The sequence below is a fragment of the Leptodactylus fuscus genome, chromosome 3 (genome assembly GCF_031893055.1).
Source record: "Leptodactylus fuscus isolate aLepFus1 chromosome 3, aLepFus1.hap2, whole genome shotgun sequence".
Taxonomy (NCBI): domain Eukaryota; kingdom Metazoa; phylum Chordata; class Amphibia; order Anura; family Leptodactylidae; genus Leptodactylus; species Leptodactylus fuscus.
This window is the reverse complement of record NC_134267.1, coordinates 25,943,683-26,004,630: the sequence shown is the minus strand read 5'-3', so window position 1 is coordinate 26,004,630 and position 60,948 is coordinate 25,943,683. Positions and strand designations below refer to the sequence as shown.

The 60,948-nt window shown below is 45.5% G+C and overlaps 1 protein-coding gene across 2 annotated transcripts; it reads right to left on the bottom strand.

Annotated features, from left to right (window-relative positions):
* Nucleotides 1-2,140: 2,140 nt before the first annotated feature.
* TTBK1 (tau tubulin kinase 1) lies at nt 2,141-47,375 on the bottom strand. 2 transcript variants are annotated; one of them, XM_075267285.1, is made up of 15 exons: nt 47,223-47,375; nt 26,353-26,511; nt 25,273-25,420; nt 24,899-24,972; nt 24,258-24,398; nt 21,315-21,419; nt 19,224-19,289; nt 18,824-18,916; nt 18,613-18,738; nt 17,853-18,007; nt 17,481-17,700; nt 17,194-17,366; nt 16,209-16,749; nt 4,606-6,095; nt 2,141-3,622 (listed from the first exon to the last, which is right to left on the bottom strand). In XM_075267285.1, the coding sequence occupies exons 2-15, from the start codon at nt 26,458-26,460 to the stop codon at nt 3,199-3,201; spliced, it is 3,864 nt and encodes a 1,287-aa protein (XP_075123386.1). In that variant the 5' UTR covers nt 26,461-26,511; nt 47,223-47,375; the 3' UTR covers nt 2,141-3,198. The 2 variants fall into 2 exon arrangements, with proteins under 2 accessions (XP_075123386.1, XP_075123388.1); XM_075267287.1 differs by lacking the exons at nt 21,315-21,419; nt 24,258-24,398; nt 24,899-24,972; ... (1 more) ...; nt 26,353-26,511; nt 47,223-47,375 and adding an exon at nt 21,089-21,138.
* Between the last annotated feature and the right edge of the window lie 13,573 nt (nt 47,376-60,948).

The window sequence follows — 60,948 nt, the reverse complement described above, 5'->3', positions numbered from 1 at the left end:
CATTAAACCTTGGAGGGCCCTGCAGTGTGTGTGAGGAGAGTTGCTGGTACCATGAATGAGGACATTGTGAGAAGCAGAATTAATGTCACATTGATGAGATCGGATTATCTGCTTATCTTGTTAGTGCTGCTAATGGAAATGTGGCCTCTAGGTCTGAACTGACTGGAGGGTGAACTAGAGCTAAGGCCACCAGCCAGCAAGAAAAGCTTCGGGGGATAGAAGATAGGGCAGATGCCCACTGGACTGCCAAATCTGGACCCCCAAACCACCCAAGACTATAACTACAGATTGCCTGGTGTCCTTAACTCTACTCAGATTATTAAATCCATAAATTGTATTTGTAGTTATAAAAATCCTGTATATAGTGATATAGATCATGCCAGTATAACCTGGGTATCTCCTGTATATAATTCTATATGTACAGCCGGTATAACCTGGGTATCTCCTGTATATAATTCTATATGTACAGCTGGTATAAGTTATACGGTACATCTTCTTATATATAGTGATATGGATCATTTATGAATGGAGACTATGGATAGACCAACCTTGAACTCTCCTCTAGTAATGTTTCAGTCTGCATGCTTACCTCTGTGATGTCTTATTTCCATACACCTAAAGATGTCTCGCTCCTTGCACAGTTCTAGATGTCTTGTTCCTTGCACATACCTCTAGGGAGCACAGATGACAGACAGCAGGAGGAGAGTATACGGTCCCTCTAGCACATGATTCTTCTAGTCTGTCCCTGTATCACTTTATTTTTTTTTAATCTTAGGTCCACATTCACTTACTGTAGATTCTCCAACCACATCTGTAAGACGTTTCTTCTACTTTGTCATGTAATTTGCTGACGTTTCTTCTGGTCTTCCTCCCATTGAATTACAGATTATGCCTCTTTATTTAGTTTCTTCCCTCCTGTATAAATGAATCGATCACGTCCCCCTTTCCCTTCTTCCCTTTAGAATATGGCAATCAAGTTCTTCATGTCTCTCCTGATATGTTTTATGCCATCATTCACCCCACTGATGTCTTATCCTTGCACACACCTCTAGTGATGTCATATCCTTGCATACAGTCCTAGTGATGTCATAGCCTTACACACACCTCTAGTAATGTCATAGCCTTGCACACACCTCTAGTGATGTCATATCCTTTCATACAGTCCTAGTGATGTCATATCCTTTCATACAGTCCTAGTGATGTCATAGCTTTGCATACACCTCTAGTGATGTGACATTGACACATCTCATGCTTATTCAATAAAAACAATAAGTTTGGCACAGCGTCAACAGACGTAATCCATAACACCTGATGATGAACAACTGGACGTCACCTACACATGATGGCACATGCATCTATATTACAAATCTCATGTCTATGTCCTGCCAGTCCCAGCATATATTATAGAACTACCATTTCTTATATTATGTGACCCTGGGGGGAGTTACGTGTCAATGTGGAGCAGAATGCAGGGTACGAGTCGTCTCCCATCCAACCTCGTGGTGTTAGTATATGCTTAGTGAATAGCCTAGTTCTGAAGACTTGATGCCACCACTTACTCTTAGGGATGCGACCATTGACTCTACCAATTCCACTACTGGTACCAACAAAAATCCTACCAGTCCTTCCACCAGTGATCCTTCTGCTGATGCCAATACTAATCCTACCACTTATCCTACCAGTAATAACATCAAGAGTCTTAACTGATACCGCTATTCATTCCACCACTGATCCTATCCGTTCCTCTACCGATGCCACCACTTATTCTATCCGCTCCACTCTCGATGCCACCACTTATTCCACCAATGATCCTATCTGTTCCACTCTCGATGCCACCACTTATTCCACCACTGATCCTATCCGCTCTACTCTCGATGCCACCACTTATTCCACCACTGATCCTATCCACTCCACTCTCGATGCCGCCACTTATTCCGATGCTGATCCTATTACTGATGCCACCAGATTCTACTGCTATTTCCAATGCTTGACTTACCACTGACTCTACCCCTGGTGCTACTATTGACACTATTACCAATTCTAGTACTTGTGCCATTACCGATGGTTTCCACCACTGGTCACACCATTCACACACATCCAACTTATTCACAATGATGGAACCTGCATCTAAAATAAGAAGTTCAGCCATTTTATAGCAGGCTTTATTTCATGATATAATGGGATGTCATAATGTAATAAGAAGCGTTATGTACTGCCGCTCTTCCCCAGAGTCTATAAAGCTTGTGGGGAGAACAGACCTTCGGTCCTCCATGTGTCTGCCACCATTCCCGTGACATGCGTGTGGGTTCAGACTGGCATACATGGGGACTGTTACAATCTGGTTGCGGTGTGTAAACAGTTTTGGACAAGTCCTCTGATCCAGTGTGACCTTCACTCAGTCCAAGATCTTCTTTTTTCAAGAACTGGGGAACGTACAAACCTACAACCTGGACTCATCGTCACTTTGTGCTGCACTGTGGTATATTGAGGTGCCCCAAATAAAAAAAAGAACAGCAAGTGCATGTGGTGGACACAGCTATGTGTAATGGTGTCACCTAGGAGTGCCCTGTCTGTGCTCAGCCCTTGTACTCAACATTATTATTATTATTCCGCACCTTCGTCACGAATCCTAGCAAACGTCTCATAGGCTGAGGGCTCATAGGCAGAGACAATTTATTAGTGAGCCCTGTGTCTTGGACAAAAATTCTGAGATATCCCTGGGTCAAGGGGTCAAATCCCTGGAAGGCTCTCTGTTGTACGTATGCATAGCATTAACACATACTATATACATATACAGTATATGATTAGTGTATGCTGGCGGCTGTAGTTATACAGTGCTAACAGTCTACTGACGGACCTAGGAGAGCGAGAAGCAGAGACGTGGCTGCTCCGACCTTGTGTTCATCATCACTCTCGTGTTGGTTGCTCCTGTAGCCTCGGTCAGCAGTTCCACACAGTGAATATGGGCTGGTCATTTGTAGTCCTTCAGAATATTGTTGTAGTTTGGAAATTCTCAGTCTTCGCGAGAGATGTGGGATGTGAAAATAAAATGATTCCTATGTGATCAGCAGAGCTCTGCTTCCATTGGACAGTCCTCATCTAGAACTGCAAATATTGCGTAGCACAGGTTGAATGAAGAGCAATGTTCCCCTAACTGAGCTGGAGTGAGGCTAGTATGGGCCCTGCACCGAGGGGACATTATCTGCCATTGCTTCTCCCATCACTTGTTCCCTGCTTTGCTTTGGTTGCCAGATTCGGCACTTGCACCTTCAGTCTTTGTCCCTTTCTTGCAACAGCAGGAGTTGCCGGGCACTCGCCAGGAACCTGGGCTCGTGGCTGAAATTTGGGAGTGGGTTGTGCACGGGAAGTTGTAGTAACTGGTCTTCTCTGCCGGGATGGAGATGGACTTTCTGTTCTGGAGAGAGATTGACTTCGTGGAGATGCACTGAGTGTTCGCACTTGGACCACTGGACTCTTCGGTGGTCCACGACTGACCCTTCGTACATTGGTCCTAGAAGGGATTGGACTGGAAAGAGGGGGAAGCCTCATATGTAGGGATTTAGGCTTTTGGTCAGGGGAAAGCCCAGTAGTGCCAGCAATAGCTGCCCGTGGAGGTTGGTACCTATATAGGTCAAAAGAAATGGAGGTGAAAAGTAGGCCAGGAATAGCAACAACATAGACAATATGGAAATATTTTTCTATTTGCATAGCTAGGTTGGAGATGGTCACTGGATATGATACCAGCTATGAGTAGAGGACTAAGGTGAAGACGAACAATCATTGGGTACAGTACCCATGATGGGTGAAGTTTAGAGTTAAATACCATTACAAATGAGAGTTTATCTTTGGTACAGGACAGGCTGGAGATGAACAGCCATTGGCTATGAGGTCTACTATGGGAGCACAACTAAGGCTGGAGATCAACATTAACTGGATATGGTCCTATCGTAAGTGTAGGAGGAAAGCTTGGGATAAACAGTAATTGGGTTTTATACCTAGAATGGGAACAGAACTGAAGCTCGAGAAGAACCGTAATTGAGTATGATACCAATCATGGGAGCAGGACTAGGGATTGAGAAGAATCATCATTGGATATGATACCAATCATGAGAGCAGGACTAGGGATTGAGAAGAACCATCATTGAGTATGATACCAATCATGGGAGCAGGACTAGGGATTGAGAAGAACCATCATTGAGTATGATGCCAATCATGGGAGCAGGACTAGGGATTGAGAAGAACCATCATTGAGTATGATGCCAATCATGGGAGCAGGACTAGGGATTGAGAAGAGCCATCATTGAGTATGATGCCAATCATGGGAGCAGAACAGGACTAGGGCTGCAGATGAATCATTAAGTATGTTACCTATCACAGGAGCACAACAAATGTTGGAGATGAACCATCATTGGATATGATGCCTATATTAAGTACAAAACTATGGCTGGAGATAAACACTCATTGGGTATGGTCATTGGATATGGCACCTATAATGAGAACAGGACTAAGGTTGTTACTTACCATAGGAGCAGGATGAAACCTACAGGTCTGAGGGACCATCAGAGGGAAATCTACAATCTAATAGGTCTTACTTAATAATCTTACCTTAGGGTCGTGGTGGATTCTTTCAGTTTGCTGACACTCGGGCAAGGTGGACCCATTAGCCGCAGATCCTTTACTGGTGTGATAGGACGTGGGATTCTGCTTTTCGTATACTCTTCCTTTCTCATGCACAGTGGTTTCTCTTTGCCAGCTTTTCTAGGGACAGTGTCATCCAGCTCATGTGTGTCTTCTTCAGAACCTGTTGTAGACAATGTCTCAGATGTTCTTCTCCGATCTTCACTAGATGAAGCAGAAGATGAACCTGCTGAGGCCAGACGCTGTAGTCGGATCTGCCTTTTCTCCATTACCAGGCGAGCTAGATCCAGTTGCTTTGTTCTCTTTTGGAACCTCTCTTTGGCCGAGCTGGACATAGACCTATCTGAACCTGTGTCCTCTTCTGACAAGAATACAGGGATGCGACTTCTAAAGCGTACCCCAGCAGCCTTGGTCAGAGCTTTGCTGGTGCCGGTTTCATTAAGGCGATCGGTGGAAAGCACAATCTTTTCCTGCTCGGTGTCTTCATTCATACTGTCTTTCTCCAGCTGCTCTTCAGATTTGCTTACTCCATTAGCTGCATGTGGATCCGGCTGATAATCTTCTGCCACTTCCACATGACTTGCTGATGGTACATAGAGGTCAATGTCAACCATTTCCACTGCCGAGGTAATAGCGCCCTTCTGTCTCTGCACATCACCCTCCTCGGTTTCTTCAATAATTGCCTCATCAAACTGTCCCGGGACTGGATGCTCCTCCAATCTCATCAGCTGCCCAGTGGAAGACATAACATTTAAGTGTGTCTTTTCAGCAATGTGAACAAATGTGCGTTCGACTTTGGTAAAGGGGGAGGAGGCGGTAGCAGTGGCAGCAGCGATGCAAGGTGGTTTTGGTTCTGATTTAAGTATGGAAGATAAAGTACCTGGTTCAGACACATCCAACTGACTGCCCGTAGGTTGGGGCTTCTCTCCTTGAGGCGTCAATGCAGCTAGCGTCCCCAGGTCAAGGTCTGGCATGAGTTCATGAGTAACTGGCGACTTCTTCATGTCTCCAGGAGAAAACAGCACTAAGGTCTTTGAGCCTTCCTCTAGTTCTAGGTCATTCTCCGCGGTGGAGGCTCTTCCTCGGGAATCCTTCTGGTCATCTGCCAGTAATGTAGAAGGAGCCCCTTCCTGACTCCTCTCTGTACTCTTCTGACTTACATCACTGCTGGATCCACTGTGAAGATCTATGTCCTCCCCCAAAAACTCAGCCTCTTCTTCCTCTGTCTCCTCCTCTGTTTCTTCCTCACGTGGACATCTGCCATTGATGATGATGTGAGGTTCTGGGGCATGCATGGCTGGCAGGACCACACTGGAAAAGTCCACCTTCTTCATCCTGTGCGGGACACGTAGCAATTCTTTGCTATCTGAGATGTCTTTCTTAAAATCTTGGTAAGACAAACTTAAAGGCACCACCTTGGGCATTCCATTAATTTCAAAGTGCTTTAGGTTGAGGACCTGTGTAAGGAAATACAGAAATACCAGACATTACAGGAACATGGCGTATTCTGTATGTATGTAGTGGGTGTGTATATATTTTATGTATGTAGTGGGTGTGCATAAGTATATACAGTACTTCTGTACCTACCAGTGCTGATGTATGATGTTCAGTTTATACAAGCATCCAAGGAAATATTTTGGGGATAATGCAGGTATTTACAATCCAGTGGCCCAATCCTTATATTACCATTGGGGGAAAGACCCATAAATGGTTGTCCATCTAAAAATGATCTCGGACGTACAGTCAGCTTAAGAGTCCAGAATATCCGTAACATAATATGTTACACCCTGCAGTTAATACTATCACACAAACACACAATAAAAAGCAATAACGTGGCTTGTACCACGAAATAGTATCAATAAGTACCAAGGATTGTCCATTAAAGGGATAACTCAGCATATCACCCCGCCCTGCAGATAGATAGGTAACTGTCACCAGAACCAGCATATCACCCCAGCCCTGCAGATAGATAGGTTACTGTCATCAGAACCAGAATATCACCCAGCCCTGCAGATAGATAGGTTACTGTCACCAGAACCAGCATATCACCCCAGCCCTGCAGATAGATAGGTTACTGTCACCAGAACCAGCATATCACCCCAGCCCTGCAGATAGATAGGTTACTGTCACCAGACCCAGCATATCACCCCAGCCCTGCAGATAGATAGGTTACTGTCACCAGAACCAGCATATCACCCCAGCCCTGCAGATAGATAGGTTAGTGTCACTAGTACCAGCATATCACCCCAGCCCTGCAGATAGATAGGTTAGTGTCACCAGAACCAGCATATCCCCCCAGCCCTGCAGATAGATAGGTTACTGTCACCAGAACCAGCATATCACCCCAGCCCTGCAGATAGATAGGTTACTGTCACCAGAACCAGCATATCACCCCAGCCCTGCAGATAGATAGGTTACTGTCACCAGAACCAGCATATCACCCCAGCCCTGCAGATAGATAGGTTACTGTCACCAGAACCAGCATATCACCCCAGCCCTGCAGATAGATAGGTTAGTGTCACCAGAACCAGCATATCCCCCCAGCCCTGCAGATAGATAGGTTACTGTCACCAGAACCAGCATATCTCCCCAGCCCTGCAGATAGATAGGTTATCATCATCAGAACCAGCATATCACCCAGCCCTGCAGATAGATAGGTTAGTGTCACCTGAATAATGTTTTCTCCTTGTAAATTAGCTCTTTGGAGCAAGAAGGGCATTGCTACTGTTCTAATGAGGTCAGCCTCCCAATACTTTGTGCTGCCCTCTGCCCCCTCAACCCTTCCATGTATGAATGAGTTCCATATGAATGGTTCCTGTATGAAAGATCAATGTATGAATTAGTTTTGGATGAGTGAATGGGAATCATTGAGTCCACGGCAAATGTTCCATGGATGAATAAACTGTATGGGGTGTATGAATAAGCACTATATGACAACTTACATTGAGAGGGGTATAGCCATGTGATATGGAAGGGTGATCACTTGATATTAGGGCGTGATCATTTGATACAGGAGATTGATCACATGTTATAGCGGTGTGGCATGGAAGGTTGATCATTTGATACAGGAGTGTGATCATGTGATATTGAGGTGTGATATATGTTTTATAGTAGGGTGGCCATGTGGTACAGAAGGTTGGTCACTTGGGGTTAGGATGCGTCCCCTGGTACAAGGGAGTGATAACACATGTCATGTAACGTGTGAGGCTTCTTATCATGTAAGGTCACACTACACGCGGTATCTTTACACTCTTTATTATTGCATACAATACATTTCCCTTTGTTTGCGTCTATGTAAAATTGCCGAGAAGCCACGTCACTTTCGCCGACTGATCATCTCAGCGATTCCTTTGGATATTGTAAAAATTTTTTCTAAATAATTTACAAAAAGAAAACAAAAAACAAAAACAATTTTACTACAAGTCCCCATCACATGATGCTGCGAGCTGAGCCACAGAGGTGAACGCGGTGTCACCTGCGCCATAAGAGGCGAGCCAATCAGAATCCACCTCCTCCTCTCAGCTGTCGCACATCATGTGACTCAGCCAATCAGAAGGCTGCATGCACCATACTTTCGTACATAGTCGCGTGGCTCAATGTTCCTTTCAGGCACGTTCCTCGGGGGACTCTAGCTCACAGTTTACCCTCAAGTGCACAAGTTCCCTTCCCATAAGACCTTATATGGTATAGAAGTTATCAGGTCGGCAGAGGCGGCGGACATGATACCAAACATGTCACCTCTCTGCTCACGTAGAGGTCGCCCCGCAGACCTTGTAACTTTCAGCAGCAGCAGCATCAGTGTAAATTCAAGGTCAGAGAGGGGAGTTCTGGGTACTAGACGACAGATCCCCTCCTCAAATGAGGTCTGCATTTGTACTCATATAACACTGCACAGGCAGCACAGGAATCCCCCCCCTCCCCATATAATGTCCAGGTAACACCACAGCGGAGGCCTTCTCCAGGACCACATCTCCAACCACTACCTATAGGAACATACACAGCATATAGTCATAAGAAGCACCGGCCTCTACTACACCCCACTCTATATCATACAACTGGGTGGAGTCACAGAGAGTAAAAACTATACAGAGGTTTAAAGGGCGTAACTGTGGGAATTATAAGGAGTAATAGGTGGGACTATAGGGAGAGTAATAGGTAGGAGTATGGGGAACAGTAATAGGTAGATGTATGGGGGGAGTAATAGGTGGGAGTATGGGGGAGTAATAGGTAGGAGTATATGGGGAGTAATAGGTGGGACTATAGGGAGAGTAATAGGTAGGAGTATGGGGTATGGGGAAAAGTAATAGGTAGATGTATGGGGGGAGTAATAGGTGTGAGTATGGGGGGAGTAATAGGTGGGAGTATGGGGGAGTAATAGGTAGATGTATGGGGGGAGTAATAGGTAGGAGTATGGGGAAAAGTAATAGGTAGATGTATGGGGGGAGTAATAGGTGGGAGTATGGGGGAGTAATAGGTAGATGTATGGGGGGAGTAATAGGTGTGAGTATGGGGGGAGTAATAGGTAGGAGTATGGGGGAGTAATAGGTAGATGTATGGGGGGAGTAATAGGTGGGAGTATGGGGGGAGTAATAGGTAGGAGTATATGGGGAGTAATAGGTGGGACTATAGGGAGAGTAATAGGTAGGAGTATGGGGAAAAGTAATAGGTAGATGTATGGGGGGAGTAATAGGTGTGAGTATGGGGGGAGTAATAGGTGGGAGTATGGGGGAGTAATAGGTAGATGTATGGGGGGAGTAATAGGTAGGAGTATGGGGAGGAGTAATAGGTGGGACTATAAGGGGAGTAATAGGTAGGAGTATGGGGGGAGTAATAGGTGGGACTATGGGGGAGTAATAGGTAGGAGTATGGGGGGAGTAATAGGTAGGAATATGGGGGAGTAATAGGTGGCAGTATGGGGGAGTAATAGGTAGGAGTATGGGGGAGTGATAGGTAGATGTATGGGGGGAGTAATAGGTAGGAGTATGGGGAAAAGTAATAGGTGTGAGTATGGGGGGAGTAATAGGTGGGAGTATGGGGGAGTAATAGGTAGATGTATGGGGGAGTAATAGGTGGGAGTATGGGGGGAGTAATAGGTAGGAGTATGGGGAGGAGTAATAGGTAGGACTATATGGGGATTAATAGGTGGGACTATAAGGGGAGTAATAGGTAGGAGTATGGGGGGAGTAATAGGTGGGACTATGGGGGAGTAATAGGTAGGAGTATGGGGGGAGTAATAGGTAGGAGTATGGGGGGAGTAATAGGTAGGAATATGGGGAGTAATAGGTGGGACTATAGGGAGAGTAATAGGTAGGAGTATGGGGAAAAGTAATAGGTAGATGTATGGGGGGAGTAATAGGTGTGAGTATGGGGGGAGTAATAGGTGGGAGTATGGGGGAGTAATAGGTAGATGTATGGGGGGAGTAATAGGTAGGAGTATGGGGAGGAGTAATAGGTAGGACTATATGGGGAGTAATAGGTGGGACTATAAGGGGAGTAATAGGTAGGAGTATGGGGGGAGTAATAGGTGGGACTATGGGGGAGTAATAGGTAGGAGTATGGGGGGAGTAATAGGTAGGAATATGGGGGAGTAATAGGTGGCAGTATGGGGGAGTAATAGGTAGGAGTATGGGGGAGTGATAGGTAGATGTATGGGGGGAGTAATAGGTAGGAGTATGGGGAAAAGTAATAGGTGTGAGTATGGGGGGAGTAATAGGTGGAAGTATGGGGGAGTAATAGGTAGATGTATGGGGGAGTAATAGGTGGGAGTATGGGGGGAGTAATAGGTAGGAGTATGGGGAGGAGTAATAGGTAGGACTATATGGGGAGTAATAGGTGGGACTATAAGGGGAGTAATAGGTAGGAGTATGGGGGGAGTAATAGGTGGGACTATGGGGGAGTAATAGGTAGGAGTATGGGGGGAGTAATAGGTAGGAGTATGGGGGGAGTAATAGGTAGGAATATGGGGGAGTAATAGGTGGCAGTATGGGGGAGTAATAGGTAGGAGTATGGGGAAAAGTAATAGGTAGATGTATGGGGGGAGTAATAGGTGTGAGTATGGGGGGAGTAATAGGTGGGAGTATGGGGGAGTAATAGGTAGATGTATGGGGGAGTAATAGGTGGGAGTATGGGGGGAGTAATAGGTAGGAGTATGGGGAGGAGTAATAGGTAGGACTATATGGGGAGTAATAGGTGGGACTATAAGGGGAGTAATAGGTAGGAGTATGGGGGGAGTAATAGGTGGGACTATGGGGGAGTAATAGGTAGGAGTATGGGGGGAGTAATAGGTAGGAATATGGGGGAGTAATAGGTGGTAGTATGGGGGAGTAATAGGTAGGAGTATGGGGGAGTGATAGGTAGGAGTATGGGGGAGTGATAGGTAGGAGTATGGGGGAGTGATAGGTAGATGTATGGGGGGAGTAATAGGTGTGAGTATGGGGGGAGTAATAGGTGTGAGTATGGGGGGAGTAATAGGTGGGAGTATGGGGGAGTAATAGGTAGGAGTATGGGGGAGTAATAGGTAGATGTATGGGGGGAGTAATAGGTGGGAGTATGGGGGGAGTAATAGGTAGGAGTATGGGGAGGAGTAATAGGTAGGACTATATGGGGAGTAATAGGTGGGACTATAAGGGGAGTAATAGGTAGGAGTATGGGGGAGTGATAGGTAGGAGTATGGGGAAAAGTAATAGGTAGATGTATGGGGGGAGTAATAGGTGTGAGTATGGGGGGAGTAATAGGTGGGAGTATGGGGGAGTAATAGGTACATATATGGGGGGAGTAATAGGTGTGAGTATGGGGGGAGTAATAGGTGGGAGTATGGGGGAGTAATAGGTAGATGTATGGGGGGAGTAATAGGTGTGAGTATGGGGGGAGTAATAGGTGGGAGTATGGGGGAGTAATAGGTAGATGTATGGGGGGAGTAATAGGTGGGAGTAATAGGTGGGAGTATGGGGGAGTAATAGGTAGATGTATGGGGGGAGTAATAGGTGGGAGTATGGGGGGAGTAATAGGTAGGAGTATGGGGAGGATTAATAGGTGGGAGTATGGGGGAGTAATAGGTAGGAGTATGGAGGGGGGAGAGTAACAGATGGGAATATGAGGGGAGTAATAGGTGGGAATATGAGGGGAGAAATAGGTAAGAGTATGGGAAGGAGGAATACGTGGAACAATAGTAATAGGTGGAACTATAGGGGGAGTTTTAATGAGCAATAGTTAAAGTGAAATTATAATTAGAAACAGGAGGGGTCATAGGGTGGAGTTACATGGAATAATAGGGGCTACAGGGGAGAGACACATAGTATAATAGAAGTTAAAGGATAGAGTTACAAGGAATAATAGGAGATACGGGTAGAGTTATATAGAATAATACAAGGGGTTAAGGGTGGAGTACCATGTAATAACAGGGGTTAGAGGGTACAGTTTTGTTGTAATAGGATTTAAATGGTTGGTTTAAATAAAATAACAGGAGTTACAAGGTAGAGTTACATATAACAACAGGGGCTGGAGATACACGGAATAACAGGGGCATTACTAGGAGTTCTAGGGAATAGTATCAGTAGTAGGGATTATAGGGAGCAGTAACAGGAGCTCTACGGAGCAGGTGTAGGCATTATAGGGAGTAGTAGTGGGAGTTATAGGGAGTGGTAGTAGAAGGTCTAGAAAGTAGTAGTAAGAAATTCTAGAGGCTAGTAGTAGGGGTTATAGGGAGTAGTAGTAGGAGTTATAGGGAGTAGTAGTAGGAGTTATAGGGTGGTATAGAAGGAGCGCTCATCTATAAGGCTGATGTACCGGACCCTATGGATCCACCCATAACACTGACATCACGTCCTGCATCGAGTGTGGTAATGCTCAGTCATTCTATATGCTGCGATATGTTCATTTTTCCAGCACACCTCTGATAGAGCCCTTTGTGTAAGGGGCTTATAATGCATTGCGGGGGGCACAGTTAGGCACAGCAGGGTAGTATGGGGGGCGGGCAGGTGGCGCAGGCGTGCAAAGTGAGGCATGCAGTTCCCTGTGCCCAGTTACATCTTCCTTCTGCAGTGCAAATGGTCTCCCAGAGACCAATAACTGAAAGAAGACTGTGCATCAAGTTCCACATATGCCGTCATAGTTCGAGTCTATTACAATGTCCAAGGTGGAAGCAGCAACATTTCATGAGTCTCAAGTGACAGCGCAGCAAGCAGCTGCTGGAGGGCCAAGATGGAGCAGTGGAGGCGGTAACAGGGAGAGTCTGGCTACAGGAAAGTCTTTTGGCGTGAGGCCTGTGATTGAGTGCGGAGACATTGTCTGGTGAGAATGGCAGAAGACGCTGGTGTCTCCAAAGTTAGCGCCACCTTTGTACAGCTCCAGTGCTGGTTTAAAACGGAAGATAAGACTCCATCTTGGGCAGACACTTTACCGAAACAGCGTGGCGGAGCCAGGATAATCCACCAAAGAGAAGATGAGAAGTTCTTAATTCTCCGAAAGAGAAGGAAGCAGAACATCTCCAGACACGGCAGATAGACGAGGTGGGAAGCTCAATGATGGGCACAGCCTTCCATGATTGTATTGCATTATATCAAGGCTCATTGTTATCCCTCCTCTGGCCCCGCGTGCCTCCCATGGACAGCCCTGCACAGCTATGTTTTGTGAGTGAAGCGTGCCCACACCTGTTGAAGCTGAGAGCGGGAGATACGGAGCACAGAGGGCACCAGTCTGTGGTTACCGGCAGGCAGCGGTGGGTGCCGACGGTGAGGCAGACGTACGGGACTGCTCTCTGCAGAGCGGCTGCGCTGGATGAAGGTGCCTGTAGGATGTGGGTAATGCTCTGTCTCCAGTGTAGAGGATGAGAAGACGGAAGATGCCAGTCTACGAAGGGGACTGTACCTCGGCAGGGGGTGCTGGGAGAGCCTGTCCTCCTCCAGCTGAAAAACATCAAGAAGAGCGGAGGGAAAGGAGTCAGGCAATGATGAGACTTTCTTCCTGCTTCTAGCTACGTGTTGCATTAGTGCATGCTGTGGGCATCTTCGGGGAGCACCCTGTATCTTGGGCCTGCACCACCTGCCCCTCCCCAGTTAGCTTCCCTTAGCTGGGAGCGGGTGACATCTGAGGAGCTGCTTGTGCTGTAGTCAATTGTACAGTCAGAATAAACCAGTTTACAGATTATTGGATCACATGAGGCAGGAATGACATGAGCATGGACTCGAGCTGCACGCTGAGGTCAGTGTTACTCCTCCTTGTAGGAAATGGCTTACGTGATCTCCTTCACAATACATCATCTCCCTTAGGGCCCGTCCATACAGAATGGAAGCTGGCTACCCACCTCCAGTTAACTGCTCGCGTGCTGCAAATGTGTAACAGGTGACAAGTCCTCCTGACCACACGGAGCAGTGTAACTGAGGAAGAAGGTCCCAGTTATTCTGTGTGGATGAGCCAGTGCAAAACATTAGACATTGTGTTACAGTCAGACAGGTGCCGTGATCCGTCATAATACACATCGCTAAGCACACACACTTCTATAGGTAGCAGAAGATAATTGGCAGGGGAGAGGACTACGAAACTACGTGTAAGAAGGACAGAGATGTCAGTCGTACGGATACCTTTACAGAAGGTCTGATGACTGTTCAACACCAGGGACTGTGCGGGGAAAGCTGTATTCAGTCTTATCTACCTTATTATTCACCAAGAATGGAAAGAACACCCAGAGACAAAACAGAAGGAACAGGACTCCTTAGGAAATATTTAGAGCTGAAGGTTCCTTATGTTCTTGGACCCATTTCTAGTGAAGAACGGTGAATTATATCTAGAGAACACCAGTGTGAATGGAGCCTGACACTAAAGAATAATACATCATGTGAAAAATGTCTACCGTATAACCCACCACACAATGTCCAAAGTACAATGTAATCAGCAACAAGTCACAAGTACAATGTAACCGACAACACAATGTCACAACTACAGTGTAATGGCCAATGTCAAGAATACAGTGTAACACAATGTTAACACTACAATATAATCTATCATACAGTTTAACTACACTATATCACAAAGTTACAACCACAATGTAACCCACAATACAAAGTAACAATCACAATGTAACCAACCACACAATTTTACTACTACAATACAGCTCTTCAATAATATTGCAATTACGCAATAGTCCATCACACAATGTAACAGCTACAACGCAATCATTAAGTCTCAATTACAATATAAAACCTCACATAATGTTATCGTCATAATGGAATCACCGATGTCACAACTAAAGACTATAACCCTTCACACAGGTTAATACAATATCAATGCTGCAACGCCTCAGCAAACTCATGTTAAAACTGCAATAAATCCATTCAATGTCACAACTACAACACAACCTGTTCAACATTATAATGTGATCACAACTACAATATATCATACAATATGACAACTGTAGTATAATCCATCACACATCTCATTAACAATCTAACCCATTGCACACTGTCATAACTACAATGTAACCATGACATATTTCAACTAAATTATAACCGTTCCTACAATGTTACTATTTCTATAAAGCAAATGAGACAACTACAACACAGCGCTTCCAACAATGTTACAAGTACAATGGAATCTATCGTAAATGTAACAACTACAAACAAGCCATTCACCAAATATCACCCATCACCAAGTGTTACCGTTATCAAATACACCTTCTTACAGTATCACAACTCCAATATATACTGTACAATGTCAGCACTACAATGTAACCAACCATGTACCAACTACAACTCCAATGTAGTCACAATCTCATCTCCGCTACAATAATTATCCACAACACATAACAATTGACACGATAATACAACTACAATGTCATTATCACGTCTCAGCTACAATATAACACATCACCCAACATAACAACCCCAATGCCATTCATCATACAATATCTCGATTACAATATAACCCCTCACACAATGTGACAACTACAACAAAACCCATCCTACAACTTCTCAGTTACAATACAACCCATCACACAATGAGTCAAGTACGATATAGCCTGCCAAACGTTTCAATTATAGTACAACCCACCATATAATGTCACAACTACAATATTATTCATCACATAAGGTCACAACTACAGTATAACTCACCACACAATATAGCAAGTACAATATAAACCAAGATACACACGTTCTCAGTGCTACAATACATATCCCTGAACTATATCCAGATAAGCTCACACTCTCCTACCGATTCCTCTGTTTTATGTCGGTCCACACAGTCCTGCTGTTACTCCATGTAGCCAGACTTCCCTAATATAATACCTACAACTGCTTTACCTACATCCGCCTTCGATTTCTTGTAACACCTAGCTGCTTATACTACGTCTTATACCTCTCTTCTACCCCAGGGCTTACAATGTTCTGTCTCTGAATCCGCAGTCTCCATGTGAGTAATGCTCAGGGAAGGATGACCAGATCTTTCTGCTTGTGATGACACCTCACCATCAGTTTACATACCGTACGCGTCTTGTTAGTATTGTTGTCACCTGCCCACCCTGTATAAAGTTTTTCATGTCTTGTAGCAGTGTCTTGCAGATGGTGTCTAGCTCTTACCTGTCTCTGAGGTCCAGTGGGATCAGACTCCCTCCTCCGTTGTCGTGTTGCTGATGTAGAATGGGAGTGAGATGGACTGGCCGGTGGGGCTTCTGCCCTGTTCTCCGAGCCCTCGTTTCGGGAGGATGTTTCTTCCTCAGCTACAGTCTGCATGGTCCGGGGCCTTACTTCGTGCACTTTTGGCCTGACCACTGCATCAGCCCCCCCAGACTTCCGTCTCTCCTCCCCATCATCCAAGGGTCGAAGTTCCTCGGGCTCCTCATCCGTTGTGCCTGAGGTTGTTGGCTCTGCCCCAGGGTGGAAGTCTTTCAGTTCAGTCTCTTTATCAATGATAACCCATTCCTTGCTGTCAAAGTCCTCCTCCTCTGCAAGTGGTACAGAGCGGAAGGCATTGCTCAGTGCTTCGTGCTCCACAGACGCTGAAACTTCCATACGGCCACTGGCTTGTCGGTCAACTTGACCCGTGTCAATGGACAACATCTGAGCTGGCTGTGAAGAGCATACTTGGCGTGATGGAGATGCAGGCAGGTCCATGCGGGATCTGGGGGAGAGAAGATATAAAGAGCTAAACATAGGAAATCCACAAGACTGGCCAACACAACGGGATAAACAAGAGGCTCCCGACTGGTTCTGATTCATGAGCTTTACTGAAATTACAGGGTGCGTCGCTTTAAGACTATTCCATGAATACTGTAGTATGTCTTACAATGGAAGTCGACCTACTGTCATACTACTAGACAGACATGTATGTGACAAGACTAGATGGGTGCAGAGCATTAAGAGTGCGTTATGTATGGTTGACGTATAGGTGGAGCAGGCCTGTGACTGCCATGATGTATCTGTGCGGATACCTGCAGCATTGTTTATGAAAACCATTGTTTATGACTGTCTCCAAAATATGGAACAAGAAGTAAATCAGACATTGTAAGCTCTTTATGTGTAGAAGTGTCTGCATCCTCTCCCGCAACTTCTCCTAGGCTCTCACCTCCTCTCCGGGATATCAGCTCTCTCAGCTGTGGACAGTCGATCTGATTCAGGGCTGTTGACGCGCCTGTAACGTAGAGAGCGGGCCTGTGTGGTGGGGGACTCTGGAGGAGCCCGGACAGGAGAACTAGGACAACCATGTCGACTGTGTTCATCTTCCATTAGGCATTGCGTCTGCAGAGAGGTAATGCCCACAGCATTATAATATGATCCTCCCGGTTTCTCGTCATTGTTACCACCACGTGCTCCTCTCAGAAACACCCATTACACCGCATGGCGACCACATACCTTACTAATACTAATCCTTAGTTTGTTGCGATTTACATCCGTTTCCTCCCAGACTTCTGTGTCATTAAAACCAACATTGGGGACCTGCCCGGTGATGTCTGCTGGCCGTCCAGGAAGGACAGGTGGTGCGTTCTCCTGGTCACTGAGGTGTTCTCCCTGTAGGACGTCTTCAGTGTTCTCACGGAGTAGGTCCCCTGGCACAGGCGTCACATTAACTACCCTAAAAGTTACAGGGAATGAAGTGTTAATATATATCACAGGTGTATGGTCGCTGGATGTTCTGTGTGACCCCTGAAAAGTAAGGACACCCTTACAATCAGGCCAGGCTGTACTCATACCACGCATCCAACCAGACCATAGCATAGCCCTTACCCAAACATGGCAGCCGTTTGTCGGGTATTTTGCTGTGGTGGTGTAGACGTGCTGGTGGACAGTAAAATATCCGTCCCTCCTTTTTCCCAGTCAAAGGCCTCATTCTCGGTTATTCCACGTTCCTTCATACTGTTTTCAAACACGGACATGATCATCTGGAAAAAGGAGAGGACACTGTGGCAGGCCGGACACTGTCAGATGGTGGGCAGCTCAGTATAAGGGCTATGGAATCTATATATGTACATGACGCCAGATGCGCAACCTCTAAACATGTCCCCACAGTCTGGCAATGGGAGACAGGTCACAGATGTTATATAACAGTGTCACTATTTCCGACACATCTAACATTGGTAGCTACTCCTGCTTCTAGACTGTTCTACAGGGTGTGTTAGCTTGTGACCATGAGTTCAATATCTTCAGGATCTGCATGTACTCTGCTTTACAGTGCACTGCCTCACCATGGTGCACAGACTTGTTTCATATCCATCCCACCTACACAGCAGGACAGCTAAAGAGGGTAACTTTAGGCACCACGCACGCGACTGTATTTATTATCCATGTGCTATTCATTATTACATATCTGTAAGAACAGAAAGCAGACTGACCATCCATTTCTATGGCCCCATAACATGACCACATTCCTTACAGATCTGTGCGGGGGTCGTGTGATCAAACCACAAAATATGGAGCAGGTCTTATTCCTGTCTATTTTGCAGCTCAATCTTGTCTATACAAATGATAGAGGGAGGGCGGGTGTTACCTGGTAGTCCGGCTTAGTAAAGTAGTCCAGACTAGAGATGTGCTCCAGGAAGAGGTGGAACTCAGAAGGCATGTGCTTCAGCAGCATCCGGTGGTCGTACTTCTCCTTGATCATCCCAACCTGCTCCTGTAGAGAGAAGACATGAATGAGGTCAATGCCCAGAACCTGAGTGTAACCTGCAGGTGACATCACGTACGTCCCGGGATCTTACCTTATCCTTGATCTTCCTCCATGGCAGCTGACCCACTGCAAACTCCACCAGCATATAGAATAATGACCACAAATCGTCGTGTCGCCCCATCTCCTGCGAGAATACAGAGGTGATGGTAAAATTGTAAGGTCCATATGCCTAAAATATCGTGTGGATTTACATGCTGCAGACTGATCGTGTAAAAGGGGTAACATATCTAATTTAAAGGGGTTATTCACTTTGTGATATTGATGGCCACAGGGGATCCAGGACGGCGTGGATCCCAGTAATGTTGATGTATACACTGTATAATGTGAGTATACTGCGACACTGTCCCATAGACTACAATGGGACATTAATGGATTATAGAGTGATGAGAAGCTGTAACCCTGCGACGCTAAGACAGAGCTGTCTCACTTACCCTGTTCTTGTGCGCATTGACAGACGCGTAGCGGACCGTGCCTCGGAAGCCGGCCACATTTCGAGGCTGTGGATGGAGGAGAAACAAAAGTGATGGGTTCAGGTTGGTGAAGGTGGACGGCAGCCATAACCCCGTGGTCAGCTCACAGAATAACCCTTAACTGTCCATTCTTCTACGCCGCTCACATGATGGATGGATGTATGAGGTCAGTGCTGCCTCCTGATCAAATCATCTCAGACATGTGAAGATCATGAAAGCTTCAACCAGGACGCTGTTATTGTTCCTCTACATCACACTGCAGCCATCTTTTTTCACATAGCAATGATCAAAATCTCCCATTTTGCGTCCACAACTCCTATGAAGACTGATGTATTTCCAGGATCACAGATTACACACAATCCCGAAGTCGTCTGATCCTGCAGTCGCGTTTCGCTCTTTTCCATCTATCTCCTCTTCTACTACCTTAGGGCTCGTTCACACGGGGCAAGAGGGGGTAGATTCTGACGCCGAGTCTGCCCCCTCACCATAGAGGTCTATGTAGACGGTATGTTCCGACTCACGGAAAAAAGAAGCGAGCTGTCCTTTTTTCAGGCGGATTCCGCGGCTGATTCTGCCCCAGTGTTCGACTCGCGACAGCACCCTCCGGACTAGGCCCCTTCATTTGGGCCTACTCCGGAGCAGGAAGCTGCGACTGTCGGAAGCCGCAACAGTCACGGCAGGCGCATTTTGGTCCAATTCTGACGTGGCTTCCCACATCAAAATTAGGACCAAAATACGCGGAACTAGCCTTAAGAGTTTTCAAGAGGAGTCGGCAGATGGAGAGTAACGTATGACAGCAGGATCAGACTATTCAGACTGTGTCGGTCACCGTGGAGACACATAAGGGTGCATAGGAGCTGTGGACACAAAACGAAGCCGACTTTTCATGACTATTGCATGTATATTATAAGTCGATTTTTCTAGAAGTTACATTGGAGCACCAAAGGGTTAACCCTTTCAATGTTTTCTTTTTCACCAGGATATTAATATTGTGCAGTTTCCACATGGCTGATGTACATGTCATAGTCAACAGTGACGACTAAGGGCCCCTTCACACGGCGTAAGCGCGCCGCTCATTTAGACCCGTACACGCGAGCGCTTCAAAACACATCCAATTCACTTCAATGGGAGCGCGCGTGAAGCTGGCTTTACGTGCGCTCTCATTGAAGTGAAAGGGGTGTGTTTTGAAGCGCTCGCGTGTACGGGTTGAAATGAGCGGCGCGCGTACGCCGTGTGAAGGGGCCCTAAGATGTGATATGTTCCATACTAATGGCAGACTACAATGTTCAGCACACACTTCAAGTTTGGTAATGATGAATCTTATGTACAGACCCTGTTATGGACATGGTGGATATAACAGTAACCTTCATCCAGTGTAATGATACGAATAACCAGACAGTACCCCATATCGCCCCCATCGCCCCTTTGTACTCCAATCACGTGATCCTGTTCCCCTCAATTGTATTAAATAAAGAACACAATGGATGGAAAATCATAAAAAAATCAGCAAACGAATGAAAAATGAGCAATATGGAAAGTAAAAGAAAAGAGCAGCCAGTCTATCATAGGGGCAGCGGATGGTAATAGATACAAATCCCATGGGCAGTCACCCAGCTTTTCCAAACTCCTGAGCAACAATGGCAAGCACAACTGCATATCCAGGAGAGCTGTGATGGCGGCCGCCCCTCCAGGACTTTTATCTACCGGGATCTCCTCAATTTGGTGGAAACGTTCCACATTAATATCTCTCGGATCCCACCAGTCAATCCAGACACAAATGTAAAATATCTGAAACCGGAAGGAGAGGATGGATGATGGACACTCACACTGCGCATCCCAGTCGCCAAAACTAAACTGCAGCACAACAGCTCGCAAAATAAACTGAAAAACAGAAAGAATAAAATAATGGAAACAAAACAATTCATCAACGGAAAATGAACAATAAAACTGCCCCGTCCCTGCTGCCCCGGAGGGGAAGAAAAATCACACGGCATGACACATGGCGGCTGTCCACTGACCCTGTTCACACCCGCAGCAGTCAGGGTCACTCACCGGCCGGACCTCTCCATTGGTGTTGGTGTATTGCCGTGCCAAACCAAAGTCCAACATGTAGCACTTCCTGTACGTGGAGGGAAGTCGTCCCATGGCAAAATTAGACTGCGAAGCAAACAGGTTATAGTTAGGTTCTGCAGACGAGAGCTCAGGCCTAAACAAACCTTTAGGCCACCAATATACCGACGGAGGCCATAACGGTGTTAATTTGCTTATTCCTATCCTTCTAACCCCTGTAACTGAGGGACAAGGGAAGGACTAAAGGGATGGAGAGCAGGAATAAGGGATGGCGTCTGATATAGACTTACCATACGTGTGCCTACCTCATATAACATCACCCCTTCCTCCCCAGCAGACATCGCCACACACCAATTATCCAACAGATTCACTATATAGAGCTTAGTATTGGTCCTCAGCTCTTAATACTTACATTTTTATTCGTTCCCATTATCCCCACTTTATAACATGCAGTCCCTCGCCATGCAGTCGCCTTTGGCCGTATGTTTTGGTGCCGCTGAAATTTTTCCAGAAAAGTAATTCTCGAACATAATTATTACACATTTTTATTTTCTTTTATTTCTTTCTTTTATTTTCTTTGTAATGGAACAGCACAAAAACAAAGGAACCCCCCTCCCCCTTCCAGATGACAGCTCCATTAATGGGCAGGTCACGAATCCTGGCACCCTCTACTTAATATTTGGTTGCCGACCCTTTGGAGAAAATCCCTGAAATCAATCTTTTCGTATAACCATCCACAAGCTTCTTCCACCTCTAAACTGGAATTTTTGCCCCCTCTTCTTTTGTATATGGCTCCAGGTCTCTCATATTTGGGGGGCACCTTCTCTTCTCCTCCAGTAAGTGTAAGATCTTTCCCCAGGTGTACAATAGGATTTAGATCTGGACTCATTGCTGCCACGATCGGACTCTCCAGCTTTCTTTCCATCCATTTCTGAAGTATTTTTGGGTTCATTGTCCAGTGGATGACCCATGACCTAGGACACAAATCTAGCTTTCTGACACTGGGCCCTACATTGAGACCCCAAATCCTTTGGTAATCTTTAGATTTCATGATGTCTTGCACATAGTCAAGGCCCCCAGTTCCAGGGGCAGCAAAGGAAACCCAAAACATCTTTGTCCCACCCCATATGTGACTGTTGGTCCTATGTTCTTTACTTTGTAGGCCTCATTCTGTTTTCAGTAACCAATAGAATGATTTGCTTTACCAAATAACTCTGTCGTGGTCTCCTCTGTCCACAAGAGGTTTTTCCAAAAGGATTTTGGCTTACTCCCATACATTTTGACTTTTTTTCTGTCTCTGTGTTCGTAGTGGGATCCTCCTGGGTCTCCTGACAGATAGTTGGCACTGACACTGATGCCCCCTGAGCCTGCAGGACAGCTTGGGTGTCTCTGGCACTTGGTTGGAGCTGCTTATCCACCATCCAGACTATCCTGTGTTCATCAATTTTCTCTTCCATCCACGCCCAGGGAGATTAGCTACAGAGACATAGGGTGTAAACTTCTCGATTATGTTGTACACAACGCGGACACAGAAACATCCAGATCTCTGGAGAAGGACTTGTAACCTTGAGATTGCTGATTTCCTCCAAACTTTTGGTTCTGAAGTCCTTAGACTCTTCTTCTCCTTGTTCTGTTCTCAATGCTTAGTGTGGCACACACAGACACACAATGCAAAGATTTAGTCAACTTCTTCTTGTTTCAGGTGTGATTCTTATATTGCCCACACCTGTTACTTGCCACAGTGGAGTGTGAATGAGCATCACAGGCTGGAAACAAAGTTATCTACCTACAATTTTGAAAAGGTGCCAACCATGTTGTCCGGCCCATTTTTGGATTTTTGATTGAAATTATGTCCAATCTGCCTTTTTTTCTCAGTTTTGTTTGTGTTGTTCCAATACACACAAAAGGAAATAAACCTGAGTATAACAAAACATGTATTGTAATAATTTTCAGGGAGAAATTTTTCATTTTCAGGAAAAATTTCAGGGGTGCCAACGCTTAAGGTCATTACTTCATTAATTTATATATACATACATATGCACACAGATATACATATTGCATATGAAATATTACATATGATAGAATGGCCGGCCACCATCACCAGTGAGAGAAACTGTTGAGACGTGGAAGGAACCGCAGCAACTCAGCCACAAAGTGAAGGCAGACTACATAAAGTTACAGAATGGAGGCATCACAGAGTGCTGAGGAACATGGTACAAAAAAAGGGGAAATGTGTTGTGTGCACTGACCAGTCATACTTCTCTACTTGGTATCTGATGGAACAGAACGTTACCTGCCTGACTACATTGTGCCATCTGTACAGTTTGGTGGAGTTGTTGGGGTTGTTCATCAGACCAAGACATTATTCACAACTGTTGTTTCCATCTTACTGGAAACAGTTTGGTGGAAACCCTTTTCTGTTCGAGCATGACTGTGCCCCAGTGCAAAAGATCCAAGACATGGTTGGGGGAGTCTGGTGTGGAAGAACTTGATTGACTGCACAGAGCCCTGACCTCACCCCCATCCAACACCCAAGGGATGAACTAGAACGGAGATGGTGATCCAGCTCCTCTCAAGGTCCAACATCAGGGTCTGATCTCACAAATACTTCCAAAATCATGCAGAAAGTCTTCCCAGAAGAGTGGAAGAAAGGGAGGAGCAACTCCATAATAATGACTATGGATGTATAGGAGGAAGGTAGAAAAGCTCCTAAAGGTGGAATGCGGAGGAGGCCAATACTTTTCTCCATATACTCTACACATCGTCCCTCCACCAGATACCTCCACACATCAACCCTCTACCAGATACCTCCACACATCAACCCTCTACCAGATACCTCCACACATCGTCCCTCTACCAGATACCTCCACACATCGTCCCTCTACCAGATACCTCCCCACATCAACCCTCTAGAAGATAACTCACAGGTTTGATGTCTCGGTGCAGGAATCCCACAGAGTGAATGGAATCTATAGACTCCAATATCTGTTTTCCCAGTCGCAGCGTGGTGCTCATGGTGAAGGTGCCGCGGGGTTGACTCCTGCGCAAATCTGCCAAATTCCGGCCCTGTTACCGAATCAAGATCATGTAGATGTTAGTGAGAATGATGCATGAAACCACACCATGGGATTTTCAAAATAATACCCTAATAATGTTGTAGTATGGTGCATATAGATGCTTTATTGTACAGTGTCATGTGCCAAGTATAGATGGACTACAGAACCCACAATATGGCTTTGCTACCATATTATATACTCTTAAATCTATATATTCACAAACCCTCTGCTACCACCTGCCATATCTGATGCTCTAATAGTAAGTCTATCCTCACTAGTTATTCCCCAAACCTTCTGCTACCACCTGCTGTACCTGGTGCTTTGCTTGGCCTCGTATGCATCTTTTCGGCATGGAGAGAGTAAAGTTCTCAGTTGTCGAAGCTGCCATCTGCTATACTTGGTGCAGAACTACATCTATCCTCTCTCCTCCATACACTCCCAAACCACCTGCATTACCTGCTGCTACATTAACTCTATCCTCTCCACTCGGGACCGTTACAGATGCCTTACCTGAAGCTGCATGACGACATAGTTGAATTTCTCATTTCTTCCGCAGCCAATAAATCTGCACACGTGATCCTTTCCTACAGAGATACAAACAGAAACAGCTCAGGAGGAAGATATATGAAATATAACTGGCATGTTGTCTCTATGGGATTTCCTCAAATCCCGACCTGTTGGAGGTACATGAGGCCTAGAGCTTTGAAACATTGATCTATGGAGATATGGTGGAAGTCCTGCGTTCAGGAATAGGTATAAACCTATAGAGTTAATTCACCACCACACCCACCACTGTATCTGGAGCCCTGCCTGGCCACAGTGACCAATGGCCACATAGTCCTCATCACCACTAGATAAGATTGTTTCTGGTTTCTTGCCATCACCTTGAAGCTTCTTTAAGACGGCCACCTCCATTTTCAGAACTTGCTTAGGTTGCTGTGCTGATTCCACCTTCAAAGCAACATTCTCCCGAGTCAGCAAATCCATGGCCTCATAAATCTCTCCAAACCCTCCCCCGCCAATCTTCTTTAGCTGAAAGAAATACAGAACAATCAGACAACATGAGAGATGACTGTTCTTGCTTTTACGACACACCAAACATATGACTATGTTGCCTACATGAAATGCCAAACTTTGTCCTCTACATGATGTCTTTACCAACACCAGATATTCTCTTCATGACGTCTTCACCAAACAGCAAGCATTGTACTTAGCCATGACGTCTTCACCAACATACCAAATACCAGACATTCTCTCCATGACGCCTTCACAGGCACACCAATTCACCAGACAATCTGTCTAAGACGTCTTCACCAACACACCAAACATTCTCTCCATGATATCTTTACCAACATACCAAACACTAGACATTCTCTCCATGATATCATCACCAACACACCAAACTCCAGACATTTTCTTCATGACGTCTTCACCAACACACCAAACACCATCAATTCTCTCCATAATGTCTACACCAACACACCAAACATTCTCTCCATGACATCTTCACCAACACACCAAACTCCAGACATTATCTCCATGATATCTTCACCAACACACCAAACTACACCAACATACCAAACATTATCTCTATGACATCTTCACCAACACACCAAACACCAGCCATTCTCTCCATGATGTCTTCTCCAACACACCAAACACCAGACATTCTCTCTATGACGTCTTCACCAACACACCAAATGTTCTCTCCATGACGTCTTCACCAAAATACCAAACACCTTACATTCTCTCCATAATGTCTACACCAACACTCCAAACATTCTCTTCATGATGTGTACACCAACACACCAGACATATCTCCATGATGTCCCTACCAACACACCAGACAGCCTCATCATCTTCTCCACCAGTTTCCATACAGACATAACCGGGCTTCTTCCTCACCATGGCACCATACATACTGAGGATTAGAAATTAGGACAATGTTCTTGCGAACTCCTCACCACTTTCCATCGGTCTTTCACCACATAGCTGACCGGTAGGATGTCTGCTTGTTCTGCTCCACCACTCATGTTTCCGTCGTCCCTGATAACAGCCGCTAAACACTGCATGGGCCACCCAGACAGGATTCGCCCTGCCCCAGACCTAATAGAGACATTGACCTGTGGGAAAAGACACCAGGATAAGGAAGTGAAGCCATGTCACTGTAATACTGTATAAATGATAAGGGGCTGTGCTGTCCACAATGGGGTCTGCCATATTACACAGTCAATTACAGTAGGATGAAACTCATCATGAGTAAACACCCGACTGCTGCAGAACGTGTGTATCTGAGCGCTCCGCTAGTCACAGCTATTCTGGGCCTGCCCATGATCCCCTGGGGCTCAGCTTCTCGTGCCGGACTCAGAGACAGATGTCAGATTCCTGCTGACAGCTGCGATAGTGACAGAAAAGCGTCCAGATGAGCTCAGCCATATAGAAAGGCCCGGATACAGGACAGTGGTGACAAGATGAGCACTAGAGCATCACTGGGTATGGGGCGGCTGGGCAGGGCTGACTATGCGGCACATGTACAGATGGATGCAGTATATAAGGCAGGGGCACTAAATCCATTCACACCAATATTCGGTATCTTAAAATGATCTGTGAGGCTGCTGTGGTCAAATGCACAATACAAGGGCCACAGCTATAAATAGAAAAAAATGCTATGAAGGTGTTCAGATACAGAGTAGAGCCATTGCGGTGGACACGGGAAGTCAGCGTATAACAAGACGTCTTAGAGAAGTAAGAAGCACTATAAATACGTATGTAGAATGACAAACACCCCCTGTATAACCAGGACTTAGAGATGACATCAGGAAGGGTGCAGCATCAGAGATCTGATCGCCAGCTGTGACCTACAGACGTACAGCCTTGGTCCAATCTGTTTGGACAGGTCACAGTGCACCCCAGGTTACTACCCCGTCCGCGTCTATAGAATTATGCACATATGCTGACTTGTACGTTACGTTCTCCTCTTCATAAGATCTGGCTGGCACCTCCAGACAATGCTCCATGTGCAGATTTATCAGTACTCGCTGCTACAGTTACTGTACAAGGAGAATCAGCAGAGACTTCAGAGACCTATCCCCAGATGTGACAGAAGCTTCGAATCCAAGGACTATGAAATACTCATCACAGGCGCCCAAGCTACCTTCCTTGATACTACAGCAGGTAAGCGGAGTCCCCAGAATATGAGCTGAAGATTACTTATCTGCAGCTTCAGAATTTTTTTTTTTGGTTGAGCCTCTGCCCGACATGATCTGGGCACTATATGTACATGGAGATGTAACACGGAGGGTATTCTGAGCTCCTAGGAACATTATATCGGTAAGGAGGACGCTTCATAGTGCTGCATCTGCCCTTATAGAATGGGAAATGCTCCAAAAAACGTTACTCTTTAATGGTCACTGAAGTGATAAAATCCCAACAAAACCTCCAACCCTGCGACTGTCATCTATAATAGCCAGCTGAAGATATGGACAGCCATAACACTGGAATAGGGATTCCATAATCTAATCTCTACTGCTCACTGTCCCATAGACTCTCCCATCCTGCCATATCCTATAGTTGACCTTCCCATTGACAGACCATCCTGCTCCATATTCTACATTATTGAGCCTTCCACAGACACTATTCTCCTTCCATTCCCACATGTTACACTACTGACTAATCTATAGACACCATACTTGTTCTCTTCCCATATCCGTCACTATGGACCATTCTACAGACACTAACAATCTCCCTGTCCCATATCCTACACTTCTGACCCATCGAAAGACACTATTCTCCTTCTCTTCCTATATCGTGCACTGCAGATCCTTCAACATACACTACCAATCTTCCACTTCAGACCTTTCCACAGAGACCATCCTCCTTTTCTCTCCATAGCGTACACTGTGGACCATAGTAAAGATACTACCAACCTTGCTGCCCCATATCTTCCATAGAAGCTATCCTCCTTATCTCCCCATTTCATACACTGTGCCTTTGTGTCCCAAATCCTTCATTCCTGACCCTCCTTTAGACACTACCAATCTTCTTGCCCCATATCTTACATTGCTGACCCTTCCACAGACACTATTTTCCTTCCTTCCCCATATCCTAAACCAGGGGTCTCAAACTCGCGGCCCGCGGGCCGCATGCGGCCCCCCGAACAATTTTGTGCGGCCCGCACAAGCCTAGGGACGCCGGATCCAATTGCGGACGCCGATTGCGAGATGATTATATCCACTACCCACTACGTTCCGGCTAGTGGACATATAGGCGCGATGTGATGACGTCACATCACCACATCGCGCCTACAGGTCTATTAGTGAAACTGCAGAGCGCGGCGGGGGAGCGTTGGATGGTGAGTATAAGTGTTTTTTTGTGTGTTAAAGAGGACCTTTCACCATTTTGCCCACAGGCAGTTCTATATACTGCCGGAAAGCTGACAGTGCGCTGAGTTCAGCACACTGTCGGCTTTCCCGATGTGGGCCCGGTGTGAAGAGCTTACCGTCAGAGACGTCCTTCTTCACAGCACAGCCAATCGCGCTGTGCTGTGAGAGCCGGGAGGAACTCTCGTCTAATGCTCGTCTATGGACGAATACTGCGAGCAGAGGGAGGGGGCGTTCCTCCCGGCTCTCACAGTACAGCGCGATTGGTTGTGCTGTGAAGAAGGACGTCTCTGACTGAGTGTCAGAAACGCACTTCTGACCATAGAAGAGCTACGGTACTGGACCGTAAGCTCTTCACACTGGGCCCGCATCGGGAAAGCCAACAGTGCGCTGAACTCAGCGCACTGTCAGCTTTCCGGCAGTATATAGAACTGCCTGTGGGCAAAATGGTGAAAGGTCCTCTTTAAACATTCAGGTGGAATGAAGGGGCTCATGACACTGGGGGCAGACGAAGGGAGGGGGAAGAACGGCATGACACTGGGGCAGAAATGGAGGGACATGAATCTGGGGGAAGAGATGGGGGGACATGAATCTGGGGGCAGATATGGGGGGACATGAATCTGGGGGCAGAGATGGGGGGACATGAATCTGGGGGCAGAGATGGGGGGACATGAATCTGGGGGCAGAGATGGGGGGACATGAATCTGGGGGCAGAGATGGAGGGACATGAATATGGGGGCAGAGATGGGGGGACATGAATCTGGGGGCAGAGATGGGGGGACATGAATCTGGGGGCAGAGATGGAGGGACATGAATCTGGGGGCAGAGATGGAGAGGACATGAATCTGGGGGCAGAGATGGGGGACATGAATCTGGGGGCAGAGATGGGGGACATGAATCTGGGGGCAGAGATGGGGGACATGAATCTGGGGGAAGAGATGGGGACATGAATCTGGGGGAAGAGATGGAGAGGACATGAATCTGGGGGCAGAGATGGAGGGACATGAATCTGGGGGCAGAGATGGAGGGACATGAATCTGGGGGCAGAGATGTGGGGACATGAATCTAGGGGAAGAGATGGGGGGACATGAATCTGGGGGCAGAGATGGAGGGACATGAATCTGGGGGCAGAGATGGGGGGGACATGAATCTGGGGGAAGAGATGGGGGGACATGAATCTGGGGGCAGAGATGGGGGGACATGAATCTGGGGGCAGAGATGGGGGGACATGAATCTGGGGGCAGAGATGGAGGGACATGAATCTGGGGGCAGATGAAGGGTGTATATGTAACTGGGGGAAAGATGGAGGGGGGGACATATAGTTTACGGGTGACTGTAGGAGGATTATACTGTGTGCGGGCACATGAAAAATGAATGGGCGGAGTCAACATAAAAGTGGGTGGAGCTAAATTTGCCGCGGTGCAGCCCGCCGACTGGCTGGGATCTTGCTCTGCGGCCCACATGCTGAGTTGAGTTTGAGACCCCTGTCCTAAACTATGGCTCCTTCTACAGACATTACCGACCTTCCTTCCGATATCTTACACTGCTGACACAGACACTTATTTCCATTCCATTACCCTTCTTCAGATACTGCCAACCTCTCTGCCACCTAGTTATCGTGTAGTCCCAGTCTGATGGACTAGACTTGAACCGAACATGGGTTGACTATTTTTATTGGAGCCCTACACGCCAATCTCCATCCTACCCCATGTCCTTCATATCACTAAGTTTCCTTCCCTATCCTACACTGCCGATCACCCCGCAGATGGTGGCCCCCATCCCTCTACATATCTCTCAGTGCTGACGCTACTCTTCTTACCTACATTACTATCCTTCCCACTTTTTCACACCCTGCCCCCCCTCCTTCCCAGAAACATGGTCCTTACTGTGCTCTTCTTGCCGTGGCTGGACTAAGATGTGAAGAAGTCCGGGAAACAGTAAGGGAGGAAGACAAGACATAAATGATAAGACACGAGATAAATCTTCTGTACATGCAGAATGTTGAAAGCAAATGGTGCACGAGCGTGGACAGAGCAGAGCTAAGAGCAGAAGCAGAAGCCTTTCCATCCACCACCCATCACAACCCTTCCCAGGAATATCAGAAAAGTGAGACCGTGCCTTCTATTACTGTCCCAGCATCTACCGATAGACGCTTTCTGTAAAGCTATCCTAAAGCCTAAACGTGTCATCTTAGGATCCATTCACGTGACCAGATTCACCGCCACGTGCTGTCCGTAATCCGTGAAAAAGGAGAACGTGCTCTACTTTTTGACAGATCAGAAACACAACCCATCCTCACAGACTGACGGACATGGAAAGTCAACTGGAAAGATTTATGAAGACTGACGTATCATATGCCAGTCATGGTAAAGGTCCTAACTAGTGCAGGTTAGAGTGATTTATGAAGGGGCTCCACTCCACCCACATTCGCCCATGTGGTAAAGGGGTGTGGGACATGTTTGGCAAAATAAAAGGCCTTGCACCGAATGTGTACCCCAATATCATCCCTCTACTACAGAAAAGTGCTCAAGAGGGATTGATAAATCCGCCCAATGGGTGTGTAAAAAAACCCCAAAAAACCAGATGAGGTGCAGACGGTGAGGAACCTGTCCAGGTATCGTCACCATCATGTAGACAAAAAATGGAGAAATGGATCCATCCTATGACTCCACCAAGGACCCCACTGACTTATATTGGGTCTATCGGGTGACCATCATTTCACTAGGAAGAATACGGTAGCATGCTAGGACTATTCCCATCAAGTATGACAGAACTTCTTCTAAATATAACAATGCCATACAATAGTATGCCATACAAGAGTATATTGTATACGCTTCTTACAGGACCCATATACTGCGCTGTTCCATGCAATAAAAAACAGGAATCATAGCAGACATCCCAATAAGAAGACTCTTTTGGCTTCTGTTGGTGTCATAGGGGCTATGGACAGTTTGACCTATGTGCTGCGAGCCTTCCCGGGGCATATGTTAAATGCACGGGGGGAAGTAATGCAGAAAGATCCTGCTGGTTACTTTACATCTGATCCTAAACAATATAATATATACAGTGACGTCTAGTAATATCACCACCTTGTCACCAATGACGCTTTCTCATAGTATGACACTCGGCCATAAAGCTCCCTTGGATGGTACGGTACTTGGTCAGTCTCTGTGTTACCGGGACACCGCACCGTGTGGTGAGTGAGGGGACTGCACATGCACATCTCTTGGTTCTCAGTGGACAGTAACGGAAGCATGCAGCACCAGATAGGAAGCCGACATTGCATACCCCACCGCCCAGCTGGAGCTACACCAGACTGCGGACATGGCCGGAGAAGAGCTTCAGCTGGGTGGTTGAGGGTAGGAAAAGATGCCGAATACTGATACCGCAGCAGGATTCAGACTTCTAAAGCCATGCATCAAAGGTACTGCACAGGATCGATGGAGACTAGTCCTAGAAGGACGCCGCCATTACTAGGGCTCAACTACCCAACTTTGGTCTTTGTCCACCATTACTCAAATCTTGATCATTCATCGTGTTTATGATATGACACCTAAGATGTCTATAGAGATACAGATCCTACTACCTGCCTGTGTCATACAGTCAGTCTACACCTATATACTCCTATCTACACCTAAATATGTCTCTCATGACTTCACATCACTCCTTGTATAATAACACCAGATAGCCCATATCAGCCCAGGACTTCCAGAAATTCTCATATTATTCCATATAAATCCTTATATAATCTGTCACTATGGTTTACCCCCATAAGGCGCTGTAATAGCTGACTACGTGAAAAGACACTGATTTCCAATATACATTTTCTATATTGGTACTCTCGCACATATGTTCCCCCGCAGTCCTTGTGCTGAAGTACTTATTATTATATATATTATATCACCGGTGAGTACTGGCAAATCAACGTCTTTTTATGTGTCCTGCCATTACAATAGTTCGGGGGTTCCCATAGTGACAGATCACCATTAATATTATCCCTATTACTCTACACAACCCTTCCTATTAATCCTCACCACACTATATATCTCTATATCACTATATTATTATATTACTATATTACTCTATATCATTTCTCCTATGACTCCTATTCTACTCTATATAACTCCCCAGAGCTTCCCCTATTAATCTACATATTGACTCTGATTCCATAAAATATCTCTATTACTCTCTCTATATATCTACATAGAACACCCCCTATTACTGCTTATAATTCTTATTATTATCCCGACCTATGCAATTCCTCAAGATTTTATGTATATCTTCCTATTCCTCTGTATATCTCCTCCTACACCGTTATATAACTCCATCTATTCCTCTATACATCTCCTCCTATTCCTCTATATAACCTCTCCTATTCCTTTATATAACTCCTCCCATTTATATAACTCCTCCTATTACGCTATCTAGCCCCTCCCGTTCCTCTATATAACTCCTCCTACTTCTCTACACATCTCCTCCTATTCCTCTCTATAACCCCTCACTTTTTCTTAATATAATGCCTCCTATTTCTCTATATAACTTCTATTCTTCTATACATCTTCTCCAATTCCACTATATAACTCCTCCTATTCCTCTATATAACTCCTCCTATTCCTCTATATAACTCCTCCCATTTATATAACTCCTCCTATCCCTCTGTCTAGCCCCTCCCGTTCCTCTATATAACTCCTCCCATTTCTCTATAAACTCCTCCCATTCCTTTACATAACTTCCCCAATTCTTCTGTATAACTCTTCCTACTTCTCTATACATCTCCTCCTATTCCTCTCTATAACCCCTCATTTTTCCTTAATATAACTCCTCCTATTCCTATATACATCTCCTCCTACTCTTCTATATAACTCCTATTCTTCTATACATCTCCTCCTATATATCTATAGAACGCCTCCTATTCCTCTATACATCTCCTCCTATATATCTATATAACTCCTCCTATTCATCTATACATCTCCTCCTATTCCTCTATATAACTCCTCCTGTTCCTCTATACATCTCTTCCTATATATCTATACAACTGCTCCTATTATTCCTCCAAGTACGTACCATAATACCTCCCTGCTCCCTATATACTATATTCTATATAATGAATCTTGAGGTTAACTTCAGTTTGTGACTGAAGAAAGCAAACACGTCAAGACCATAATCTGAGTCGTCCACCTCTGCCCCAAGTCAGCTTCATGCACCCCTTAACTCCCTGCACTGCGAGAGATGATGTCATCAGTCAGCTGCGCCACCGCAGTGAGGGAGTTCAGTCATTCTAGCTTACCATGCAAAAGCCCCTTACTTCAGATACATCAGATGTATCAATGGGGTGCCCAGAACCAGCATTGGGAGAGAGTGATGCCAACCAGTAAACATGCCAGGGATTACCCATGTCTCTCACCATGTTGCTAGTGATTCCAGAGCCGTCGGATGCTCACCTGCCCAGAGCTCATTCAGCTATGATCCTGTAAATTAAAACAAGTCCACGGCGAGTCATGAGAGGGCTGAGAGTAGTCAGATCACAAACCTTTACAGAGACTGCTCCACCTGGCACCAACACCCCAACCAGAAGATTTACATACATTGCAATAAACATTCAGTTGTGTGCAGGACTACATCATGCCAGGCTTCGAATGGGTAGTCCCATCTGTACATTTATGTCTACATACATGGGATATCCTACTAACAATATAAATGTGAACGTTTGTGTGTTCGGATGTTTGTTGGTTTGTTCCTCAATCACACAAAAATGGCTGAACGGATTTTGAATGAAATTCAGCACACAGATAGATTGTAACCTCGATTAAAACATAGGCTACTTTTTATCCCGGTAAATGACATGGCTTCACGACTGTTATGAATTTATGTTCACATACTATATTAAGAAGCTCTAGGCAGCAGCTTATCTCAGGTTCTGATAAAGCCAGGTCTGTTATCTCTCTATGTAAACACTCAGCTAACCCTCAGTGGATTATGTACACACATTTGCATATTATCTGATCAGCTCCAGTCAACATGCTGACACCACTGGACGTGAAAATCCTTTAATCCAAATTGGCATTTTACTACTTTTAGACATGCCGGGAAGAAGAAAATCTAATTTGTTGCAAAATTCTAAAACAAAGATAGCTATGAAAGTAGTCAGAAGTCACAGAGTTCGCCTCAAGCGGAGCTGAGGGGGATCATCGGCGGTAAAAACACGCTCATTATATGGCTTCCTAGCGAGTTGCTGAGGTGCCAGAACAATCACGGGCACAGTGCGAGGAACGAGTTCAACAGCAGGCCAGCTTGACAGCTGCTGAAACGATGGAGCAGGCGGATTACCAATGTCAACAACATGCTCATTATATGGCATCCCAGCGAGCTGCTGAGATGCCGGAACAATCACAGGCATTGTGTGAGGAACAAGTTCAGCAGCAGGACAGCTTAAGAGCTGCTGAAATGCTGGAGCAGGCAAACCATCGACAGCAGCAATTTACTGACTATAGGTGTGCCTCTCACCAGGAGAATGGGCATGAAACTTGAAGCTCCGTGGGGGTCCCTACTTACCATGTGCTATCTATAACACTTGTGTCTTTTTATGTGCTAGAGAGGCCTTTGAGCCCCTTGAGGCTCCAGGGCATACCCCTTTAGCTATGCCCCTGGCTGTCCCACTCTCCAGGGTCACGGGAGATATATTCAAGTTCCAAATCTATCTGCGCCTGGAAGATGAGGACAAGGTAGACTTCAGACTGTATGGAAGCCACAAGGATGACATTATACTGTGCAAAGGCCATTTGGAGATACATTATAATGTGTGGGGCCACAAAGGGGCATAATACTGTACAAGGGCCATAAAGGGCCATGTCAGGGCTAGTAAAGGGGAATTATACCATATCTGGGCACAAAGGGATTTAGTGGGATTTGGCAGAGCCAAAAGAGGCATGCACAGGGTTAAAGGTGTGCCCTATAATGCGTACATTTACAGATTTTATCACTCTTTCAGTTCTGAAAGACTATATATACACAAATGTCTCATATGGGAAGACCCCATTAAGTCTCTAAGGGGCTGTTAACATGACCAAAAATAAACTGAGGCGGACTTCTGCCTTAGATCCCCCTTCCTTGTCAGGCCCTCCAGACGGATGCCCAGCGCTGATGTCAACTTAGCCTAAAAAACATGCCAGTGTACATATATCTATTAGACTTTATTAACACTTTCCTCTAAGACCTGAAGCTACTTGGTAGCATGTATTCCTGCAGTGAGGACTGACACCGCCCCCCTTCCTTTTATCTCCAGGATGCACAGACGTGTTTTTGGTCCCGATCAGCACAAAAAGACTAGGCAAGAATCGCATGGCTTCTAAACAAAAAAACTGTAAGAGCAGCAAAATTGTGTGTGCGGAGGGAGCCAGGGGAGAACCAGTACACAGATCTACAACCTGTCCGGTCAGTGCCCACTGCCTGCACCATGTGACAGCACATAACAGCCAGGGACAGGGCGCTGTCCTTGAATGTGAGGACTGGAGGCCCGGGGTGTAAGGACTGTCCTCTGGCCTCTTTATTCCTATAGATAATTTATTAGAAGGCTGTTTAGACAATGAGTATTTTTAGATTCATCAAGGCTCATGAAACATGCAGAGTCACAGCAAAATGTTGTACAAACAGCAGCCGGACCGCAGACCAGAAACATGCAGGCCTCCTGGTATGAACTGTGGACGTAAGGAAGGAATAATGAGAGCAGACGTAAGAGCAAACCAAACACAAGCACAGCAATTCCCTAATATCTGCCAGATTTCACCAGCGGCCGTATACGTTGTACAGCAAGAACAGTAGAATGCAGGCTGGTATAAAACAAGTGGCTACGATAGGTGTAAGGAGTAAGGTCGGCATCACCATCAGTGTTAACGCCCCAACAGAGCAGCCACATCAGACCGGCATCAACATCAGTGTCAATGCCCCAACAGAGCAGCCACATCAGGCCGGCATCACCATCAGTGTCAATGCCCCAACAGAGCAGCCAGATGAGGTCGGCATCACCATCAGTGTTAACACCCCAACAGACCAGCCACATCAGACCAGCATCAACATCAGTGTCAATGCCCCAACAGAGCAGCCACATCAGGCCGGCATCACCATCAGTGTCAACATCCCAGCAAAGTCGCCACAAGGTCTCCCATAATTACCGCTGTAATAATGCTTGTCCAAATACATACCATGGCCTCCAATAGAGCTAGTGAGTGTACCCCATATTATATAGTGAGTCCCAATAACATTGAAAGTATTCATTACTGTATTAAGATAGACAGTACTAGTGACTAGTGATAAATGTACTAGTACGTACTAGTGTTACTAGGTGTAATAATATACCTGACAGTAGTGAGGAGTTCACTGGTACGTCTTCATTACTTTGAGTATTAATATACCATGTATTAGTGATAATTATACTAATACTTCTTCAATACTGGGAGTATTAGTATTCCTGGCTCTAGTGACACATTCACTTATACATTACTGGGAGTATCACTATACCCTGCACTAGCCATAAATGCAGTAATACTACTTTGTTACCTGGAGTATTACTACACCCGGCACTATCTACTAGGGAATTAGTGGTTCGATGAAGTGTCCTCTGGGCCCCAAGAACAGATTTTTCTACACAGTCCAGTCATGTTAATGTGACCACCGTCTGCTTTTGACGTCAACGTTAAATAACCAATGGCAGAAGGCGCGTATCATCATCCAGCTGGGTGCACTCATCATTGTGGAAGGCATGATGGATCAACACCAGTATGCATCTATCCTTGCGGACCATGTTCACCCCTACACGCGAATTGTTTTTCCTCAGGATGATGGCGTCTACCAGCAGGACAATGCGACGTGTCATAAAGCTCGCAGTGTAGGTGCGTGGTTTGAGGAGCAGCAGGATGAGTTTACCGTACTCCCTTGGCCAGCAAATTCCCCGGACTTGACCCAATCGAGAATCTGTGGGACCACCTCGATCGGGTTGTTCGTGCTCAACTGCGTAACCTAGCGCAGCTGGCCACGGCACTGGAGTTGGATTGGCTGAACATCCCAGTGACATCATCAAAACATCCCCTCTCTTCCTGCACGTCTCGCAGAGGTCCGCTCTGCCAAAGGTGGTTATTCTGGATTCTGACAGGTGGTCACATTAATGGGACTGGACTGTGTATCTAAGAAGGAGTTAGAATTGGCATTTGGCTGCTGTTTCCTCTGTTCAAGCCCAAGTTTCCCACTAAGTGTTAGTGCAACTATTAGACATCTTGTACCAAATAAAATGGTGGAAAGCCGGCTTTACGCGCGCTCCCATTGAAGTGAATGGTAAGTGTTTAGAAGCGCTCGCGTGTACGGCTCGGAATGAGCTGAGCGCTTACGCCGTGTGAAGGGGTCCTTACACACTAATAGACCAAATAGTTACAATACCAAGAAGGAGTAATAGTCACACCCAGAATAAGCAGCGTCTCTCATCATAGGAGTAAGAGCAACACCATCCGTAGTAGTAACAAACATCAGCAGTCTCCTATCAGAGATATCCTAACAGAGAATCATCAGTTACACCCGAAGAGTTTATCGAGAAGTCACAGGAAACACAAAATCATCAGTGATAGTTACACGTAGAAGGAATAGTAACAGCCAGAATAATCGGAAACAACAGTGAGAGTTATATCCAGAAATAAGAGTAATAATCAGAATCATCAGTGACATCCAGTGCTAGTTACACCTAGAGGTTATGCCGATTGCAGATGACTGTGGCCATGCTCAGGGTGTTATCAGTGTATTTCACGGATAGAACACTGACCCGTTTATTTCAATGAGCCCATACACACGACCGTGAATTTGATGGTCCCTTGTGCGGGCCAACAGTCTGGGCTGCACAATATGCAACAGGCCCTATTTCTGCCCTAGTTCGCGGCTCTTGCTTCAGCGGCTCCTATTCACATAATGAAAAAGTGGCAGAAGCACAGTCCGTGCATGGGCAGCACACGGGAACCCATGTCCTGCCCTTGCTTTTAATTCACAGCCAGCCAGTTGCAGCGTGATCGTCTGCAACCAGCCTTATAGTAACACCCAGAATCATTAGTAACATCCAACAGTGATAGTTACACCTGGAAAGTAATAGTAACACCCAGAATCATCAATGATATCCAATAATGATTGTTATACCTACAAGTAATACTGATACCCCGAATCCCCAGTGGCATCTGACAGTGATAGTTGCTCCGAGCAGTAATTACGACAACCAGAATCATCAGCGATGTCCAATAAGCATAGATACATACAGGAGTAATACACAGTCCAGTCCCATTAATGGGACCACCTGTCAAAATCCAGAATAACCACCTTTGGCAGAGTGGACCGCTGCGAGACGTGCAGGAGGAGAGGGGATGTTGTGATGATGTCACTGGGATGTTGAGCCATGCCAACTCCAGTGCCATGGCCAGCTGTGCTAGGTTACGCGGTTGAGCATCCACGGCGTGAACAACCCGATCAAGGTGGTCCCGCAGATTCTCCATTGAGTTCAAGTCCGGGGAATTTGCGGGCCAAGGGAGTGCGGTAAACTCATCCTGGTGCTCCTCAAACCGCGCACGTACACTGCGAGCTTTATGACACGTCGCATTGTCCTGCTGGTAGATGCCATCATCCTGAGGAAAACAATTCGCATGTAGGGGTGAACATGGTCCTCAAGGATAGATGCATACTTGTGTAGATCCATGGTGCCTTCCACAATGATGAGTGCACCCAGATGGCTGATGACACGTGCCTTCTGTGACTGGTTATTTAACGTTGACGTCAAAAGTAGGCGGTTATCACATTAATATGACTGGATTGTGTAGTAACACTCAGAAACTTCAGTGATGTCCAACAGCGATAGTTACACCAGCAAGTAATAGTAACACCCAGCGATACCCATCAGTATAACTAACATGCGGCGGTAACAGTTGCAACCTATCGTTTTAACAACAACCAAAAACATAGATCACGACCTACAACAGTGATGACAGTCGGACTCATCAGTACCACCAAACTGTAATAATAACATATAGTAATAATACTCAAAAAAACCTAATAATGAAACCCGACATCAACACTGTTTCGATGCAAATACACAGCCATGCTTTGCATGCAAAGTCTATACTTGTAAATCCATCCTTGCCAAATAGTGAAAGTACTAATAATAGTAATTAGTAATAACATGGAATCATCAAATAACATCCACTACCATCAGTGTCACTCAGCACATTTGCCATCTCTGCCACCCAGTAGTAATAATGATACCGAGCGGTAATAACAGGCTGAAATATTGGTAATACAAGCAATACCTAAAAGTAACACTGACACCCGGAGTCATCAGTGTGATCCTGCCGAAATAATAACACCCACAACCATCAGACATTAATAATAAGACTGACAGATAATAGGAATAGAAGGAGTCATCAGTGTCATCGGGCAGTAATAATGACAAATGAGACCATTACTATCAATCAGAAGTTACACCCAACATCCTTAGTGTCACCCCTAAAAAGAACAGCAGAATCATCTGTGTCACCCCCGATAATAATAATACCTGGAATCAACAGGAATAACGTCAATGTCAGCAAACCATGTACACCAATCCAGAATAATAACCCCTGGAATCAGTCACATGTTAGTGGCCATAACATATGGAATCATTAGTGTCATCTGGCAGACGTATACCGACTGATGTAACACACAACCGGCATTCATTGTTGGAAGAGAATGGAGATTTCCCAATGTGACTGTAATATATGGAGGTCAATGGAGATGATGTTTGGGAAGAAGTGTACAACTGAGAACAAGGTCTTGGACATTGTTGGTGCCTGTAGTCTGGATACAAGATGAGATACGGCAGGACATGGAGGTATATACAGGCTCTGTATGGTATATAGCAGTACATTTACCACAGATGTTACACCTGTAGTCTGGATACAAGATGAGATACGGCAGGACATGGAGGTATATACAGGCTCTGTATGGTATATAGCAGTACATTTACCACAGATGTTACAGCCGGGACTATAGTGTGGATACAAGATGAGATACAGCAGGACATGGAGGTATATACAGGCTCTCTATGGTATATAGCAGTACATTTACCACAGATGTTACACCTGTAGTCTGGATACAAGATGAGATACGGCAGGACATGGAGGTATATACAGGCTCTGTATGGTATATAGCAGTACATTTACCACAGATGTTACACCTGTAGTCTGGATACAAGATGAGATACGGCAGGACATGGAGGTATATACAGGCTCTGTATGGTATATAGCAGTACATTTACCACAGATGTTACAGCCGGGACTATAGTGTGGATACAAGATGAGATACAGCAGGACATGGAGGTATATACAGGCTCTCTATGGTATATAGCAGTACATTTACCACAGATGTTACACCTGTAGTCTGGATACAAGATGAGATACGGCAGGACATGGAGGTATATACAGGCTCTGTATGGTATATAGCAGTACATTTACCACAGATGTTACACCTGTAGTCTGGATACAAGATGAGATACGGCAGGACATGGAGGTATATACAGGCTCTGTATGGTATATAGCAGTACATTTACCACAGATGTTACACCTGTAGTCTGGATACAAGATGAGATACGGCAGGACATGGAGGTATATACAGGCTCTGTATGGTATATAGCAGTACATTTACCACAGATGTTACACCTGTAGTCTGGATACAAGATGAGATACGGCAGGACATGGAGGTATATACAGGCTCTGTATGGTATATAGCAGTACATTTACCACAGATGTTACACCTGTAGTCTGGATACAAGATGAGATACGGCAGGACATGGAGGTATATACAGGCTCTGTATGGTATATAGCAGTACATTTACCACAGATGTTACACCTGTAGTCTGGATACAAGATGAGATACGGCAGGACATGGCGGTATATACAGGATCTGTATGGTATATAGCAGTACATTTACCACAGATGTTACACCTGTAGTCTGGATACAAGATGAGATACGGCAGGACATGGAGGTATATACAGGCTCTGTATGGTATATAGCAGAACATTTACCACAGATGTTACTGCCGGGCCTGTAGTCTGGATACAAGATGGGATACGGCAGGACATGGAGGTATATACAGGCTCTGTATGGTATATAGCAGTACATTTACCACAGATGTTACATCTGGGCCTATAGGACCTGCACACTTGTAAGTTAGTTGTGTCCAAGCTGGTACTACAAATGGTGGTTTGGTGCTAAATCTGGTGAACATGCAGAACCAGGAAGTGTTGTAATCTGGTGGAAACATTCCTGGGAACCCGTGCGTGTGTGTGGGCGACTGTTATCCTGCTGGTACCAGTTGTCCGTCCTGCCATGAGAGACAACACATGTGGCACTGGCAAGGTGTCCTGAACATATCACTAAGCTCTTCGTGTCCTTGTATCACTACTAGGGGTGACGGTCGTATGCAATGTCTCCCACATCATCACACCAGCAGAGGCAGTGTATCGCTCCCCAGCACAGTCAGGACTGAAGCATTCACCACATGGACTCAGTACTCTAACCCCATAATCATCAGATCTTGAATCCATCGCTATACATGATACGGTTCCAGTCGGTAAAGTCCAGGTTTCTCAATCACAACACTGCAGATGAAGGGTTCCATGGCTTGTTGTGAATGGAAGGAAATGTAACGAGCACTGTGACACCAAATTTTCTTCCATTAAACACCTGGAAATGGTGCAGGCAGAGACAGAGTAATAAAGGTGCCTCCTGGGCTTGGATGGTGGACAAGAGAACTGTGGGAGCCACTTGTGTGTGTTGGAATATCAAAAGATACTCTCTACTGGCGATCTGTGTGCGCCATCCAATGACTATTCATCGTGTACGTACCCTTATGTAATCTCTGCTCCCCCATAAAGGGGAGCAATTCCTCAGAATGACCATCCTGCTTCTCTCATAGAAGCAGGTCTAGAAGTCAACTATCTCTCACCAAAACGTACACAATCCAAAAGTAGTCTGAGAACCCTTTTATAGGGCAGTGGGGGAAGAACTTTTATGCCCTTTTTGGCAAGACCCAATGTCTGATCTGACCGCACCTGTAATCATTTACATATCTGCCTAAGCCCCGTTCACATCTGCGTTCGGCAAAATCCATTCGAAATCAGTATCTGAAGTCTTCAAAAACTGATTTTGAGCTGTCCGGATTAAAACCTATTGGTTTCAATGGGTTTTAAAAGTATTCCGCAGGTATCGGTTTGTGCCGTTTCCGTCTGGTTTTCGCTTTTTTGTTCGGAGAGAAAAGTAGAACCTGCATGACTTTGTCTCCAAACTAAAAATAAGGATTCCAGACGGACAGCAACCAATTCGGTTTCTTTAACATTGAGGTCTACGGAAAACAGATTACAAACAGATCGCAATCAGTTTGTGTCCGTTTTGCAATCCGTTTTTCCATCTGTGCATCCGCAGAATGAAGAAGGGGGGAAGAAAAAAAACGGATTGGTCAAAAACGGACACAAACGGTCATTTTTTGAACTGACATCCATGGACTAATCCATCTACAAAAAACGGTTTCGGGTAACTGCTGTATAACCATTTGGAATCCTTTTTGGACCAAACCATTTTTCTCTTACAATGGTTTGCAAGCGGACGGATACCAGATGCAGATGTGAACCCTGTCTAAGGCTACGCAACTTTTTTGTTGCAGATTTTGTTGCGTTTTTTTTGAGCCAAAGTCAAGAATGGCTACAAAGGGAATGGGAAATCTATAGGAAACTCTTCTACTTCTCCCTTCTGCTCAATCCACTCCTGGCTTTGGCTCAAAAAAAACGCAACAAAATATGCAACAAAAAAAGCTGCTTTTCTGCAACGTGGGTCCTTAGCCTAAGACAGATCTGCAGAACAAGTTTATCTGCAATCCGTCATTTCTATCTGGATGTGGTTTTTTTGTCAATGAGTGTAGTCACAACTAGAATATCAGTGTGACCAGACAGAAATGGTAATGGAAGTGTCACTAGACATTGACAGTACAACCCGGAACCAACAATGTCACCTATCATTGTCACTGGCTAGTGATAGTAGGACCTGGAACCCTGAGTGTCACCACCCGTAACACCTAGAACCATCATAGTCTTCCAGCAGAAATATTAACAACTGCAATCATCAGCGTCTTTGAACAGGAATCATCAATGATAACAGGACTTGGAATGAGCAATGTCATCACACATTGATAGGAATACCTACAACCATCAATGTCACCCAGGAGAAAGAGTAGCAACCACAATCATCATTGTCACAAGCAACCACAATCATCATTGTCACAACCCAAAACCAGTAACAACTGCACTCATCAGTGTCACTAGAAACAACCCGAATTATCAGTGATAAAACCTGATCGGTGATAGCAACAACTGGAATCATAAGTGTCACCCGGTAGTAAGGGTGTTATTACATATCTATGGTTTTATTTGCATTAATGTGTACATTTTTGGAAACTATGCATTAATTTTTTTATTTTTTTTTTTATCAATATCATTCATTTTTCTTCACCCGACAGCAATAATAAGATATTGAATGACCAGTGTCACACAGCAGTAACATCTGTAATCACAAATGTAAGCTGACAGTAATAATAACAACTGGAATTTATGTCACTCGGCAGCAAGAATAACATCTGGAATCAACAGGGTCAGCTAAGAGTAACATCTAAAATCACCATCAGTAATACTAATACCTGGATTCATGAGTGTCACCTGGCAGTAACACCTGTAATCTTCAGTGTCATCCAACAGTAACAGTAACATTGTGAATGACCAATGTCACCCAGTAGTTACGTCTGGTGACGTGTGTCCCCTGACAGTAACATCTGGGATCATGCATGTCAGTTACAGTAATAATTACACTTGGAGTCACCAGTGTCACCCGGCAGTAGTACTGACAACTGTAATCTCAAGTATCACCCAACAGTAACTTTTTGAATGACCAATGTCAGTTGGTAGTAACATGTGGAAGCACAAGTCTCAGTTGAGAGTAATAGTAACACTTGGAATCATCAATCTCACCTGACAGTAACAACTAGAATCATAATATCAACACCCACAATTATCAGTGCCACCCAGAGGTAATATTAACACTAAGAATTATCAGTGTCGCCTGACAGTAATAATAATAAATGGAATCATAATATTAACACCCAGAATCATCAATGTCACCCAATAACACCTGGAGTCATCAGTGTCACCCAATATCACCAGGAGTCATCAGTGTCACCCAATATCACCAGGAGTCATCAGTGTCACCCAATATCACCAGGAGTCATCAGTGTCACCCAATAACACCCGGAGTCATCAGTGTCACCCAATATCACCTGGAGTCATCAGTGTCACCCAATATCACCAGGAGTCATCAGTGTCACCCAATATCACCAGGAGTCATCAGTGTCACCCAATATCACCAGGAGTCATCAGTGTCACCCAATATCACCAGGAGTCATCACTTTCACCCAATAACACCTGGAGTCATCAGTGTCACCCAATATCACCAGGAGTCATCAGTGTCACCCAATATCACCAGGAATCATCACTGTCACCCAATAACACCCAGAGTCATCAGTGTCACCCAATATCACCAGGAGTCATCAGTGTCACCCAATATCACCAGGAGTCATCAGTGTCACCCAATATCACCCAGAATCATTAGTGTAACTCAATATCACCCATAATCATTGGTGTCACCCAATAACATCTGGAGTCATCAGTGTCACCCAATATCACCAGGAGTCATCAGTGTCACCCAATATCACCAGGAATCATCAGTGTCACCTAATAACACCCGGAGTCATCAGTGTCACCTAATAACACCCAGAATCATCAGTGTCACCCAATATCACCAGGAGTCATCAGTGTCACCCAATATCACCCAGAATCATCACTGTCACCCAATATCACCAGGAGTCATCAGTGTCACCCAATATCACCCAGAATCATCACTGTCACCCAATATCACCAGGAGTCATCAGTGTCACCCAATATCACCAGGAATCATCACTGTCACCCAATAACACCTGGAGTCATCAGTGTCACCCAATATCACCAGGAGTCATCAGTGTCACCCAATATCACCAGGAATCATCACTGTCACCCAATAACACCCAGAGTCATCAGTGTCACCCAATATCACCAGGAGTCATCAGTGTCACCCAATATCACCAGGAGTCATCAGTGTCACCCAATATCACCCAGAATCATTAGTGTAACTCAATATCACCCATAATCATTGGTGTCACCCAATAACATCTGGAGTCATCAGTGTCACCCAATATCACCAGGAGTCATCAGTGTCACCCAATATCACCAGGAATCATCAGTGTCACCTAATAACACCCGGAGTCATCAGTGTCACCTAATAACACCCAGAATCATCAGTGTCACCCAATATCACCAGGAGTCATCAGTGTCACCCAATATCACCCAGAATCATCACTGTCACCCAATATCACCAGGAGTCATCAGTGTCACCCAATATCACCCAGAATCATCACTGTCACCCAATATCACCAGGAGTCATCAGTGTCACCCAATATCACCAGGAGTCATCAGTGTCAGCCAATATCACCCAGAATCATCACTGTCACCCAATATCACCAGGAGTCATCAGTGTCACCCAATATCACCAGGAATCATTAGTGTCACCCAATATCACCAGGAGTCATCAGTGTCAGCCAATATCACCCAGAATCATCACTGTCACCCAATATCACCAGGAGTCATCAGTGTCACCCAATATCACCAGGAATCATTAGTGTCACCCAATAACACCAGGAGTCATCAGTGTCACCCAATAACACCAGGAATCATTAGTGTCACCCAATAACACCAGGAGTCATCAGTGTCACCCAATATCACCCAGAATCATCACTGTCACCCAATATCACCAGGAGTCATCAGTGTCACCCAATATCACCAGGAATCATTAGTGTCACCCAATAACACCAGGAGTCATCAGTGTCACCCAATATCACCCAGAATCATCGCTGTCACCCAATATCACCAGGAATCATCAGTGTCACCCAATATCACCCAGAATCATTAGTGTCTACCAATAACATTCCGAGCCATCAGTGTAACTCAGCAGTATTACTAACACCCAGACTCACCAATCTCACCCAGAATCATTGGGGTCTCCTAATAACACCCAGAATCATCGGTGTCACCTATTAGTAATATTACACCCAGAATCATCAGCATCCCCCCATATAACAACACCTAGAGCCATCAATTACACCCGGCAGTAATAATGACACCCGGACCCATCAGTGTCACCCGCCAGTAATAATGACACCCGCTGGTTACACCCGTGCTCTGGTCATCGCGCTGTCATTGTCAGAGTCTCCCGGTTACATACGGCCCCCGCCCGGCAGAGGTCACCCCCTCCCTCCTCCACCCTCTCACCGCTTGACTCCGGTCCTTCCCGGAATTTGTGCCGGGTCTGGGCAGAGGGCGGCGCCGGGCGGCTCATCTGAATGCGGGGGGCAAGTCCCGGGCGTCCTGGTGACCCGGCGGCCCCCAGTCTCCAGCGTGTCCCGGCTCCGGCGCTGTCCCTGGTGCTGCAGAGGATCCGGATACTCCCACAATGCACCGCGGCCACTGCACTGACGTCACGGCCTGCAACACACCCACTGACACAATGTAACACAGCACTGCTACAATGTAACACAACACACAGCACTTCTACAGAGTAACACAACATTGATACAGTGTAACATAACACACAACACATGTACAGGGTAACACATCATTTCAACAATGTAACATGACACAGCAGTGATAGAGTGTAACACATCACTGCTACAATGTAACACAACACACGGCAATGCTACAGGGTAGCATCAGACTGACACAAAACACAAAGCACTGATAGTGTAAAACAGGACTGCTACAATGTAACATAACAGAACTGATACAGTGTACTAAAGGATTGATACAATGTAACAACACACAGCACTAATACAATGTAACACAACACACAACAGTGTAACATAGGACTAACAGAATGTAAAACAGAACAGATATAATTGGACACACACAACACATAACACGGAAGACACTGAACTGATACAATGTAACAGCAATGGTATAATAATAACAACACATGACTGATACAATGCAAGACAACACACAGCTCAGACAGTGTAACACAGGACTGCTACAATGTAACCTAACACACGGCACTGGTACAGGGTAGCACCCGACTGACATAAAACACAAAGCACTAATAGTGTAACACAGGACTGCTACAATGTAAAACAACACAGAACTGATACAGTGTATAACAGGATTTATACAATGTTACAACAGTGTACAGTGTAACACAGGACTGATGCAATCTAACACATCACAAAGCACTGATACATTATAACACAGGACTGACAAAACTTGAAACAGAACAGATATAATTTGACACAACATATAATACAGAAGACACTGAACTGATACAACGTAACAGCACTGATACAATATAACACAACACCCCACTGATAGTGTAACACAGAAGGCTACAATGTAACACAACATACAGCAATGATACAGTGTAATACAGGACTGATACAATATAACACAAAAGAAAGATCTAGTAACACAAGACTGATACATTTTACGGAATCTGATACAATGTAACATGACAGAGATACCATATAACATTGAACTAATACAATGTAACACAACAGAGATACCATATAACACAGGACTGATACAATGTAACACAACAGAGATACCATATAACACAGGACTGATACAATGTAACACAACAGAGATACCATATAACACAGGACTGATACAATGTAACACAACAGAGATACCATATAACACAGGACTGATACAATGTAACACAACAGAGATACCATACTTTGGACACACATTACAGACTCTTTACTGATTATAAAGCACAGCTCAAACATTGTATTGTGACCGTCGTTTGTTTTGCAGCTTAGTCTCATCCATTTGAATGGGACTGAGCTACAAACAGGCCAAGTGAGCGATACATGCAATATCACATGGCCTGTGAAGCAGAGGGCCACTGCTGTTCCAATCAGCTGATCTGTGCTGGACCCCTGCCAATATCAATGACCTCTCATAATGATAAATATTCAATGTTTTGATTCCAGAAAAAAACCTTTTAATATTAGATTAATAAACATATATTTTATAGTCATGTATGTATTTAGAATAGTGTACATATTGTAGCCATGTATATGTATAGTCTTGTCAGGTATAGTTATATAGCTGTATAATCACATATGTATTACAGGGATAGTTGAACAGCTCAGGCTGGGTTCACATCAGCGTCAGAGTCTCGGTTGCAGTATTCAATTAAAATCACCAGACGAAGAAGTCTTAGGGAGGGTTCACACGGTGTAACGTGCCGCGTGATGTGGCACGTCTACGCCGCGGAACCCTTTGCGGGCCGTACACGCTCCCATTGATTTCAATGGGAGCGGGGATCGTATGCGCCGCGCTAGTTTGCGGCCGTGATTTTGCCACATCACGCGGCACGTTACATCGTGTGAACCCTCCCTTACAAGTCTGTTGGGCTCTGTTATTCTCTGCTATATAGCGGTCCATTTGTTCTTTTACTCCTCTGACAGATCAGAACAACAGACACCCCGACACTAGTGTGAACCTGTCATACTAGTCACATGAAACCTACTGTATAATCCTAAAGTGTTGATCCAGTGGAAGGCAAACCCCCCATGAGATCGGTGCACATTATCCTATGTTAGGGGGAAAATCCTTCCTGACTCCAAATAAACAAATTAAAATAAATTTTTGGATTAATATCCAAGGGAGAAAAGTAGAGAAATCACCGGCCTTACTGATACTATGGAGACAAGTTGAGAAGAGCGAATACTATTGGAAATGGCAGCTTCGAATACCATGCTCCCATAGGAATGAATGGGAGCGGCCAGCGTGCAGGGGGTTAAGCGGCCGGACGCCAGTGCCGGCTGCGTCCATTCATTCCTATAGGGCAGGGGTAGGGAACCTTTGGCTCTCCAGCTGCTGTGAAACTTCAACTCCCAGCATGCTCCATTCACTTCCATGGGAGTTCCCAGAACAGCAGAGCCAGTATGCATGCTGGGAGTTGTAGTTTTGCAACAGCTGGAGAGCCGTACGTTCCCTACCCCTGCTATAGGGCAAGGTATTCAAAACGGCCATTTCGAATACTATTCGCTGATCTCTAGAGACAACTAATTATTAACGAACTAAGGGTTGTTGTTGTTGGGACTCTTCGATTATTGGTCGAAACTCCAGAACAATATCCTTCATAGGTGGTGACCTCAGCATGGGAAACCAGACATGGCCATCAGATCTGTCACCGGTGATGAGATATTTCCTTGAAGGCATTGTTATCCTTCTATTTCAGTGATTCAGAGCCAGTTCCTGACCTCAGCTTGTCCTTGACTCCTCTAGTTCTATGACGCAATCTGTGATAATGTTAATGATTTTCTGCAATGATGTTCAGATCTCTGTGTGGAGGATAAATCTTAAGAATCCAGAAGTGTCCATTAGATTCTACACTACAGAAAGTAGCTCAGAGGGTCCACTTCCAATATGACAATATAAATGGGCCACTGATCCCAGAAGCACGGCAACCTCCGTCTCTTTTGATATATACAAATTGGAAACCAAGTAATCCGGCTGGCCTCCTCTCAACAGAATTCATTTAGACAATCTGGTACCTCACAGGCTATTTGGACATTCAGCCACCTCCAGATTCCACCCATCTCTAAAGATTCAGCAAGCCTCTTGTGTTTCGGCCTAGACTGACACCTACCTGATTCTCTGCCTCATTTCCCTACTAAGGTATGTTTTGACGAGGACCCTAAGCTTGTAGGGGTTCATTAATGTGTATATTCAATGATGTGCTCATCCAGTGGCGTAACTACTAATGGCGGGGCCCCGTGGCAAACTTTTGACATGGCCCCTCCCCCCAACCGACACTGACGCCGAAGACCTCGACCGACCCCCTCCTCCGCACTCTATTATGTCCCTTAGTAAGCCCTGCACACAGTATTATGTGTATTAGTGGTCCCTGCGCACAGTATTATGTCCCTCAGTGGCCCCTGCACACAGTATTATGTCCCTTAGTGGCCCCCGCACACAGTATTATCCCCCCATAGTGGGCCCTACACACAGTATTATGTCCCTTAGTGGCCCCCGCACACAGTATTATCCCCCATAGTGGGACCTACACACAGTATTATGTCCCTTAGTGGCCCCTGCACACAGTATTAACCCCCATAGTGGCCCCTGCACACAGTATTAACCCCCATAGTTGCCCCTGCACACAGTATTATCCCCCATAGTGGCCCCTGCACACAGTGTTATCCTCCATAGTGGCCCCTGCACACAGTATTATGTCCCTTACTGGCCCCTGCACACAGCATTATAGCCCATAGTGGACACCCATAAACAATTATTATACTCTGGGGTCTTTTCAGACCCCAGAGTATAATAATCGGAGACCCGGGGGAATAAAAACATAAAAAATTACTGTTTCTTACCTTCTTACCTGTCCCTGGCTCCTACCCTGTCGTCCTTGTTCTATGACGTCGGACGTCACATGACCCGAGAAGCAGGCCGGGTTCATATGACGTCAGAGACGTCAGACAAGAAGGAAGGAGGCCTGGCAGGATCGTGGAGAGGTAAGTAACTGTGTTTGTTACGTTCCCTTACCTCTTCCGGTCCGCCGATCATTATACTCGGGGGTCTGCTCTGTGGCAGCTGCCTCCGCTGCTATGGCGGTAGTTACGCCCCTGTGCTCATCACTTTTGTGCCAATGGTATATAGCCTGAGTCTACTAACCAAATTCAAAAGTAAAAACAAGAGATCTGGCACCGTAAAGGATTGATGACAAGTTGTTCTAGCTCTGAAGAAGATACAAGCACGTGTATGTTTCACGTAAACCACTCTTGCACTAGCTTTTCATTTTACTTTGTTACTGTGCATGGCCTGATCTGACATTGCACTGAGATACTTTTCTCTCAGAGGTTCTTCATTTTGAAGATATTTCATTTTTGGTTTTTATAGACAGTTTTCTGCATCTCTTTTTATTTTCAACATTGTTTCAAAGACCTTATTCATCTTTTTGCCGTGTCGGTCCGCCATCTCATTCAGGATTTGCTTGGCCTACTGTGTTCTTGCTGATATATTTTCTAAGCAAAAGTCGCTTTCACCTCATCATTCCTTTTGCTAGGTATTGAATACAGTGAACCTCCGAGAGGTCAAGAGTAACCCATTGTCCTTGCCTGGTTCAGAGGAAATCTTTGCTTACATCAAGAACTTGGAAGGGCGTTTTATCAAGAATTCCACCTAAACTGATGTAACAGGTTCCTTCTTTGTAAAGAAACATGGTTCTTTAAGTCTGTTCCTTGACGCTCAAACTTTCTGTCCGAATAAAAGTAACTTGTTTTCTTTCACCAAACTGAATCTCTCAGAGGTCTATAATCTGTTTTGGATCAAAGTTGGAGATGAAGAGACCATATTCAACAATCGTGATGGTCACTATTAATACTTGGACATTTGATACTTGGTTAGTTTGTTTAGCTCGAGCTGATTTCCAGCAAATTGTAAACGACATCTCCGGAAATGTCCTGCACTAATACTGTGATCTATCGAAACAATAATACCTTTAGATGTCTTCTCCGCGCCGCCATTCCGTAGAAATCCCAGTTTTTGCTGGTATGCAAATGATTCTCTCCCAGCGCACCGAACAGTACTGGGGGCGTCCCCAATGCTGCGAAAGAACTCTCCAGCGCCATCTCCCAACTTCTTCAGGAACGTCCTCTTCCTGTGTCTTCTTCTAGCACAGGCGGTGAAACTTGTAGGCCTCGGGCAGTGCCGACTGCACATGCCCACAGGCCACAAGAAAATGGCCGCTTACTTACTGTGCTCTGCACTTCTGCTCTTGGCCAGGAGCTGATGCTCTTCTCAGGTCCTTTGATCAGTCCGATTCACTGCCTGTGATCTTGGTCCACATAATTAGCAAAGTTGTAACCTCACGAACTTAGTAGAATCTGAAGAATTGCACAATAAAACCAGGGTGCACCCTTCTCATACATATAGACTGGGACCAAGTGGTGAAAGTACTTCAAATTTTATTACATTTCGTGCTTCGGGGTGGTTAATGACGTTCAGAAAAAAAGCAACCCCTTCGTCGGATCTACACCCAGCGGCAGATTGGGACCTGAAAATGGGTATTGATCTGATGAAAGGGTTGTGTTTTTTCTGAACACTGTTAAACACCCCAAAATGCATAATCTAATAAAATTTGAAGTACTTGCACTGCTTGGTTCCAGTCTATATTGACGAGGAGTGCGCACCCTGGTTTTATTGTGGAATTCTTCGGATTCTACAAACTTCGTGTTATTACCCACGGCTTGGTCTTCCCTGATGGCCGGTTGTCCAGGTGTTTGCGATCCTGATCCAGCACACTTGCTACTTGATTGAAATAATCTTCCTTATAATAGGGAAGAGTGAATAGCCCAAGATCTGGAAGAAAGATCGGGTTCCACTGGGATTTACAGTCCTATGAAAAAGTTTGGGCTTTATTAATTAAAGTTTATTAATCTTAATCATTTTTAGTTCTAAATATTTTGGTGTTTGCAACAGCCATTTCAGTCTGATATATCTAATAACTGATGGACACAGTAATATTTCAGGATTGAAATGAGGTTTATTGTACTAACAGAAAATGTGTAATATGCATTAAACCAAAATTTGACCGGTGCAAAAGTATGGGCACCTCAACAGAAAAGTGACATTAATATTTAGTAGATCCTCCTTTTGCCTCTAGTCGCTTCCTGTAGCTTTTAATCAGTTCCTGGATCCTGGATGAAGGGATTTTGGACCATTCCTCTTTACAAAACAATTCAAGTTCAGTTAAATTTGATGGTCGCCGAGTACAATAAACCTCATTTCAATCCTGAAATATTACTGTGTCTATCAGTTATTAGATATATCAAACTGAAATGGCTGCTGCAAACACCAAAATATTTAGAACTAAAAATGATTAAGATTAATGATTAAGGGGTGCCCAAACTTTTTCATAGGACTGTATACTTGTGGTTCCATTAAGAAGTGCATTCCTTCAGATTTTTGTCTTCCTCACAACTATACAAAGTTGTAACCTGACATCTACAAATATCTCTCTTGTAATTCCTCTTAGAGTGAGCTTATGAGCATTGGCAAGTTTTATTTTGGGCTGACTCTTCCAAGCTGCCTGGACATCCGGGTATTAAATGCATTGATAAGCTTTATGTAGCTACTACTTTTCACAAAACCAGAAATAGGACCTGAAGGAATTTGTAGTACGTTTGTGCACAAATACTTGGAATTCACTGTGAGCCTCTCATTTCCAGGGAAACATGGTCTGAGATTTGCCTGGATTTTATTAGCGATTTACTTCTACTCAGGGATTTACTACCATCTGGGTAGTGGTGGATCGATTCTGTGAGATGACCCTTTCCTTTGTCAGAACTGCTGTATGCCCCTCAAATGACTAAGGTATTCTTGAAGGAGTTCTGCCATCTTTTTTGGCTGTCCTTTCACACCGTTTCTGCCTATTGTGTGCAGTCTGTCTGTAAATTCAGGATAAGCATTGTGTAAAGTTCCAAAAATGTCATCTAATCTCAAGAGCAATGTTCAGCTAGAGATAATCAATCAGGGTTTTAAGCAATTTCTCTGTACCTACATGAACGCTCACAAAAATAACTGGTCTGAACTGTTAAATTGGGCAGAATCCATAGGGATAACAGTATCTTAGTGGTTTGGGGGCAAGATTACCCCCTCAAACCTTCCACAATGAGATTTTGGTGTCCGAGGGGTTTCTGTGGCAACTAGTAGGCCAAGCAATAGCGTCCAATGGGTGGATACAATCGACAGCGATTATGGCGCAAATGTGAACCTAGACTGACGCGCATAGCACAGAAGAGTCGCCAGTGACTCAATAACTGCACAGTCCAAACCTTCTTTGGTTTTAACATCGCAAAAACTGAACCCCACACAGCACCCTGGGTATTTATGATGCTCATCTTTTTACACTGATTTCTGGCACATGATTTGGGACTGTTTGGTTGTTAGAGGATTTCGGACGGAGGTTGTAGGTCTGATATCTGATGTATTAAGTGTCTCTTTTCCACTCACCCTTGAAATCTGCCTGTTTGGTATCTTAGACGAAGAACTCTAGCTGCACCATTCTCGTATATTCCTGTGGGAGTCCCTATTCTTAGCCAGAAAAGCCGATCCTCCCTTACAATTGAAGAGTGTATTAAGGAAGGGGCTGTGTAAGGGAAAGCTAGTTCTGCAATTCCCCAGTGCTGCTGCTGGAACAGAAGATGAAGGGAAAGACAGAGAGAGTAAGGCCTAAACTCGACCCAGCCACTGTCCCTGCCTACTTGCCTGAACTGTCCTAGGCGACAGAAGACAACTTGGCGACAAACCCGTCCTAGAAATAAGTGTCACATAGAACAAGACAAGACAAAACAACACAGAAGCGAAGTCAGCAAGCCAAGGATCAAAGTCAGAGAGACAAAGGAGTACAAAATCATAATCCAAAAGAGTAGTCACAAGGGAAGCCAAAGGTAAGAGGTCAGTAATACAATAGTAAGAGAAGTAGGAAACTAGTGAGGACAAAGTCACAAGACCTGTATATAGGAAGTCCAGGACCTGCCCCAGACTTAATTGGTAGACAGGCTGTCAATCACACAGGCAAGACTAAGATTAACTATTTGATGGACAGAGGGAAACAAGGTGCAGGAGATGGGTGTGATGGAAATACAATGACAGAGGATAGGTAATAGATGTTCAGAGAGAGCAACAAAAACCTCTAAGCAAAGAATCAAACTGAACACGCCTCCTGCGCCACAGCGTGTGATCGTAGGGTGGTGCAGAGAACCGAACAGGCAGAGACGTTACATCCTGTCCTAATATATTTCAGAAAGTATGGGGTCCTTGGTGTGATTTGCCAATGACTTTATACTCAGCCCCATACTTCTGTACAGCACTTGGTGCATTTTCTATCTGGGGAGTATGGTGGGATTATTGCCCTGTTCTGAGAACTTCCCTGGATGGTTCATTCTATCTGCAATTGTACCTGTTTTATTGTTATGTTGCATGCTCTCACCCTCTACAGGTCATCTTTTGCATACCGGTAAAAGAAAACAGAAAACTGAGCCCCACCAGGAGCTTTATGGCATTTGTTTCCATGGCTGATCAGCTGCATGCAAGCCTTACATCATCAAGCACAATGCCAAGTGTCAGATGGAGGGGTGTAAAGCACAATGCCAAGCGCTGAATGGATTGAGTAAAGTATATTGCTGCAACTGGACACTGGAACAATAGAAAAGCGTTGCTAGGATAGCAGATGCAGTTCAGAGCCAAAGTAAGAGCCAGTACTAGATAAACCGATTAAGATGGTAAACACGGCGCCGTGTGTCCAACCACCCCGGGCCGTACCAACTCCAAGCCCACAATGGTGTTCACCAGAGCCCCAGATGGTGGAGATAGACTTGGCTGCACCGCTGGGCAGAGCGGTACGGGCCGAGAAAAGTGAAACACACAGCGCACGACAAATCACGGTAAACCAGACACTGAGACTCTTACCAGCTGATATTTTGGGTTGCGGTGTAGGTCCAGGGATCCAGAAGGCTGAGGCAGGTGGTAGCAGAGAGTAAATCGTAGTCATACAGTCAGAGTCATCAGCAAGAGGGCAACGCAGTACAGAAGGAAATCCAAATGGAATGTGAGGCAGGCCCAGCGCCGCACCTCCAATGAGGCGACCTGAAGCGACCAATTTAGGTGGCGCTATGCCAGGGCCCCGGGGAGGGCGGCATTTTTGCTTACCTAAGCCAGTCCAGGACAAGCTGTCCTGGACTGGCTTAGCGTCACCGAGCGGTGGATTGGGGAGGCCGCTGGAGCAGCGCTGCTCCAGTGGCCTCCCCTCACGCTCAGGCAGACAGCAGGTCCTCTCCGTGCCTGCTCTCTGCCTGCTAACGCGGCTCCGCCACGCCCCTTTTCTCCGCCCCTTTGGCCTACCCCGCCCCCCCTCCTCTGGGGGGGGGGGGCTTTCTACCGTCCGCCTCGGGCGGTGAAAAAGGCAGGTTCACCCCTGGGCAGGCCGAGTCAGTAACAGGAGCATTAGCGAAGTACAAAGCAGAGTTCAGGGAGCAGAGGTCTAGAGGCAAGTCAAGGTCGTTAACAGGAACAAGCAGAGTACGGAATCAGGAGCCAAAGGCAAGGTCAAAAGTCAACGCAAAAGGGTCCAAAAACACAGGCAATCAGAACAGAGATACGGAGGGATACTACCAGGATACGGAGATCAACTGAAAAGCCGGCGGCGGTCCGGAACCAGAGCCCTCCTTAAATAGGCCGCTAGGCCGAAAGCGGAAGTCCCCTGTCTAGCTCAGGAGGAGACCAGCACCCCTCGTACAACGCTGCGGAGATTCTGACCTGCCTCCCGAGGCCTGGAAGCAGGGACTCAGGAGCGCAGCGGGGAGACGGCCAGCAGCCCTCTTGGAATGGCCAAGTCCATATTAATACCTATGAATTTAAAATGTAATGTGATAAAACCTTATGTAGGTAGAATGTGTAGGTGTCCTAATAGATGGCAGTAATGACTTCTAGTTTACCACAAAGGCTAGTTATATAACAAAGGTTTATAAATAGTCATAGATGCCATCATGAGAAAACATACAGGATGAAAATGTAATGCAAGCAAAGACGTCCAGGCTATTCCAAGCCATAATCCTTGCACTCAGTCTGCTATTGAGACTGAAAAAGGAGGGTGAATTGTGGGTAGTGAAACCACTTTAAATAAATCTACGATTTATTGTGTTGTAAATTGATCGTTGTTTTCCTGAAAGCAGTTTGTAAATAAATTGGATATGGGACCCTACCGTTCCAATTTCTTGTAATTGTACCATTGTGCATAAAAAGTTTTTGCATTTTTGGTGTAAAATGCCAACAGTTGTAATATTGTCATGACAACCCTCAGAGCCTCCAATAGGCTTCCAGCTGTCATAGTAATGGATCACCGCCCCCGATCTACTTCTGGGGAAACAGCAATCTCAGGTAAAATGGCAGCACTAGTGGGGCTTAAGCCCACAATCGGTGCAGTAACTGATCGCAGTATTCCCACCGGGTCTCCGGAGTTGCTGCCATGTGTAAAGACCCAACATCCGCTGTAATAGTATGGCAGATGTTTGGAAAGGGTTAATATTAGAGATGAGCGAACAGCGTTTGATCGAGTACATGTTCAATCGACTATCAGGCTGTTTGAGATGTTCGATTCCAGTCGAACACCAGGTGGCAAACTCACTAAAAATTCGATTCCCCTCCCACCTTCCCTGGCGCTTTTTTTGCACCAATAACTGCGCAGGGGAGGTGGGACAGGAAGTACGACAACGGAGACATCAAAAACAAATCGGAAAAAGTAATTGGCTGGCTAATTCAGGTAACCTCCAATTTATATGAATAGTAGATTTAATATCCGGTTCATATGAGACTGTGAACTACTGTATGTGACTGTGAGACAGGGATAGATGTACAGGCAGGGTTAGCTAGGGATTACCTTTATTTAGGGGGGAAATGTTACTCACACAGCTCTTTGGGGCTCTATCTGGTCGGGATCCCTGTCAGCTTGCGATATGCGGGAGCTGACTTTTTCCCTAAGAAATGCATTGACCAACGTTGATTGGCCGAATGCCATACAGAGTACAGCATTCAGCCAATCAACGTTGGTTCTGCCGGAGGCTCGTCTGTGAGGAGGCGGAGTCTAATATCGGACCAGAATGGAGACTGCTGTGGACCGATCTTAGACTCCGCCTTCTCCGGCAGAACCAGCGTTGATTGGCCAAATGCTGTACTCTGTATGGCATTCGGCCAATCAACGCTGGTCAATGCATTCCTATGCCGAGAGGTAGCAGTGCTGGCTGTGCGCTCAGCCCAGCTACACCGGAGATGCATCCGAGCTCAGTGCACGGCAATCACTGCTACACCGGAGATGAAGCAAAGCTGGCCGTGCGCTCAGCTTGGCTACTGCGGAGATGTAGCAGGGCTGAGTGTGCACTGAACCCTGCTATACACTCAGCTCTGCTGAGATGCAGCAAAGCTGAGTGTGCAGCAGGGTTCAGCACATCTCTGATGCAGCAGAGCTGAGTGTGCAGCAGGGTTTACATCTCCAGTGTAGCAGTGCTGGCCATGCGCTCAGCTCGGCTGCATCTCCGGTTTCATACTGAGCTTTTCAGCATTGACTGTCAGCCAGCACAATGATCCTTTTAATACACGGTCATGTGCATGGGCTGATAGAAATGAATGGGTCAGTGAGCTATCTGGGAAAAACCCAGATAGCACATTCACCAACACCACAGTCGTTTGCAAAGGCACAGCCGGTGCATAGGCAGCACATGGATCTCATCTCTCTGCCACCCATGTACCAGCCATGCCTCCACAGCCCCATTCATTCAATGAATACAGAAAATGTTCAATCACATTTACCTCTTTGTCACCAGGTGATCTATTATTTCACAAAGTTAATGTAGTTTTCCACTAATCTGTTCATATCTGTTTTGGAGGCTTCATTAGGTGCCACCATTATAGAGTCTGTCGCGTTTGAGGGAAAATTAGTGCTACATGAGGCTCTACAATTTTTGGCAAAAAGGGACTCCTTATGGCAACCAACAAACCCCATTATAAGTCGATAGGATTTGTCAATTGCCATCCATTGTTATAACTTCTGTTACAGACAGAAACATGACCCAGATATTGCCAATGATCATCTAGTAAACACTGTCACCCTCAACTAATCAGTTCTCAGTTTTTTGTAACTGAAAGTTGCGGTTGCGGCAACTTAATAATTGTAATCTTGCTGAGTAAGGGTTGATTCACACTAGCGTATGTATTCCGTCTGGGGGGTCTCCATGCGGACTCTCCCCAGACAGAATACATACGCTAGTGTGAACCTACCCTAACATTGAGCAATTTTTCAATACCAGACATCTATTCTATCCTAAGGGCCCTTGCACATAACTGAGTCCTTTCTGTAGGAAATGGTCCATGTGTTCGCAGAAGGACCCAAACTGAACTAGGCCTTGTGCACAGAAGTCACTGCACCATAGTCAGATATAATGCAATGAGTTCCCTGAGTTAATTTCTGTAGTGATCAGACTGTTCGGTAGTAGAGATGAGTGAACACCGTTCGATCGAATACAGATTCGATTGAATATCAGGCCGTTCGGGATATTCGATTCCAATCGAATACAAGGCCGCAAACGCAGTAAAAATTTGTATCCCCTCCCACCTTCCCTGGCGCATTTTTTGCACCAATAACTGCGCAGGGGAGGTGGGACAGGAACTACGACAACGGAGGCAGTGAAAAAAAAATCGGAAAAAGTAATTGGCTGGCTAAATCAGGTGACCTCCAATTTAGATGAATAGTGGATTTAACATTCAACTAATTTGGGACTGTGAACTATGACTGAGGACTGAACTATGTGACTGTGACACGGGGACAGATGTACAGGCAGGGTTAGCTAGGGATTACCTTTATTTAGGGGGGAATGTTACTCACCCAGCTCTTTGGGGCTCCATCTCGTCGGGATCCCTGTCAGCTTGCGATATGCGCGAGCTGACTTTTTCCCATAGGAATGCATTGACCAGCGTTGATTGGCCGAATGCCATACAGAAGTACGGCATTCGGCCAATCAACGCTGGTCAATGCATTCCTATGCCGAGATGAAGCAGAGCTGAACCAGCTACACACTCAGCTCTACCGATGCTACATTGGACACTGCTACATCGGCCAGCACTTAGGGTAGAGCCAATCTTGACGTTTCAGGATTGTTTTTAAAATCCAATTTTGATCATTTGGAGATTGGATTTTAAAAACGATCCTACTCACTACACAGCATGTAGTCCAAAAATTGTTGTGATTAAACCCCCCCCCCCACCACCACCACCGTTGTCCACTTACATACATAGCTGCAGCTCCCAGCTCCTCTTCTTGGTCCGGTCCACTGTCCACATGTCTTCAGAGCGCCCTGCCCCCGCCTCCCGAGACTAGTATTATGGAGAAGGCGGGGCTTAGGAAAGTGTGGGCGGGTACTGGAATGATGTCCTCTGTCCT

Coding starts and splice junctions, on each gene's coding strand:
- TTBK1 (XM_075267285.1), bottom strand. CDS start 26,460: ATGCAGTGTTTAGCGGCTGTTATCAGGGACGACGGAAACATGAGTGGT. Junction 18,739..18,823: donor GGAGGAAGATCAAGGATAAG/GTAAGATCCCGG, acceptor TTCTCTCTACAG/GAGCAGGTTGGGATGATCAA. Junction 18,008..18,612: donor TTACTAAGCCGGACTACCAG/GTAACACCCGCC, acceptor TCCTTTTTCCAG/ATGATCATGTCCGTGTTTGA.